This window comes from Oxyura jamaicensis, chromosome 2 (genome assembly GCF_011077185.1).
Source record: "Oxyura jamaicensis isolate SHBP4307 breed ruddy duck chromosome 2, BPBGC_Ojam_1.0, whole genome shotgun sequence".
In the NCBI taxonomy this organism is placed as follows: domain Eukaryota; kingdom Metazoa; phylum Chordata; class Aves; order Anseriformes; family Anatidae; genus Oxyura; species Oxyura jamaicensis.
In genome coordinates this window covers 17106594-17177881 of record NC_048894.1, presented here as the reverse complement: position 1 = coordinate 17177881, position 71288 = coordinate 17106594, and the positions used below count along the sequence as shown (strand labels likewise).

The window sequence follows — 71288 nt, the reverse complement described above, 5'->3', positions numbered from 1 at the left end:
CGTAGTGACTGTTTAAAGCCACACAAACCTTCTGAAAGTAATTTGGGACATAATTTGAAGAAACATACACAAGCTAGCAAGTACATCAATAAACCCTTGTAGCTGTAAGGCTGACTGCACTGACAGGTACCCGCTAAGGCCTGGGGAGACTGTGAAAGTATCTTACAGAGACTCTTAGTCTCTATTCATCATTATTCCCTTAATTCTAATAAATCTAGTAAAGTTTTGGTTCCAACTTTGTTTTGAATAGAGTAGAGATCAATTCATTATACTATTCCATACAGACAGGCTACAGAATCCATTATTAAAACAGAAAAAAAGGTAATCATTTAGCAGTGATGTTGTTTTAAAAAGCATCAATGAAGTATAAAAATGTATCATTCTATTCAAGTCTGAAGCTAGAGAACTATATAACACCATCTGCTTCTCAGGAGATGAAGTGCATACTAGCCTGACTCCTTTTCAGCTGAACACAAGATAAATTTCATAGTAAATTAAATTTTAACACCAAAACAGAAGCAAGCAATTCAGACACGAGAAGAAAAGTCTGTCCCCAAAATACTATTCTGAATGTCCCTTTTTCGTACACAGAATCATTCAACACATTTAACAGAATTGCTAAAACATTTGATGGCAAAGGCTTTAAATCCTACATCAGCCTCAGTAACCAGAGAAAGGCTTTATAAAGCTACAGCAAAATAAAACAGGAAATATGGGTACATACTTTTTTTTTAACCTTCCCCAAATCTGAGATTCATAATTATTGCAAGACAATTTATTTGCTATCAATAGGATTAACAGAGTCGAAAGAAAAACTTCATAACCTGCAGACAGGTTTTACTGTTAATGAAAAAGGATGAAAAAAGAAGCAGGCACAGTAGCAATTACTAGCAGCTAAACACCACTTACAGACTGCCTTGTGGTGATGCACAGGAAGAAAAATCAAAGATATCCCTTTGCATCAGGAAACCTAAGAATAACTCACAGAAAGCGTCAGTGCTCTAAGAGGTGGATGAGACAGTAGAGCAGGCTTTCTTTAGCAGATCAGGGTAAGAGAAAGGATTTCTCAGAGAGGCAGGCAGACATGCTGAACAACTAACAAGCCATGACGTACAGTTAGTGCCAAGCTCCCACAGAAATAAGAACTTCAGCCAGAAAAGTGCAGTAAGTGAAAGCACGTCAGCAAAAGTGATCTTTGACAGACTACTTCACCTTTCCTTAATTAACAACTTAAAGAATAATCTCAGGTCACTAACGTGTGATGTCAACGCTAAGTTTCTATGTGTCTCCTTGTATACCTGACAGACTCTGTATGGCCTTCCTTTCTGCAGCGGTGTAATAGCTGTTGGATAGGAGCCGCTACAAGCAGGTGAAAGATCCATTATGTCTAAGGAAGCCATGCTACATGGCTCAGACACATTGGAGATGTTAATTGGACTATTGTAGCTTCGAAAAACAACAGCATTTTTTTTGAAGAGATTCAGTGTTTTCATCATCTTTTCTGAAGGAGAAAATACTGTGTCAGGGTAAGTTTCTTCAGTGTGTTTTTGGTGATTATCCTGTTCAAGATGTAACATCTTGCAGTCCTGGTCAGTATCTGCTTTCTCTCCATTTTCTGACGCATCTTGGGAGCTAGGTGATGTTATTAGCATGCCTTCTGCTTTCGGTTCCTCAAAGGAAAGGTCTTTAACACTTTTATCCAAATCTAAAAGCTGCTTTTCTAAATGGCTTTCTGTAACAGACATTTCAGGAAGGGAGAAGTCAGAATCTGCACTCAGGATTCCTAAAGGTTTTTCATCATCGGTGCACAAAAAACTTGAGTTCATGTACTCCTTTTTATCCTTTTCATGATTTGCATCCAGATCAGACATAAGATTTTTGGCTATAATTGGAGTGACTGATTTTTCTGCTCTTTGCTGCCCACCAATGAAACTCTCAACTTCTTCCTTGCTTTTGCAGGTCTCCTGCAGGCATCCATCATCACCAAGCATTAAGGACTGAATTTCTGTTGTCAAACCTGTCCTTTTGTTTGCTGGAAAATCGAAGATCTGACAGCCACGTTTATATTCTGCATTGCTTTTCTTAATGTAGTTAAGCTCCTGACAAGGACTAGTGTCAACTAGTTCAAAGCTTCTTTTCACACCTGGCTTTTCAAAAATTTCTTCTTCTTTGATAGGTTTGATACGATCATTCAGGCACAAAGGTGACTGTTGGTAATTGGAAGTTTCTGCAGCTTCATTAGTCATCTCTCTTCTACTTAAAACGAGTTTTTCTTCCCAAATCTTGTTTTCAGAAAGACATTTTCTTACTATGCCTTTCATATCCAGTGTGGTCACAGGAGTATCTGCTATATCAGAATGCTCAGTTCCCAGCTTCTGCCTGCTGCCAGAATCATTGTTGCTGATGGGAGAAATAGCAGACTCCAGTTCTTTTTTCTTAAAAATTTTAGTATCTTTGCTGTTCAGCAATTCTATATTAGAAAGGAGATCTGACTCGCTGTCACTTGTTTTGCCTTTTGTAGGAAGTAGTTCATCTTCAGTTTGCTGCAAATGAGCACATTAAGTTTTGAGTATCAAGAAAAATAAGATCACAGCATTACAGAAACGTGTTGTTGAAAATACCTTATTTCTACTTCAGTAAAGAACAGCAAGTTAGCAAACATTATTAGTGGTTATGAAGAATAAGCAGCGACAAAAATCAATATATACCACATCCAAAAAAAAATAAAAGAACTAGACTAGGGAACAGCTTTCATAGTTTGACTTTAAGAAAAAATTAAGCTCACTACACTATAATGGAAAATGCAGTGTTTTTAAAACCCTGCAGATAAAGATAGTGATTAAAATTGTATTATTTGTGACTATTTTATGTGAAGCCACAGAAAAAAGAACAAACAACACAACATAGTAGAAAACCCTATCATACTACCCTGACTGCCCTGTAGCAAGTTATACTCTAGAGACAAAGGGAAAAGGTACTATTACTACTATTTTGGTAATAAAACTGGAAACAAAGCCTTGAGAAATGGCTAGATAAATTATGTTTAAAACAATTTATAACACTTTGCTTTGCATGATCTAAATAGGAACTGCAGCAAGGGGCTAAATAACACACCAGCATTTTCCTTTAGGTCTCATATTTGTTTGTACAGAATTTCATTAACAGTTTAAAATAAGAAAAAGGATTTTGCATCAGCTATGACTAGTAATTACTAGTGCTAGGCTAGGTGGTACAAAACCCTTCAGTAATACGAATGGTAACAGACTGAAGCATTATTTTGTACGTTTCCCCCCCACACCCTCCCAAGATCGGTCTTCTAAAGAAATTCTTCAGCCTGCAGGCTGAGATAATAAAACTAAAGGTATACAGTCAGTTTCCAGAGAACCAGAGCTGCGAGCATTGCCTAACTTATGGGGAATAGAGCTAAATCAGTGCCATCCAGCCAAATCCTTCTTTTACCCTTTTACAGGAGGCTAAATGGCATTTACATTTCCTGTTATGTAGCACAGGACTACTGTTTGTCTGGGGATCAAAATCAGTAACACTAGACAGATCCCAAACTCCCATTCAACAAGGATTACAACCAGCACTTCTTCTCCAGCAGGAAGACTTCTCGGCATTTGAAATAACTGGGGAAGAAGTAGAAGAGAAGCGCAATACCGCATATAGAAGTACAAGCTGTTTTAATTTGTAGTGGTAAGATGAAACAGTCCTGACCTCTACACCTTTCTCCCACCTGGGGCTGCTGTAGCATTCTGATTCCACACTTGACAAGTATGTGTGTGACTGACTACTGGCACTGGAGGTACCAAACCTTTTTCTTGACTGAAGCAGAGCAGGAGTTAAACTTCTCACTGGCATCACAGGAGTTAATGGAGAAGTATCAAGACCTTGAGAGAAAAAGGTATATATTGATAAATATTTGTGTGTGTATACACACAAACCTTGATCCAAATACACAGACTGTATAAATTACATTCACAATATGACAAGATTGCTTTAATATTGCTATATTAAATTACTTTCCATTGAAGTACGCAAACAGCTGATGCAATTTGTCTAAAATCCTAAAGACAAATCTTGAATTAGATAGCTGTGCATTAAAAAAAAATATATATCAAAAGATGGCACTAGTAATTTAGCTGAAGAAGTGTCAGTACTTAAGTATTGGAGGAACAGTAGTCAACAAGATTACTAGAAACACACCTTTATCAAGTGGGTCCAAACTATTCACGTAAGATTAAAAAAACAAAAGACAGATCACCTTATAGCAGAGCATTAGTCAATACAAGATTTGGTATACTTACCTGTTTTGAATAGTTTAGCTGAAAGAGGGGTATTTTCCTTTTCTATCATAGACAGGGGAGAGAGCACTCCATGCAGACTGTCAGATGCAATACTTGAATTGGGATCGATTGGCATTTTCATTCCAACAGGAGTATACTACCAAACAGGAAGAAGCATACTTAGAAGTTAGCGGAGCTGGAACAACGCATCCAAGATAGTGAGAGTAACTTCATACATTCTTTATTAAATTTGCACTGGAGCTTAGCCATGACCATTTACCCAACTTTTATTTTTGAATCACAAATGGTACTCAGCATTTTGAAATATAGTCCAAGATAGCCACTCCAGAACTTCAAGAACTGAAAAATACACAGGTCATTCTACCAGCTGGTAGAAGCAGCATAAGAATAGCGTTACTCTTGCTATTTAAGATAAGGAAAATAGAGTAACAAAGTACTTCAAAACCAGTAAAAATTACTTACAAAACCCAGAGAGCTGATAAGAGACAACAGTTGTCCAGGAGTACGTGAGTAGTCATGTTTTGGCTTTGCCATCGATGGTGTAGTAAGGATATCTATCATGTTTATCTCTACAAATTGATTTTGAAAAAAACAAAAACAAAAAACAAAACAACAAGCAGGTCAGGTTCACATTGACTATTCAGCTCTATTTTCTACTACTTGAAAACAGCACATTCAGATGCTGAAGCCGTGATCTACAATCTTCTGCTATCTTCTGCTAGACTAGACTCACTTCTTCACCCTCCTCCTGCACCTTCCTTTTATTTGGGTAAGGTCCCAGTTCAGTTTGGAAATTAATATACACAAGAACGGAGAAACATGCACTGAAGGACAGAAATAAGCAGAGATACGCCAAGAAAAAGCCAGAATTACTCATTCACTCTTCAAGTTCTCTTAGTGAATTTCATAGAAAACTTTGAAACTCTTATCTCTTAAGAGAAATAGCTCCAGATCATTTTTCACACACCTTTGTCCCAAAGAATAAAAATTAGCCTCAGAGTGCAGTGCACAGAAGTTTCTTTACTAGCATGCACTGTCAGTACTTACCTACTAAAAATCAGGTATTAGTGTAGTGTTTGGGCTTATTAAATTGAAAGCTGTCTGCTACAAGGATGCAAAACACTCAAGAACATAGAATTGTGTTAGAAAAAAAAAAAAAAACACTAAGAAATACAACCAATAGGATAGGGATAAATCTTACCTCTGTTCAGAGTAACTCTGGAAAGCCCAAAATCTGTCAGCTTTATGTGGCCCTGATTAGAAATGAGCATATTGTCTGGCTTCAGATCCCTGAAGACACGAATATAGTTGCAGTCAGCAAAAAGACAAACGGACAACATTATGGAAGTCACCCAACCAAAACCACATGGTCCAAAACACTCAGCAATATTGCTGATTCTCAGCCAACAGAAAGTTCCAGTTGGAGGGATACACCAAAACAGACAAGAATGTCTGGCTCTAAATATTGGACAAATATCTCAGGGCTTGTAACGTCACCATGCAGGTCACATGAGTTGCACATTCCACTATATGGAAGGTTTAATAAGTGCTCTTGATGAGGACATTTACTAATGCGTAGCTCCTATGTGTGAGAACAAGCATGATAAGCGAATCCCTAAAAGACGTCATGTGTTCTCTGCAGCTCTACCGAGTGCAGCAAAGAACACTGTCGCTACCAGGAGAGCATTAGAGCAGTCAGTGTCTTTTGTCCTACAGTTATGTGCTTGCAGTATCCAGAGGGTTCCTGAACTAGCAGGCATGGAAGTGCCCCAGGGGGAGAGAGGGGCCTCAGCAGGCAGCACAGCTGTGTTAATAAAGCACTGCACTGGGGAAGGGACAGAAGGAGAAAGCAGTGTATATTTGTCTGCTAACATACACAGATAGGTTTTATTTTAGGTATTTTCTGACATTGCTGCAGTGTACACGTGCAAGAAGAGCTTCTGGAAACTCCAGAAAGTGAGGTAGTTGTTACTACAGAATGGGCTATTGATATGTGTTTGAGGGGAAGCTGCAGACAAACTCCACTGGCATTAAGCTCTCAATTGCAAAACAAACAAACAAAAGCCAACTATGTTTTATTTGGTTCTAGCTGTTTTGCAGTGGTTTTCCTGAAAAGGATCATAAACAATAAATAGTTTCTTCTCCAGTAAATAGGAATAGCAGTCCGGATGCATAAGGAGCCTGTTTTGCATAGCAATACTTGCCTAGCACTAAAGATGGATCAAAACAAGACTTTAGTCAGAAATCCATCACTGGCAATACATGCCAACAATCCCATACTGCCTGAACAGCAGACTGCAGTTGCTGCCTGCCATACACATTCCACGAAAAACAGAACTGCAGACTGCATGCCACAACTTCTAGCATAAGAAATACATGATATTACATAACAAATACAAATAAATAAAACATACAGGCATCCTGAATGTGTTCATCCTTAGTAGCAAGGTAAAGGCCATACAGTAAGTGAGTAATTATGGCAATTACATTTATTCAATGAAACTCATGGTTCATTTTTACTTCGAATTAACAACAAATAGTGAACGACAATAACCACCATTGTTAAATTAAAAGAAAAACATAGTTTACTTACTTTTTATTTTCAAATGATTGAAAAACCCAAACTACCAATTCCTTTTTTTGTAACAAAAAGCAGGTTTTACCTGTGGATTATCCCATGTCTGTGAAGATAGTCAAGAGCCAACGCTGCTTCAGAGATGTACTTCACAGCCATTTCTTCATCAAAATATCCATAAATATGGAGAAGAGATTTGACATCTCCACCAATGAGGTACTCCATCACCTGCCATTCAAGTATTTGAAATATAACATTAAAATTTATTTCGAAATTGCAAGTAAAATAAAAAATAGCTTTTACCTCCAGGAAAGTACTGTTTCAAAGAGCAGAAGCTCATAGAAGCTTCCCTATGGTAGCTTACTTCATGTTCCCACACAAAGCTTTTTACTTGGAAAAGACAATATACATCAGTATTTTATACTACTTGCCTAGCTTACTTTCTATAATAAACTTTCCAATTATTTTCCAGAATATTTCTAAGTATTTAAAATAACTTGCAAAGCACTTCTGTGACACTAAAGGCCTGAACCCCCAAACCTGTTTTTAGACATTAATATAGTTCCGCACTCTATTTTCAACACTATCATAGAACACCACAACCATTTATTTACTCACCAAATAGACATTATTAGCTGACTGAAGTGAGTAGTATAAGTGCACAACAAAAGGACTTTTACTAAGAGCTAATGCATCCCTCTCTGCCTGGACCTGGTGAACCATGTTTTTATTGATCATGTCTGCTTTTTTCATCACCTGGAGAGGGAAAAAAAAAATCAAGTAGATGAATACATTATTTTCCTATACCAACCTGCAGTTCCAATTCATTTATCTTTATACCTCAAGCTTGTGTGTGTATGTTTATATGTATAAAGCTGTAGTTTCGTGTAACAGAATTCTAAGACTGAGGTTTAGAGAACATTTTTCATTGGTCCTTTTAATTCAGTCTGAATTGAAATTATGAATGGAAGTCTGCATACTCCAGAAAATTAGTGAATAGTTTGTATCTGAAGTTAAGCTGCCCTGAGTTATCCATCTTGTCTGCAATATATACTACTTAGAACCAGGAAAGAGTATCCAATACTTTGAAATAGCATTGCTGACCAAGTCTTCCCATCTCTTCTTAGGATGCAATAACTGACCCAGGGCTTGAAACCAGAGTAAAACAGTCAGTCATTCCATCTTGGTATCAAGCACAAGACAGCAGCTGCTATAGCCTCCCATTCCCAGCTTCACAGAGAAAGCAAGTGAACTTGTACTTAAAGTTTGCAATCAAGTCATCCAACAAACATTTGTTTTCTTGGGAAGAAAACTCAAAAAGGCATGCAATTTATGATGAAGAAATAACAACCTTAACAGTGAATTAGGTTCTAGCTCCTGTACTGAATTATTCCATTATATATTGATGCCCACTCAATATTAGTCTTAAATAGAAAGGGCACAATAGCACAGTTGATAGGTATTTAAGCATACATTGCATACTCATTGGAAGTTCACCTACCTCCAACATCTTTGGACTGGATATATATGGTAACATTAAAGCCAATTTAGTTTCTCCTCTACATGCAGAGTAAACTATAGGTTGAGTCTGCAGCCATCACCACTATTATTGAATTTGATAACGCAGCAGCAACATAAGTGCAATTTGATACCTTCTGCACAAGTGTTAACCTTAACTTTATGGGTATTTAAATTAGATTTTGTAGCTGTGAGCAGTCCATAAGCTTCAATGCAATACGGATAAAGGACTTACACAGAAGTTTTTCAGTCATAATACTCATAATAAAATTTTGTAAGATGCTAAAGCAATGTAATGGAACCACTGTTCATGCAACACAAATCACAAAAAACTGAATCCACAACTACCACCATTATCAAAGTTGATACAAAAAATACCAAGACATACACAGAATGCATCAAACTACACTTATAAAACGTTGACCTTAGCTTTATATCTGGCAGCCGTTAAATGTTGTAGCTGCAATCAATGCATAAACTTCATTGCACCAGCAATAAAGGATTTCACACAGAAACTTTTTCGTCATAATGCTCATAATAAAATGACGTAAGTAGACGTGCATAGCTTTGAAGTATAAAACGCCTAGTTTTACGTTTGCTTTGTGTGCTACGAGCCTGGTTGTAAACATTTGACTGCAAAACGAAGTTTTCACAAGCCATTAGGAAGTTTTAACGATGGAAAAGCCTGTTTTTTTTCACCCTGCGCGCGTCGAAAACGCAACGGCTAGCCTCTTCAGGCGTGCCCTCAGCGGGGCCGCCTTGCCAGCTCCGGCAGACCGACACTCCTGGCCCGTGTACGGGCAGGGGCCGAGCAGCTCCAGGGCTGAGGAGGGCCCGGGGGCCGTCCCCTCACCTTGACGGCGTACAGCCGGCCCGCCTTACGGCCCAGGTACACCTTCCCGAAGGCGCCGCGGCTGATGGGCTTCACGATGGTGAACTCCTCGATGGAGGGCGGCCGGGGAACCTCCACGCGCCTCGGGCCGGCGGCGGGGCCGTTACTGTCGTTGTTGTCGTTGTCGTTGTCGTTGTCCTTGTCGCCGCCCGGTCGCGCCTCAGCCGCCGGTTCCCCCATGCCCATGGCGCCCCGCGCCCATTCGAAATGGCGGCCCGCCCCGTGACGTCACCGTGGGGAGGTGGCTGTAATGGCGGCCGTAAGAGCGGCCGTAATGGCGGCCGGGGCGGGGCGAAGAAAAGCAAACGAAACGAAACGAAACGAAACGAGAAGCGGCTGAGGGTGGTGCTGTGGGCAGCGCCTTCGGGGTGGTGGATTCTGGTCTGTTGGTCCCACTCGAATCCGCCCCGCAGGTTGTGGTTGGTGTCTGCTTCTAACGGACTTTTTTAGTTTTGCATCTAACCACAGGGAATGGTTAATCAGTGGTTGTAACCGGCAGGAGCTGAATAAAGTTGGTTGAAACGCTCTTTCAGGGCTTGTGAGTGCTATGTTTGTGCCTGCATTTCGGAGTGATGGGCTCCTTTCACCATCTCTGGGTAGACCTAGTGTTTTGTTAGCTCCTCATTACAGCCTTCCTGGCTTTATCAGAAGCACCCCTTGAAAACTGACTCATTTTCATATATAGCACTTGAAGAAAAAAAAAAAAAAAGTTCTGTTATTTGTCTGTTTGTATGTCTTCTAATTAAAATTTATTATGACAAACTGTCAAAGGTCATTGTTGGTCCATGTAACTAACAACTGACATCTAGATTTCTCATTTGGGAGTAGGTTGACACTTGGAGGAACAGGTCAAGTGGCCTCTGGATTTCTGTGGGGTGCCTGAAGGTGTAGGAATTTAATAGAGTGCAGCATGATCCATGAAGGAATTGGAAGGTAATATTTATTTAGAAAGAAACAACAGATTTTGGTCCCACGTGCTCATTTTCAGTTACGCTTCACGCATGCATTTTCTCATGCTTGCATACTGGTAGGCAGCAAGAGTTGAAGTGGTGCAGTCAGGATCACTTACGTGCAACAGCTCGTTGCCTGTCAAATCCCCCCTACCACTGCTGAGTCCTTGATGTTTCTTGGCTTCCTCTGGACTGGTGATGACAAACTGCTTTCTGGGCAGCTTTTCTATGATCAGGAAATACTGCGTTGTTATCTGTTGCCTCCCTCCAATTCTTGTTACTTCAGCTGCCATTATCCTCAGGCAGGGTTGCCATGTGTTTTCTTTGTTTGCTTATCTCCACGGCTATATTCTGCCTTCCTGTTGTGGCAGCAGGAACGGGAATAGCATATGCAAAGCACTGTGACCTTGTGGCCACCCTCCTGCTATCAGAGTATGGCCTTCTGACAAGCCATCTGTGATACAGCCTTATCAGAGCAGAGGCCTTCTGCTCTAAGCTTTAAGGTCGTTAGTGTTTACCAGTTTTACTGCTCTCAGCTGTTCTCTTGTTCTTTTTTTATCCCTCACCCTGTCGTTTTTATTTTGCTGTTGCATTTACATTGCTGTTAATTCATTTCTGTCAATCATAATTGCTCTGTTGCAGTCTCAGCATTAGCAAAGACCCATCCCTGTAAGAGGTTAATGCAGAACTATTGGTCTCTAGCAGTTTGTCTCTCTTTCAGATGCATGTATCACTTATAATCCAATACCACACACCGAAGTCTTGCTTGTACTTGTGGAGTGATAATTTAATGTGCAAATGTACAAAACAATGTTTTAAATAAATTTTAATGGTATCAGTTTATCATTGCCTGTGTTTGTCATTTAAATCTTCAGCATTAGTTCAGCTGTCATCTCTTGTCAGCAGCAATTTTATCAGAAAAGCACAGCTGACAGCAAGGAGGGATTGCCCCTTTTGGTGGCATCACATTCCAAGATCAGGTCATGCCCATTGTGGGACCATACCGTCCATCAGCATGTTACTCAACTGAGCCAGCCTGGGAAAGGACCCTCCCTTCCCCTGAAGCAGTATCAGCTGGGTGGAAAACTAAATGGGGTGTATCCATGTGAATTGCCTTTTTTATATTGTTGGGAGAAGTTTTGCCAATCAGCTGGCTGACACACATGGCTGTTATCTCCTGAGTGCTAGTGGAAGGTAGCAGGGAGACGCACAAAAGCTAGGGGAGGCAGCACTGTGGCTTTGCTGATGCAGATCTGTGTAGGAAGGTGTGGAACAGTGCTTTTTGTGAGGAAAGGAACAACAGGGAAGAACAGCAGTCAAATGAAAGAAAGAAAACAATAGTAAACAACCAGAAGTAATTGGTGTGAACATGGAAAGATAGCACAAGGTGGAGAAAAAAGATGAATATCAAAGATGAATTTCTGCCACATATATATATGCCTGTAACATCTTCATTTAGATTTCATTCTAACTGAATGTGAGTAACAATCTTTAGGTTTTTGATACATATCTTGATTTGTAAAAGTTTCTTTCTACATGCTGTATACTCCAAGTTCCTGAAAAATATTTTAATTACTTCAGGATGGCATCTCATGTAGTGGTTGTAAGGGCTGTCAACTTACTGACAGACAGCCTTGCAAACTCCTTGGCCATTGATTGTCTGTGGGGCTGACATGTTTTTAACACATTTTCCTTAAATACCAAAGTTAACTTCTGATCTTGAACTATGTAGACTTGACTGTAATAGGGAACATGAACTTTGGATAGGTCTGCAATATAATGGTACCAGAGAGGGCCTAAACAGGCCGGGTTAGGTACCAGTGGCAGCTTGGAGCTCAGAACAGGTTATCTGCCTGAGTGTTTTTGATGTAGCAGCTCCAGCGGGATGTGTGGCTGGCATTTAGTCTAGAGAAGAGGAGGCTCAGGGGAGAACTCATTGCTCTCTACAACTACCTGTAAGGAAGGTGTGGGGAGCTGGGGGTCGGCCTCTTCTCACAGATAACCAGTGATAGGTCTAGAATGGCCTCAAGGTGTGCCAGGGGATGTTTAGGTTGGAAATCAGGAGACATTTCTTCTCAGAAAGAGTAGTCAGGCATTGGAACGGGTTGCCCAGGGAGGTGGTGGAGTCACTGTCCCTGAGGGTGTTCAAGTAAAGGCTGGATGTGGTGCTTAGGGACATGGTTTAGTGGGTGACATTGGTGGTAGGGTATGGTTGGACCAGATGATTCTGGAGGTCTTTTCCAAACAATGATTCTATGATTTTTCTCCTTGTCTAGGGGCTATGTCACTGCTGCTGCCCTCATAAGCAGCCCTCCAAGCACATCCTGCTCTGGGCACCACACGAATGCAGCCTGGAGGCAGCGTTTAACCCAGCTCCGCGCTGTAACCGTTTGTTCGAACAGCCATCCTATTGTTTGGGCTTTAGAAGACGCCGGCGGCGCCACCGGGTGACGCGAGGCGACCAGGCGGGTTGCCGGGCGGCCGGCTTGTGAGGCAGGCGGAGCGCTCCGGAAGCTTTTCCATCCGCAGCCGCTTCCGAGGGCGCTCCGGGGCTGGGCGCTGCCGGCGGCGGCAGGGGGCGGCCATTTTGCCGCCGAGCGGGGCCCTCCTGCTGCCGGGGCCGGGAGGAGGACGAGGGGCTTGTGGTGGCCGCCGCCGCCGCCCCTCGGGAGGATGTTTTCCTTCTCTACCGTGCAGCCTCAGGTGGGGACGGGGGGGATAGCGGAGCGCAGCTGCAGGACGCGCTGGCCCTTACGTGGTGCGGGGATGGCGGCCTTTAGGGACTGTGGGGATAGGATGGGGGAGCCCAGATCTTATCCTAGGGGTTGAAGCGGGGACATGAGGGGGCTGCGGGGCGCTGGGCTGCCGGCAGAGTGTGTTGCTGTGGGGGGGTGGATCGGGGATCGTGGCTTGGGGGGGAAGAAGAGCCCCACAGGCCCCTCGGTATTGGGGGGTGTGAACAGCCACGCAGACCCCTCAGCACCGGGGGGAGAACGGCCCCACAACGCTCTTGGTATAGGAGAGAGGAGGGCACGGTAACGCCTCGTGCAATCAGAAGCGAAGAGCTAACCTTAGAGATGTCATCTTTTATTACTCGTTTTGGTGGTGGAACCAAGGGGGTGTAAGCTAAAGTCAAGTTGTGCAGTTAGTTGTCACAAGTTGCTGTGGAAGTTTAAAAAAAAAAAAAAACAAAAAACAACAACTTAGAAATGCGGTGAGTTAGTAGAGGAAAAGTCCTTTAATTATTTATAATAGAAAAGAGTCTGGATGCAACCGGAAAGGCATCTTTCGTCAGTCAGTGGGTAGGATGGGACTGGCGGGCTGCACGGCTTTGGTCTGAGCCAGTGTTTTTATTCTTCTGCTTTGTGCTAGCGGGATTAGCGTGTTACAGTGTTCTGCTGTGGGCTTTGATAGTTCCTTCCAGATGTGGGGACTGTGTTAATTGCTTTGCTGGTGTCGGGAAATGAGAGAAGGTGTGATGCAATTCTCAGGAATGTGTCACCCCGCACTTTTGTAGTGGGAAATACGGGAGAAGGCCGGGTGAGTCATTAGGGTGCTAGCTGTGGCTCTTGTAGGCTTTATAGTTTTACTGCAATCTTCCAGAGTTTAACTCTGCACAACTGCTTCTGAGGGACTTTTCATGTCATGCAACTTTGTTTGCATTACCTTTTATTCTTTTGTATTCGTATCTATGGTATTTTATATATTTTGTAATCATAGCAGGGGCTTAATCAGGAATTGCAAGGCACTGTTCCAGTAGCAGGAGCTGCAGCCCAGCTCTTGTTACCTAGTGACACACGCAGACACCGGGCATTTTGGAAGTGTTGCAATTACTTGTACCCTGTGTTAACAGTGGACAGTCATCTGCTAGAGAAGCCCTGATACTGGCACACCTGGGCATCTGTACTGATTCACGAGATGTTGTTGCTGAGACCACTGAGTGTTTCTGAACTGCAGAATTAATTGTGATGCGCATGTGTGCTTTGTGTAGGCCAGTTTGGTACTTGGCTATGTTGCTAACGTGAGATCCCAAGGGATAATCCTGACATTCCTGAAGGAGAAGTCTTAATTGTAGTAGCAATTTTTTTCCTTACCATTCTAGCAAGAATCCATAAGAAGTTGTCTTTTTTTTTTTTTTTTTTTTTTTTTGTAACTGAACACTGTCTTATATGTTAATTGAGGACAGTCTCTGTGTCACCTAAATGTTGATGATCTGTGTCTGCTTCTGTATTTGAAAAGAATCTAGTGATTATTTTCTTTAAGCTATTCTTGTGTTTGAAAACCCAGAAACATAGCTTTTATTTTCCTCATCCAAGTTTTGTGAGCTTCTAATTTGTCATGCATACTTAAACTTTATTTTTTTTGTCTATAATTAGACAAAATTAGCTAACACTGTAGTGTTGATACTAAGAACATGTTGTTTATTATGTAATCCTCAGTTAAAAGGCAGAGAACAAGATATGTAATTCTAAGTTGTAGTTTGGAATTAAAATATGTTTAAATTGTTTAAAGGAAACTAAAATTGTTAATTTATTTTATTTGCACAGGCTACTGTTCCTCTGAGTCACCTTATCAATGCCTTTCATTCACCAAAAAGCTCCACTACTACTGCCAGCACAGCATCCTTACAGCCTGTCCAGAGGGACTCCTCGTCAGAGCATGATCCTCAGAACAGTGAGGTACTGAAAACCTTTGGAAAATCAGTGGTTTGCTTATAACTGAATTCAGTCTGGGTAATGCCAATTTAAGTGAATTTCATGTTTGATTCATTTTAAAAAACAATGTAATAGGACTAAATGCAACAGAATCTTAATAGATAGAATATAACTTTATTGACAGAACTTAAGTCAATGCTTCGGCAGTAAGAATTATACAAAAAATCTGTATTTAATAAGAAAAAGATGCAGCTAGTACCTATCTCAGATCCTCTCCAGCTTTGTAAATAAGTACTGTTTCCACTTAATGCTTTTTGCTGCCAAGTAACAAAATACCTTTTCTGTTAATAAACCTGCTGTTATCTTTTCAGCCTGAGTTCTGGGAAAGTGTTTCATCACTACTTTTGAGAAAACTGTCTGAAACTTAAAAAGTATTGAGGAATTCTGGTAGATTAAATAGCACATTTGCGTGCTTTTCTTTTGACATCAGCTCTTGTTCTTAATGCTGATAATACAGAATACAGAGAGTGCAAGGTAGAGTTAGATCTTGCTATTTTTTCAACTCATTTCTTGCAATGTTATGACTAAGATGATTGTGAGGAAAAACATGGAGTCTCTACAACTAACTACAAAAATTTGGAAATGGGCATGGATTCCATAATTGTACTTGTTATCCTTGTTTTGTGATTCTTCATAAATATAGAGGTATTTGCTTCTGGTGATAAGAAGTGATTTCAGCAGGAGACTTGGATTTTTGCATGGAACTAAAAGCATGTTTCATGTATTCAGTTTTGTTTTTGTCTGTTTACTCAGCAGGACAATCTGCCCTTTAATTAGAGAGTTTTTTTTTCTTTTAATTCTTCCTCTTAAATTCGTCATGTACTACTTTGTTTCATTCTATCATGGCAAAAGTATGAAAACAATAATTTAAAAAGTTGCTACCAATGAAAGGAACTCTATCTTTAAAGGAATTTCTTAAAATAAATTAATTAGGCTATAATAAACCTAAGTTTAAGTAAAGGTTAAGCTCAGCTTTAAAGTCACCAAATATTGACACAGTACGTGCAGTTGTAATACCGAATAAAGTTGAACTAACAGAATGGCAAAAGTCATTATCTGAGGTCACGAAGTCTCTATAGTATGAAGTTAAACCTATATGTGGGGGTAGTAACATCTTCTGAAGGGTCGTAGAAAACATTTTTCTGTAGAGTTTTCTGTGGGTTTATCTTTCTAAAAAATATCTTCTTACACCCATCTCCTCCAGTAGTATTTCAGTAATTTTCTAAACAATTACTAAGCTGATGTAGGAAGACTTGATCTACTCCTTCAAACCATATGTAAATGGTGTTTAAAAATCTACTTTCTTCTTGAGAGTACTGTGTTTGTAATTTAAAAATAATTTCTTAAACTTTGAATAGGGTGATATTGTAGATGCATCTAGAAGTCTGTTTTAAAATGGCTTCAGCTTTTGATATCTTATTCAAGTGTTTTTCATGTAAATCTCTTTGTTGGGAATCTGGTTTCATCTTGAAAGTAAAACAAAATAAAGCTTACATAAAAATGATTTAGGAAAAATGAAAATATAATCCATAGTGTTCTAACTATTAAATTTCACTGCAGAAACATTTTGAATAGCTTGTCGTGTAGTTACTTCTTGGTTAAGAAAACTTTAAGTGTAGTGCAGAGGTTGTATTGCGAGGCTAATAGATATTTTAAATGGTCCAAGCCAATAGGAAAAATGTTTTTATAAGCATGCTTTTAAAATACCTATCTGAAAAATACAATGTTAAAATTATTTTAATCAAGATCACTGCTTTAGTAACTCAAGCAGATGTATATTACCTCTTACTTTTTGTAGTTTTGATATCTATATATATGTATATATATATATATATATGTATATGTATTTCTGTAAGGAATTCCAGATCCTAGCTCCTACAGTCTTCTAAGTACAGACTTTTGCCCTTCATTGTGTCTTCCCACCTCATAGCTTTTTAAGGTTAAACCCTGGGTATAGTTTCTAAGCATCTGGTCTTCAAGTTTCTGCTAAATTTGCTCTAGCAAGTTTTTGCAGGAAAGAAAAAGAGGTGGTGTGTGGGCTTTTGTCTTTTGCCCACTTGAATGAAATAATAAGTGGATATTACTTGTACATCTCCCCTCTCACACCCTCTAGTCTCTGTCATAAATATGAGAATGAGTTGAAAAAGAGCATTTTTTTTCCTGTGCCTGCTCCAGCCATGGGATGTATTAAAAGAGTGAATTGGGAAGAAAATTTACTTGCCGTAAATGTACCCTGCTAATGAAAATATCAACGTATGCTTATGAAAAAATTACTTTGTATTGACAATAGCAAATGTTCTTTAATTGTTTCCTTTAATTGTTCACTTAAGAAATTGTTGATTGTCTGAACTTCTTGGCTCAATGCAGCACTTGTATTTTACAATTGACTTCGTTATTCTATTTTTTTCCCATCTAAGTTAAGTAATTTGTGAACACTTATCTCTGTTTTGCAGTCTGTATTTAATTTAAGAGATCTGGGATTGTCTGATTTGAAACCTAACCACTTCAGAGAACTCGTGAACAGGCTGCTTCCTGGTTACTACGCAGAAAACAAAGTCTCTTCACCGTGGCATACATCATACGTCTCTGCTGAGTCCTTCTTTGAAAATAAGCATGGTATGTTTTGGAGTCAAGTGCTAATGAGTCAATAAAATTAAATTATGAAGGTGAATACAGTGTTCTTCTGTAATTTCATTTTTAGTGCTGTACATAACTCGTAGTTCAGAAGTGTTTAATGTCTCGTAAAGAGACTACTAATACGTTGTTTATTGGGTGCATCTTGTCTCTAGAATGGCGCTTCTTGAATCATGGGATTTTTAAAAAATATTTTTAGAGATTTGAACCCAAATTTTGGAATAATTTCTTAAATTTCAGACTTTAAGTAGGTGGTTGTTAAATTTGTCTAAACTCGGCTATAGCACAAGCGCATATTCTATTAGTGATGAGTCTGAGCTATGAATTTTGTCACCCGTTTGCTTCACCAATAGAATAAATTAGATTTTGCTCATCTACTAGCTTAACACATTCATGAACATCTCCAGTTTACATAAAGCTATTCCTTTTTTGTTTGAAGCAATGCTATGTATGGACTAAGTAAAAATGAATTTGGGATGGCAGACTGTTAACTGGCCATGAAGAGTATTTAATTGCTGGGAAAAAAAAATGAAATGTTTTGTTGGGATTAGTCTTAAATACAGGCAGTAAGGGCATCATAAAGATGCCCAGAAATGTGTTAGAAAAAGAAGTGTGTAGTTGATGATTGAGATACTGACTATGCGGTATTGCAGTTGGAAGGAAGAGCAGAGGACTAATGTCCGAGGACTGGTAATGGTTTAATTTGTTTAATTACAGGTTCTTGAAGGATTCTTCTAAAAATAAAATTCATATTTAAGAAACTAAAAACAACTCGTGTTAAAAGTAATGTTTAGTTACCATAGGTTGTGTTTACATTTTGATATTATATTTCTATAGGTTTCGGGGATGTCTTTAGTGTTTTGCGCTCATCATGTTTGTATAGACGGCATCCTAATCCCCTTCAAAACTTCTGTTCAGACCTTAGGAGTTGGCCAGGTATGAAACAATAAACTATACTTTGTTTTCTTTATAACGTATTTTTATTTGGGGAAGTTTTTTTTTTTTCCTTTTGTTTTTAAGAGGACTAACTCATAAAATACTAGTAAGAACCTTTGAATTGGTATTAGCACTGTAAATTGTGAAGATTTTTTTGTATTTGAGCAGTATGTTTCCAGGTCTAAGCCGTTCTAGTTCTCTTCAGGGCACCTTTTTAGCTGAGCTTTTAGACAAAGCTTGTCTTAGAGCATGAATCTACATTCCCATCCTTCTGGATTAGCTTTCAAACATTTCATGTTTGTCAACATGCCTGGATTTAATTCATGTGTATGTCTGTTCTGTTCCTGGAGACAGTGATGACAGGGTTCACCAATTATCTGTAGTTCACAAAGTGAGCTCCTGATTATTTTCACAAAAAAAATGTTATGGAAAAAATGCATTCTAAAACATAAAGTAGCGTACTTGACAGTTCAGATTATAAGTGTTCAGGGTTGCCTAACACAGTACTAAAATGTGTTGGTTTATCCAGTTTATTTTTTTAGATCCAGAAGTGTCTTCATACAATTTTGTGTGTGGTGATTTTTTTTGTTGGTCAGGCATCTTAAATAGATTGCTGTCTGCATTTCTCTTTGCTTTCTACCTTGAATATTTTGGGGAGATTATATTTGGTTTGATCAGGATAAAGTCTTTCTCATATTACAGTTTTTGAAATTTCATATTTTTTTTGTTATTACTGTTACTGTAGTGGTAGTAATGGATAGTTCTAAACTTTCTGTTTTTAAAGTTTACATACAATCACGGAGCTTTAAGACTTTGCGATCAAGAGCAAGACGTTTGCAGTCAACATCTGAACAATTCACCGAAACAAAGAACTCACTTCCTTCACTTTTGAAGGTAATTAGAAGTAGCGTTATCCAGTTGTATAGGGCTTTATAGACCATCTCTTTCTCTTGAATGAATCTCCAAAATTTACCAGAAGTGTTCTGTTTTACTACTGTAAAAAAGTTTCTTAACTCTAAAGCTTGAACTAAATGACAACATATCGTTTTTCTTACTAATACACAATTTACTTCATATGTCATGATTATAAAGATAGTTTCAATTTTTAGGGTAGTAATTAAAATGTGAAAAACACTGATTTAGAAATGAAGCTATATTCTGTTACTGTGGCTTTGTTTAAAATAGCTTGGGGTCAAATTAAGTATTCATTTAAACAAAAATACAATTAGTTTAACATAAAAACATTTTTTAAGCAATACAGCATGTGATTGATGCTTTAAGGATAGACTTATTTGTCTAGGTATACAGTGAATGAAGGTACACAAGAGCTAGCTCCATGCAATGTTGCTCTTAAATTTGGTAGGGTGACCAAGCTCTATCAAAACTTTGAAGATATTTCACGTTTGGAAGTAACCTAAGTTGATTTCATGAAGGAAAAAGGTTAAGTGAATAACTCCCACTGAATTCAGTATAAAAAGCTAGTTGTGTGCAAGGCTGTGTTAGGCTGTGTCTGTTGTTTGGGGCTCTGAACATTATCTGCTTAGAGCAAAAATCAGGATGACCCTGCCGGTACCACAGTGATTTAACGCTCAGACTACTACCCTCTGTTGTCTAATCCCACAGCACCCGAATTAGATGCTTTTTCTCCCCCTCAACAATGCTGTTGAGGTAATAAGTTAAATATATATCAAAACTGAGTTTACCCTAACATTGTTATGGAAAACATTTTAGGGCTTTATCCTGAGAAAGCGAAGAATTGATGTTGAGAACTTGGATACGCTAATGAAAACAAAAAACATCCCGGAAGCACACCAGGATGCTTTTAAAACTGGTTTTGCAGAAGGCTTTTTGAAAGCACAGGTATTCTTGCAAAAAACACTTGGTAAGTTGTTTTAGTTCATGTATTTTGGTTTTGCATTCAGAAAGTGGTTTATTCCAGCCTATTTTAAAATCTTTCTTTGTTTTCTCTTGCAGATTCTTTAAGAAGATCACGTTTGCTTTCTTTCTTTCTCTTTGTTCTTTGTTTTTATCTTGCTATATATTCCTCATTTTTACCTGGGAAAGGCTCATTTTCTGATGCTGGTAAGTTAACTTTCTTTTTAAACTCTTTCTTGCATTGTACTTCCAGTGGGCTTAGCTCAAATTAAATGTGTTTTGACATGATTGTTTTAGGACAGTATTTCAGTGTACTAATGAAAAAGTTGTTTACTGCTTTTGGCTACGGTCTTTTAAACAGTTATGTTACCAAATGTTTATGAATACAAAGTTAGCTTTTATTTTTTTTTTTTTTTCTTTTGATGAAACAATTGCATGGAACCAACAGAGAAGTCTGATTGTTCATAGATTGTATTTGTCTTTGAATTTAGATTATGCATTACCTAGGTCAGCGTAGGCAAAATGGTTTGATTTTTATTTGTAGTCACAGCCTAGTTGGTATTTGCGTGGCCAATTGAAAAATCTGGTGGAAATACAAGGATGATCAAAGGCTGAGTTAATACAAATGGAGAATTTCAGTTTTGTGTTGAGCTGTGATCTGGTCTCAAGATTTTGGTATGTGCAGAAACATTGAGGGCAAACTGGTTTTGTGTACCTGTTTCTGGATGCAGAGCTTTCTGCGCTACAAATGACCTAAAAGCAGTTATCACTGAATTAACTGAAAATACTTTAAAGATTTTTTTTAGATATATTTTATTCTTGCTTGCCTTTGTAAATGGAAACATTGCTTTTTAAATGGCCAGGTATAAAGGTGGAGGCTTAACATATGCATTCAAGTACAAAGTACAGTCTTGGAACAAAATGACTTAATGTGTTTATTTTGCTCTTCCTCTTCTGCTGTTTGCTATTAGTACGCTTTCGAACATCAAGTATCTTTGATGCAGCAGTTGATCCAATCCAGCTGAAAAATGTTACCTTTGAGCATGTGAAAGGGGTAAGTTCAAAAGTTAATTGTGTGAGAATTCTTTTTGAATCATCTTGGGGAGCCTAAAGAATGCCTTACTCTGTTAAAGGAACTTCTTTTTATGAACTGTTTTAAAAGACTGATCTCTCATATTTGGATATGCCTGAAATGTTAAAATTGAAATGAACAAAGATATGAATGATAGAATAACATTTGCCATTTTTGTGAAGTAGAGAAGCAGTGCAATCGTGAGTAACTGACTTGATTGCTTTGCTTTTCTCCCTGCCCCCGAGCTTTTTCAAGGTGTTTGAATCGAAGCAGAACTTTATACTGACTTTTCTCCAAGGCATAACCTATAGTTTTCTCTGACTTTGTGCATTTGTTTTGTATTTGAAAGAAAAACAGTTCAGTTTTAAAACCTGGTAATTGTATTTTCACGTACTTAACTCTGAGTGCTCGAGAAAGAAGCCTTATATATATATTGACTACTCAACACCAGGGAGGTTTTTAGTACTCTCATATTATTTTATATCTTTGAGGCATTTAATACTTTGAAAAAGGTGCACTCTCAACTTGTTAAATCTTTCAAGACTAGAATAGCAAATGAGTTGAGTTTTGAAAGTCAAGCCATAAGTATGTAGGATCATTTTTATTTCTGTTCAACTGTTCCTTTGCTGTTGGTAGCAAAATGAGGACCTTCACCTTAGATAAATACATAGCTTCGTCTTTTTAACTAATTAGTCTAGTCTATTAGTCTAATTAGTCTAATTATCCTGAGATAGGACTTTTGATTCCATATTTATCTTGGTGGTCAGACCTGGTCTTGAACTGTTCGGTTATTTCTTCAGTTTTATTAACTTTATTATTTACTGAGTCACATAAAGGGTTGTAGGAAGTAGGTTAACCTATAGACACTTTGTATCAACACAAATTGTGGTACACTTTTATCTCCTCTTTCTTTCTGCTGTGTATTTTTGTTCAAATATACTTGTCTAAGCCTTTTATAAAATACTCCATCTTTTTTTGTAGATAACCTTTGTATTAATGTTTATTGATATTTCTTGGCATGTTTTCAATATATAGGTTGAAGAAGCTAAACAAGAATTGCAGGAAGTTGTGGAATTTCTGAAAAACCCACATAAATTTACTGTACTAGGAGGTAAACTTCCAAAAGGTAAGAACCATTGCTAAGCAGATGTGAAAACCATATGTAGCCATGGCTGTGTTTGTTCTTTGTCGAATGACTGATTTACAGCTTTATCTCTGAACATTTTTTTTCTTTGGTTGGGAAATTAAAAAGTGCATGACCAAAATGATAATAAATACCACTGTTTCATTTACTTTATATTTGGGGAAAAAATAAATAGTAAAATAATGATAGACAGTGGTAGTAGATTTCCTTACTTGTTTAAAATATTTGAGAAACAAATGCCTCCTCAAAGAAGGTTGTGAAAGTTTCTTGGAGAATACTCCTAAATGAGGTGCTTTGTTTAAGGCAGTTATGTTGCATGCTTCATGTCTTATTGTCAGTTTCCCTATGTGTAAAAATTGGTCACCACTCTTAGAGGGGATTTGAAGTATCTGACATATCACTGAACACACATAGCATTTCAAAAACGTTTACTGATAAATTTATGTATACTGGTATTGATGTACTTTGGAACAGAACTTGATGTAGCCCAAGGTTTTCTAGGCCTCTTATTTTTCTTTTAGTGTCTATAGAAGGATATCTTTTTTTAAGCTTAATAGTTTCCTGTGACAAACTTTTTAAATTCTGTTCTTTTTTCTCATTTGAGAAGTAAATATGTAATATATATAAAATTAATATAAATACTCACCCAAGATAATGCAAAAATCTTCAAGTTAATTAATCTTGAAAAAAATCTGTCAAATTCCACCTCTCACCCCCGTTTCTTGCTGATAACCTTTTAATGATTACAAGAAAATGTAGGTGATTATCCATAATTGATTTTTTTCATGTGCTTAAAAATCGGACAAACCATGGCATTGTGATATACAATCCCAGGTCAGGTTGCAGACAGGAATGACTTTTTCCTTTCGTCTCTCTGTCAGTAGACCAAGCCCTTTCTTATATTTTTGTTAAACTTGTGTTATCTTGATAAACATCCAATATGAAGAAGAGACTATTAAGGATTCAGCTGCTAAACTCAGTGGTAACTTTGTGGAATAATTCTGGTTTCTGCTTTTATTCGATAGTCTTACAAGCCTTTTTTGTCATTGTTTAAATGTGGTTCAGAATATATCTAGATCTTTTAAAGGAAGCTACTTCAAACTGCAAGTAATGAGCAGTATCTGCAACAGGATGTTAAGTTTTCTGAAGCAAATGTAAATTTCTTTTAATGCATGGAAGACCCATACCTGTATAAGATTGCGTGGGTTTGGTGTTTTTAATGTGTTGGTGACTTTTTTCTCTTATTTATTTTCTTTTAGGTATTTTGTTAGTTGGACCACCTGGAACTGGCAAAACTCTTCTTGCCCGAGCTGTAGCTGGTGAAGCTGATGTTCCATTTTATTATGCATCTGGGTCAGAGTTTGATGAGATGTTTGTTGGTGTAGGAGCTAGTCGCATCCGGAGCCTATTCAGTACGTTAAGTATTTGTGGTTTTGAAATCTCCTAACATGCAAGATTAAGTAGTCAGTGTGTATGTGACTTAGATTTCCATGAGCAGCAACTAACTGTAGAAACTTGTTGGTGGACAGAATGCAATTGTAGCAAAAACTATAACTCTTACAATACTCTGAGAATAGAAGTTATTTAATCAGAGCTGTAACGTTCTATAAACCAAATGGATTTTTTTTAATTTGTCATTTAGCTATTGTAAAATGTAAATCACTGTAAGTTGAAAGTAAATATAAAATTTAAGATAAAAATAGTGTTAACCGTTTCAGTATTCCCCTCATTTTTATGTTGTCTCTTTTTTTTCTGAATTAGAGCTTTAATATAGCATCATAGTGTAGCACTCACCTCAGGTTTCCTTTTGCACTCCCATCAACAGGCCCAGAATAAAGGGCTTTATTATAAAATTCAGTTGTCTCTCCTGTGCAAACTATCAACCTAAACAGGTTTTCTGTTTCAAATGTTCAAATAAGTAATAATACAGAGGGTGCTGGGGGAGAGTCCAACTTCTCTTACATTTAGGACTGAGTGTCAGGCACTGATAATGTAGAAGGTGGTTTGCATTTGTAGAAGTGTGGCTTTCTTCATCTGGAAGGGAAACAAAATGTAGTGAATGTATTTGTTGCACCTTAAAATGTGCTTGTCTTTCTGTTGATTAAAGAAGGTTAGATAGCTGACTTGTACCTTAATATTAAAGATGTGTCTAGCTGGATGAGGTGAATTGTATCCTGGTGTGCATGTACAAGTCTGTCATCTTAAAGTTTACTATTGCTTTTTTATTTTGTTGTTAATACTGGTATGCTTGAGGGTGGTGTTTTTCACTGTCAGATAAAAAGCATACTCTATTAAAATAAGTAAGTTAAAAATAAGACCCATAGCATTTCATGTTATTTTTATTTAATAGGTTAATGTTATGTACCTGAGCCTATGAAATAAACTGTTGAAAGAGTTGATAGAAGATAGGATGACTTTCTTAATCTACCGCACTAGTAATTTTTTTGTAGCGTAAGAATATACAAGCTGATACAGAGATGAACTTGCTTCTTTGCATTGCTTCATTTCAAAAATATATTTAATTCTGGAAGGCTAAAACTGGGACAGTTCTGGCAAAGCTATAACACTTCATAATGCAAGAGTAATAGAAATACAAGAATCCTAAATTACATCATATGCTTTCTGCTACTTTGTGTGGCTGAAGTGTCTTTCAGCTATTTTTCTTTTGTCAGGGGAAGCAAAAGCAAATGCACCATGTGTTATATTTATTGATGAGTTGGACTCTGTTGGAGGGAAGAGAATTGAGTCTCCGATGCATCCATATTCAAGACAGACCATTAATCAACTTCTTGCTGAAATGGATGGGTAAGTATCTGGATTCTGAGGGCATAGAAGGTACTCACTGGTATTTTGAATATTTGCATGAATTTTTCTTCTTTGACAGCATTGATTTTTTTCATAACTTTCTAAAACACTTTAAAGGATATAAATTTTAAATGATCTGTGACCACTTTCTAGTACTGTGTAATTCATTCTGTACAAAAACACGTTCTTGGCCTTTTTTCATACAGCTTTAAACCTAATGAAGGCGTTGTTATTATTGGTGCAACAAACTTCCCTGAAGCATTAGATAAGTGAGTATAAGCATTGATCATTTTTATGGTATGTATATTAAAAACAAAAACAGAAAAAAACCCACCCCACGACAATTTTCAAGTATTGCAGTGTTATAGCTGGAGATTTGTTTTCCCTTGAAAAAGTTTGTATGTTGACGCTTAAAAAGTTGCTGAAATAAATCTCAATAAATAGGCAACCTGATTCTAAACATCTAAAACTTCTGCAGGGTTTTCTACTTAAATTGATTGGTTACATTCCTGTTTACCAGGCATTTTAGTAGTTGCTGACAATAGTAGTTTACCTTATTTACAAATGCAAAACCACTTAAAATTGGTCGGTAATAAAATTCTCATCTGACTTCATAGATAGAAATACGTAAAATGCATTCTTTGTGTCTGCACACCAGACATGGTCTATATAGATGTCTTTAGAAAGATCAGATGGATTTGTCTTTCTCATATCTATTAGTAACAGTTTACTGTGACGTTTTAAGCCAATATATTAAATCATCTTTTTCCTTTAGTGCTTTAATACGTCCTGGTCGCTTTGACATGCAAGTTACTGTTCCCAAGCCTGATGTAAGAGGTCGTACAGAAATCCTGAAGTGGTACCTAAATAAAATAAAGTATGATCAATGTAAGTAAATACACTATTGTAATATTTTTTTATATAACTGTTCATACTTGATCATCCCACTGATGTATTTAGTCCTTTATTTCAATAACAGTAGTGTCTTTACTATATACATCAGAAAAAACACAAGAATTGTCTAGTACATAGTGTTATGACAGTTTTCTGAGGCAGTTTCTTTCCAGCCCCCAATAGGGTCATAGTGTCTTAAGCATTACAATTCATTTCTTCTAAAGCTGAAAGCTGTTGTTTAAACAGACCGTTTTTAAAAGAATATGATTCTTGTTCAGAATTTGATCATTCCTTGTTCATGAAACAAGCTTTTTTCAGGTCCAACAATATGGACCCTTATGACTTTCTTTCTTTTCCTCCACAGCCATTGATCCAGAAATAATTGCACGAGGCACAGTAGGATTTTCTGGAGCAGAGCTTGAGAATCTTGTAAATCAAGCTGCGTTAAAGGCAGCTGTTGATGGAAAAGATATGGTAACCATGAAAGAATTAGAATTCTCCAAGGACAAAATTCTAATGGGTAGGATTTATATATATATAAGACATACATATGTTACAGTACATTGTTTTTGTGTGATTAAAACTTTACAAAAGAAGAGAGGTTTTTGGTGTTGTTTTTATAAAAAATCTTCTGTGTAGTTAGTTCTGAATAGCGTTTGAGACCAGAGGCTAATTACTATATTCAAGCTAGTATTAAATACACTCATTAAGGCTTGTTTGATACTCTGTCAAAAATGATGCATGTTGTACGTGAGCCTGGAGGCAAGATGTGAGTTTGATTTCCTCCTACTCCTCTGGTAGGAATAAGTGGAGGAGAGTAGATGACCAGAAATCCAGAGCTAGATTCCACTAAGTTGCCATATGGCAATGCAAAACTTGGAACATCTGCAACATACAGACCAAAACCTGGTCTGTTCATGCTTGAGAAAGGAAGCGGGATTTCCTCAGATACTCGGATTCATTTTGATGTACTCCTTTAAAAGGAGCTTGACTGCAGAGTATAGTTAGGTCTAATTTAGATATTAACACTCATTAAGTGCAAAATGATTACAAGTAGGATTTTAATTTTGCTTGCCTGCTGTTCCGCAGCTACTTTGTACTCTTGAGTATGTATAATCTGTGTATCATGGTGGTCAGCTGTATGAACGAGTTTAATGTTTCCTTCCTTTAAGGGCCTGAACGTAGAAGCGTAGAAATTGATGAGAAAAATAAAACCATCACTGCTTACCACGAGTCTGGCCATGCTATCATTGCGTATTACACTAAGGATGCGATGCCAATCAACAAGGCTACGATCATGACACGAGGAACAACACTTGGACATGTGGGTATTTCTAGAATTTATTCTTGGTGCACTGTTAAGTGTTGTTGAGAAATTTGCCAACAATGTTGTTGTACTTAGGTTGTAATGTATGTTGGGATATATTGAAATTTTCAGTTTAGGCAATCTCTTGGAAAGCTGGCCTTCTTTTCTGTGTGATACAAAATTTCTCCTCATTTTGCAAAGTGATCAAATTTGCTTATATAATTCGAATGTACAAGGAAAGAAATGTTTGATTCTGCTGCAGATAAAACAGCACTCAAGAGCACGACTTTAAAGAATGTCTAAAGGACCCAAAAGTAGCAGCATTGCTCACCTGTGTTTTTAATACAAACATACTTTTTCAAGTTGTTCTTTGTCCTGTGTGACATTTTTTAAACCTAATTGTTACCTTCTTTCTAGCATAGATATTTTTAACTTTCTGTCCAAAAGCTACTGTCAGGATAGAGAAACTGGTTTTCATTATGTCCGTTTCTTCTGAACTTTATGCACGTTAATGTGTTCAGATAAAGAAAGCCATTGGTCTGAATCCTCCAGGCAAGTTAATTTGTGCTCAGCCCAAATATAGGGAATAAGGAGAAATGGATAGAATAGATTGTTCTGTTTCTGGTCCTATTTGTAAGCTTATGGTGTTAGGTTTAAGTAGCTTAATTTTATGTGATGCTCGTGACTCAAAGAAAGCTATTTCAACTGGTAGGCCAAGCACCTCCCAAGCAAACCTGCTGAGTGCATAGCCTAGGAGGCAGCCCAGGGCATTCATGGTGTTGCATTTATATCCTCTTTGGATTTGAACAAGAATACTTTTCAGATTATTTCAGTGTTTCTTCTGTTTCATGACCATGGTTTTGTATCTCCCAGGTATCTCTGCTCCCAGAAAATGACAGATGGAGTGAAACTAGATCTCAGTTGCTTGCACAGATGGATGTCTGCATGGGAGGAAGAGTAGCAGAAGAGCTCATATTTGGAAGTGATCACATCACAACAGGTCAGCTGATCAGTAGTTAGAATCTCTGATCAGAGTGTATGGGCAGACACGTTTAACTTGGTGTCAGTAATTAACTTAAATTTGTTTGCTCTCTAGGTGCTTCCAGTGATTTCGACAATGCTACTAAAATTGCAAAACTGATGGTGACTAGATTTGGAATGAGTGAGAAGGTAGCGTGTCATCACTTCGTAAATACTGATGGGGTACACAGAAATGTTCTGGAACTGGCTGTCAGTGATGAGAGGCAAAGTAGTTCTGCTGAAAAAGAAGATAGTTCAGGCCTTATGATTGGCCCTGCTGTAGAGAACTCAATGAGAAAAGCTGTGCATTTGACAATTTAAAGATCAACTTGCAAGATCTTCACCTCAAAATGACCTTGAAACTTTTTAAAGTCTACAGAAAAAAAATCTAAACCCAAACTTTTTGGAATTGAGGATACTCTTAACCAGAGGGCAGAGGGAAGGCAAATCTGAGTTTTGTATACTTCTTAAGAAACAGTCATCATTATTGACTGTTAAGTGCTAGTAGTCTGAAGTTCTTGCTATCTTTTTTATCTTATTTTTAAATAAGAAAACACTTAAGGTTCTGTACTATGACCTATGGAAATAGAACTCTGCAGTGACTATGCAGTTCATGAATATGCTTCTTGTTTTGCCGCTTCTGTTGCGAACACTTCAGTGAACATTTCTTTAACTATTTTATTTGTTTGCATGTATAAGAAATGGGTGCTGAAGCTCTTACAGAGTATTTTGTGTGTTATATTGCAATAGTGGCAAAAAGTTTTTTTGTTTGTTTGTTCAGCTTGGTGTTATGACCTATACTGACACCGGAAAAGTTAGCCCTGAAACTCAGTCTGCAATTGAACAGGAAGTAAGAACACTTCTGCGGGTAAGATTCTCCCCTTCACTCTAACATATTTCTTTTGAGATGACTTGAGCATCAGCTCACTTGATTACTGAATTTGTAATGTGTGCCAGTGAGAAAACATAGGTGGTTGAAAGTAATTCCCAAGTATTTAATGTAGCTGCAACTTTGAATCTCTTCATATCAAAACTTTTTATAAATTGTCATGCAGGAGCAGTGGATAACAAGTTGATGGTGTTGGGTTTTCAGTATGTTCCTTAGCAATTCCTCTTGTGTAAACACAAAGATTTGTATTTTGCCTATTTAATTTGCAGGAAAAAAATAACACTTTTTTTTTTTAGAACAGATGTGGATGTTGTCTTTTCCTCCCACATTTCATAACTTGCAGCTAAATCATTTTGTGTAGAAACAGAGAAATGGCCATATTAGTTCAGATCAGAGAGTCATCTGGTCGGGTATTCTGTTCCTTGCAGGCATCAGAATCAGATGCTTGGGGAAGTTCATATCTTTTAATTGTCTTGGAACTTCCAGATCTCTGTTCTGGTATTTGGAATTAGTTTGGTACAGGTGGGAGAGTTATTTATATCCGATAATATCTAAACCACTAAAACTTTTTTGCTGAAGCTGTTTCTGAACTGACTTGGTCTGTCGATGTAGAACTAAAAGATAAAATGGAAGCTAATAATGCTGCCAGTGTATTTCTACTTGAAGCAACTGATAACTTGTTGGGTACCTTTCAGCTTTGTAAAAGTTTCAAACACTTTGAGAGTGTTTGATAACCTTTTGAAAACTTTAGGCTTTGAGGGAATATTTCTTGAATGCTGTAACACTGTCCATATTGTAACATTTAATATACTTAATAAGCACCTTTTCAGATCTTGTAAGTCTCTATGTCTTATGTAAAAATACTCAGGCTTGTCTCTGGATTTTATTTTCAGAGTTGTAACTTTTGCAAAATGCAAAGGTGGCATACAGCTACATTTTCTTGAGCAATTATGGCAGCTAGGTTTTAAATCTTTTTTCTAATTTTAAATGGATAGGAGCTCTGCTAGCTGTGCTATGTAAGGCACAACTTGAAACATAAGCTGTGTTCACCCAGAAACAACTTTTAAAATAGAATATTGCCGCTACTTTTGTTCTAAAGTTTTATAACCTTCTTTTACCTTCCTTTTTTTATAATATTAGGACTCATATGAGCGAGCAAAGAACATCTTGAAGACTCATGCAAAAGAACACAAGAATTTAGCAGAAGCTTTATTGAAATATGAGACTTTGGATGCCAAAGAGATCCAAATTGTTCTGGAGGGAAAAAAACTAGAAGTAAGATGATGACTTGTGTGATACAGTAACTGATAATCTGAAGAATGTACATCTAGCAATGCAGTAGTCTTACGCAGCATAGCTTTTTTCCCTTCCTGATGTGTGTATGGCATTAGTGACACGGTAAGATTCTTCTGTCTCTTGTGAGCTTCTGTTACTTATATATTGTGTCTCATCAGAATAAGACACAAAAATAAAACAGGTTCCTCAACTTCTGCTCCATCTACTCTTCCCACAAGAAGTTATTCAGAAAAATAAATCTCAGGGTTGAATTCAGTGTTTTGGTTTCGTCAATCGTGTTGAAGCTGAGAAGAAAAATGTGCAGATGTACTGGTGTGTTTTGGCATAGGTTCCTGGGTCACACCACAACAGGTGTGTTTGAAGTGAAACTCCATAATATAATAGGGAATGTTTTATGGGTAGTGACAATTTGACAAGTCAATCAGTAGTATGTAGTCTAAGGCTCATAATCTGTTTTGAGGTTAGAGATCACTTTTAAAGAAAACTTATTTAAAAATGTAACAAAATATCCGTATAAGTGAAGCAGCTCCAGAGTGCATCTCTATTAAAGGGAATTATGAGATTTCCATGTTAGACTAAATTACTAGTGATGGTCTTCTCAGTGCTCTTGGGGTTAGAATACACACTTTTACGTCTGGGAGAGGAATTTTGATGCAAAACCAATAACAGGCTAAACATGTCTAAACCTCTTTGGACCATGTTTTGGGCAAAACCATGGCAGGGATAAGAGAAATACCTGTAACCTCGATGTGCTGCTGACAAGATTCTTTAAAAATTTTTATTACTGCAGTAGATGGACATGATTTGATAACAATGCTTTTGTACTGCTGGAGATTCTACAGAATTAGTTTCTGCTAATACTATGTATGAGCGTTTGATAATCCAACAAAGAATTTCTTCAGAGGACAATATTGCTCACTAAAAAGTAGTTCAGAAAATGTTTGAAGCGTGTTTTTCAAATAATGTTCCCAGTCCTGTTCAATAGAACTAGGGAAATAAAACTTTTTTTCCAACCCTTACAAGAAACTTCTGGAAATTCTAGGCTCATAATAAAAACCAGTTTCCAATCAAGTAGAAGTGATTGCTAGCAATTATATGCCAGTATTCTTCTGATCCCATGGAACTGGTTTTTAGGAGTAACACAACTTTATCATAATCTTTCTGTACAATTAGTTGAAGACTCCTGGGAATATAAACTTCTGTTGCAGAGAAGGCCTTTATTATTACGTTAATGTTGAAGGTTAACATAGTTGGAGATGAAAATAGCTGGGCCGGTGCCAATAAGTGTGAATGGAAATTGGTAACTACATTTAAAACTATAGTTAACATATTTTAGAATTTTCTGGGTGTAATGCTTGATTATAGCCTAGTTTTCCAGTAAGATCACATGCGTTTTTTTCTTTCAAAACTAGGATAACTTTCTATTTGCTTATTTTTCCATTGTCAGCTAGTGTAGTGACATCCCCGTGCAGCGTGGGAGAACTTCCAAAAGTTATAAAACAGTATACCAAATGCCTAGGCTGACTAGTTACAGTTGTACATGTATTTTAGAAATATGCCAATGGAAACAGAAATATACTGCATATTTGGCATCTGTTTTTGGAATAATAAAGGTTAAATTTAATTATGAGCATTGTTTTTTTTCCATTTATTTATCACTGTATATTGCTACAAAATGCAATACAGAATTCCCTACTATGTAAACTAAGGTATTATAAAACATTTAAATCTATAAATAAATTTAATAGTTCTGGCAAAACTTCCCTCTAGTGATATTTCTAGGGAACATTCTCCCTAGAAATTCAGACCTCTTTCAATACGTGCTTCAGTAATGGGACTTGGATGGGAATTTTTCCAGCTAAATAATGTAAATCAGTATGAGAAAACAAACCCCTTTCACTTTTGAAGTCAGTAAAATCTGTATTGAATAATCTATTTTGTGGCACAAATTCTGAGCTCTAACATCCTTCTTTCAAATGTTGCTTGCTATATGTGAAGATTAAAACAAGCGGAAGACCAAATAACACGCTGGTTCAAAAATGTATCCCTTGTCCTATCCCTATGCTGACTCTTTCCCAATCTTTCCCCTATGTTCCCATTTTAAGTACTGAAAAGGCTGCTAGCAGGTCTTCCTGGAGTCTTTTCTCCAGGCTGAATAACCCCAACTCTCAGCCTGTCTTCACAGGAGACGTGCTCCAGCCCTCTCATTGTCTTTGTGGCCCTCCTCTGGACTCTCTGAAGGGGTCCTGTCTTTCTATGCTGGGGGCTCTTGAGCTGGATGTAGTACTCCAGGCAGGATCTCATGAGAGTGGAGCAGAGCAGGAGAAACCTCCTGTGACTCCTGGCTGTGCTTCTTTTGATGCAGCCCCACATATGACTGGGGCTTTCTTAGCTTTGAGCATGTTGCCAGCTTGTGTCCAAGTTTTTTCCCTTGTGACCTGTACCTCCAAGTCCTCCACATGGCTGCTCTCAGTCCACTCGTTCCCCAGTCCGTTCTGATGCTTGGGATTGCCCTGACCCAGGTGCAGCACTTTGTGCTTGGCCTTGTTGAGCTTCATGAGGTTCACATGGGCACACCTCTCAAGCCTGCCCAGGTCCCTGTGGATGGCATCCCTTACCTCTAGAGTATCACCTGCACCACTCAGCTTGGTGTCATCTGCAGACTTGCTGAGGGTGCACTCAATCCCACCACCCATGTTGTTAATGAGGATATTAAACAGTACCATTCCCCCTGTGGATCCCTGAGGGACACCACTAATCAGCGATCTCCACCTGGACATTGAGCTGTTGATTGCAACTCTCTGGATGCAGCCATCCAGCCCCTTCCTTGCCCACTGGCTAGTCCATCTCTCCAGTTTGGAGACAAGGATGTTGTGTGGGACTGTGTCAAGCCAGACAGATGAGGGATACTGATGTCCACGTGCACTGATGCAGTCACTCCATCATAGTAGGCCACTAGATTAGTCACCCACAATTGGCGAAGCCATGTTGGCTGTCTCGAGTCACCTACCTGTCTTTCATTTTCCTTACCATCGCTTCCAGGAGGATCTGTTGAACAGAGGTGAGGCTGACCTGTCTGTGGCTCCCTGGGTCTGTCTTTCTGCCCTTTTTAAAAGTAGGAGCCATGTGTCCCCTTTTCCAGTCACTGGGGACTTTACCAGACCACCAGGACTTTCAGTTTGTACTGGAAGTTAACTGATAGTGTCTGAGTGATGTGACTGCTGTCCCCACCAACGGATGCATTATGAAGGAAATGAGATTCTGCTCTCCTGCGTCTATTACAGGTCACAAATGCAGATGGAACAAGGCTTTGTCACACTTGCCACAGCTTTCAGAAGAACCACTCCACAGCTGTATATTTGGACTGAATGGTTTTATACCTCTTAGATTCATTTTTTATTTTCCTGAATTACAAATACTAGTAGCCATTATTCAGTTGCTTCTGACAGGTAGCTCACTAAATTGGTGACAGATTACATGCTGGCTCTTCATTCGGTGTTTTGTCCCTGCAGGTTAAACACCTTCATTTATTATTAACTCACATTTCTGTGAAAGCTCCTCTGTTCCGTTGATGCATCAAAGGATGGGTTGTCACAGATAAACACAACAGAATTTATGTGTTTAGTTTTAGAACAAACCAGCTGGGTTGCTTTTATTTTGCCCTCAACCAGAGTGTTATTCTTTCTAGTAAATTCTAGCCCGGGCGTGCCAATGGCATGCCATCTAGCACTACGGCTACTCAGGAGGACCACAGAAGTTTAGTCACCTACAGTAGTCCCTTCAGAAAATGCAACCAATAATCTAAACATAATCTTCTTAAAGCTACATGTTGTTTAATCCAAGCAAGAAAACTGCACAGCAAGAAAAGATGCATGTGAAAATGAAACGTGTCAGTTTGTCTTCCCTAGGGGCTTCTTGTGCTGCGCTAGGAGCTTGAGCAGTCTTAAGTCTCTCGAAGGCTTATGAACCACTGCAGCCTGACAGCGCTGACCTCTTGATCATCTTGCTGTAAAACCTCAAGGTTGGAGCCTCTTGGGGAAAATTGGCTCAGTGTTGGGCTGAGTGACAGCACCAAGGTAAATAGCCAGAAGATGCAAACAATTAGTTGTTGACCCCTCTGTACATCTACTGACAAAACTGTAACATAGTCCATGAAGCTGGGACAATATTCAGTGTTCATAATAATTAAATTTCAATACATTCAGTAAACAATTCACAAAAAAAGGTTTAACAACATCAAGGTTACAAAGTCAAGCACACAAAAAGAGAGGAAATGTAATCTGTTCTGTGCGCTTTCATACCTTCTGTTATTTGCTGCTAGGCTTTTCTTAAGCCTTTGCTTCTCTGTTTTATTGTTCTATCCTTCATTTCTTATATTCCCTGAAAGCCACTGCATTTTAACCTACATATAATATATAATATAATATTTTACGTTTAACTCATGGACAGTCTTTGTTATTTCTATACCTAATCTCTTGAATTTTAGTACTGCCAAAGTGTCCAAAAAAGGTTAAAAATACTGGAATGAAAACAAGACCATGAACAGCCCCAAACAAAATAACGAGAAACATGATCTTGAAAAATGTTCTAAAGATGTAGGTTTTTGCTGCAGCCAGGACAACTACTCCTAATATAGTAGAAACTGCACCTTGTAATACTGGGTAACCTAGCTGGTGCAGAGCTCCTATCGCTTTTTTGTTTGCTGATGACTCCTTACTCGTAACAAAGGCATAGGAAATATGAGCAGAAAAATCTACCGAAAATCCTATACAAATGACCAGGTTGATCATGGATATGGAATCCAGGTTCACATCCCAAAATGTCATGAAACCAGCAACACCAACTATAACAGAAGCTATAGCAAAGGTCACCCACAAGCAACAAAGCGGGTTGGGAATAAGGAAAAGAGAGACAACGAGCATCGCCGCAGCAGCAATGACAACATTCTGAATGGTGTTATCCACTATGACCAGGTATTGGTCATAGTATATGAATGCTGGGTGGTACACCATTAGTGGAATACTGCATTTCTCAGCTTTTTCTCTTAACTGATTTAAAAGATTTTTCTCATCGATGGCTGATGTAACGTTCACCGTCTGGACAAAGAAACGTGAAGCTGTTATGTCATTGTTAGTCTTGTTAATGTCCCACTGAAAATTGGGATAGTATTGGAACAGTGCATGTAAATTATTCATGAAAGTAACATTATCACTAATATTTAAGGAAGATTTTTTAGCATATGCTATGTATGCTCTCAGCCATGACTCTGTGAGGTTCTTATCTACATAGGAAATGTTCTCTATATCCTCCATGCACGTCTCAATCTTTTCACGAAGAGGCTCTTCCCAGTAACTTACATTCTTATTAATAACAACCATGACCCTAGGTCCATATTCTGAGAAGTATTTGTCATCATCGTCATAGTATGGAATAACGTAAGAGTCATCACTAGCCAGATTACGAAGATCTATGCCCTCCCTTATTTGAGTACACCCATAAATACTGCCACCCAAATATGCTCCATACAGCAACACCACAACTAGCTTGGTCCATTTATCTGTCAAGAAAGGACCATAATACTTCTTAAAAAATAGGCTCATTGGATGTTCACTCTCTGTCTCATTGGTTTTAAGCTGAGATGACTCACTAGAACAGCCGCATATACAACATGCGTTATACAAACAGGACGTCTTTCCTTGCTCCATTGGCATACAGGTTAACCAGTGACGGTTTGCTTGCTCCCTTTTATCGTTCAGAGCAATAATTGCCCCAAAGAAGGTCATGGTATATATATAGCAGAAGATAAAAGCAGTGCCGGTATAGAGGCAGAATGATTTCACAGAAGGAAAAGTAGTCCAGGTGCCAATGAAGAAGGCCAAGACATCTGTGAGAGTGGTGACTGTCACAGACAGCGCCGCTTCGCTGTAGGTGTCAGCCAGACGAGATTTAGTGTCCGTCTTTCTTGCACTTTGTTCCCAGGAAGCGATCATGATGAACATGTCATCAACACCAACACCTGCAAGAAAAAGAGTTAACCCTGCATTGCACAAGGCAGCTTCCCCTGACACCCAGCAAAAGCACAAAATAAACAGCATTTAAGGCTCCATGGAATTAAAAATAAATAAATAAAGGTGGGCTACTAGCATTGCTTTAGCGCTGATGCAAGTTAAAGATACAGGAAAACACATCCTTGGTATGCAGATGGCTCTGTTACCTTTCAAAAACTCATAGTGACTGGATGAATTGTTGATCCCTCACCCTGTTCTGCTGAAGGACTGAGCACACCTAGTTCACCGCCTGACAAGTGTTTTGTGTCTGTTGTCCATGTGCCAATGATGTAAAGTACACAGATTTAAATACATTGCTTATTCTGATTCCCCGGAATCTCTTCACCACTGCAACAAATTAGACCAATAATTTCTTGCTCTATCTTCAGAAGACAGTGAGAAGCTGGAAGAAGTCCCAAGCACTTCAAGAGGTACAAAAAATACACAGCAAGTTTGTTAAACTGGCAAAATACTTCTTGAATTGCTTTTGGAATTACAGCAAGTCAATGAACAAAGCACTCCACTTGAGGGAAAAAAAAAAAAAAGCCCGAAAGGACTGCATGAATAGAACATGGAGAATAACTGGTTAAGTGGTAGAAACAGAGCTAAGTGGAGGGAAGAAGGATAGGAAATGGTGGGCCAGACAATAAGCAGAGAGGAGCATGGCAAGGATGGCAAGGAGCATGCCATAAAGGATGGCAAGAACACATTAGCAAGAAAGATAAACGGACAAGTGCCAGTTCATGAATAAAGGCAGCTTAGTGGCAGGTGGCTGAAAGTACTTTGATCTTCCCAGAACCTCTCCTAGAAACTGCATTCTGCAAAGCATGGTACAGCTGAATGTAACAGCCGGTGTATTTAGATAAAACAAACCTGGAGTTCCCTACTATGTCTGGCTTTAAAAAAATCAGGTCTCTCTGCTGTGAGCAAGATAGTGTCCAGGAAAGAGGTGTGCTGGGGCTGTATCCTCTCTTTGATATTATTCTGTTTGCATGCTTAAATCATCCTGTTAGAAGGCAGCATGATAACAGTCTGCAAATTAATGAAGTACTGATAAAAAAAATCAATTACCTTCGATACATATGAAAGAACAAAGAATGATCAACTTAATGCTATCAGGGATGCCTCAAAAGTTACTGAGGTAATTGTTAGAAACACCTTCCTCTTTAATTTTCAATGAGTTCTTAAAAACACTTGGCAGGAGTGGTTTACTTAAATCCTACCTTGCAGCAGGGAGGGTGCCCTCATGAAGTTCCCTCTTGGCCCCAACTTCTTATTCTGATGAAATAGATTCCTTCAAAAAGCAACTTCTGGCATATACTGATTAAATAGCGATCTCAGTGTTCAGCCCTCCCACTTGTGCCTACCTATACTTCTGACATTGTGAAGGAAAGCTTGAAACGTAACCCAAACAGACCCTAAAAACAAGTGGCTGTGTAAAACCACAAAACAAACAAACAAACACAACAACAAAAACCAAACATAACAGAAACTTTGTTTTAGAAAAGTCTCATGACTTTTAACTATGTTTGTGATTTTTAAACACTTGGGACTGGCTCCTAGATCTCTCAGCATCCGCTAGACACCCAGAACAAGATCAGCACCAAGCCAGAAGATAGTACTGAATGGTGTTGAGCCACATAGGTTCTGGAAGGCAGGTTTGAAAGCAGTTCTTTTAAAGTAAGGTCATTTGTAATTATTACAAAGTAAGGGTTATAACTCCAAAGAGAGCCAAATTCATCATGTTGCTTATAGAATTCTGAAGAGAGTGGTTTAAGCTCGTTCTCAGGTATACAAAAGGGTCCTTGTTAAGTTTAGAGCCTTTGCATTTGATGAGCAAAAAAATGCAAATACCAAACGCACCTGAGCAATGAAGGCACCAAAGAAACTACCTATCTCCTGAAGGGCATTTGCATTAGACATCCAATACAGCCTACAGCCTCCATTAACTTGGGAGTTCCACGTATTTTCCTCAGCACATGATTAAGACCAAGAAAACATCATATTAATTAGTCATATAGGAGACTAGGTAAGGATTTTAAAAGCTGTAATTTATCTGCAGTAATGTTAGCTAGACATATTTGAAAGCTAGGCTCTGTCAGACCGTGCTACGATGAGATTCGGTAACTTCCTTGGTGCAACAGAATGGGGTATCGCTTCAATTTTCTATCACGAGACTGTTCATAGTTGTACACTGAACAGGAAATTTCACATCTCGTGAAAACAAAATGAACATCTTTGAAATTGCAGACAGTCCTGCTCAGTGCTTAAGCTATATTCAGACCCAATTGCATCCGATCAAAGACTACACTCTTAATACAGAATACAAAACCTTACGGTAACGTGTTTCCCATACTCACCTCACAACACATGTACTAGCCTAACTCACTGCTAGTTTAGCCTAAGTCGCACATGGGGCATACGTTCCATGGTGCTCACTGCTGAGCTACCTAGAAAGTGATTAAAAGTTGCCAGGCAGGCAGCTCTCACTGAACTGAACAAGAGGAGCAGTGGACGAGGGGTGGGTGGTTTTGGAAAGACCTCTGTACCTGCATAAATTGCTACCACATTCAGCAGTCCCAGAGAACAGTACTAGCAACAAAGTGTTTTGGGGTAGACAAACTATTATCTGGAACTAACAAAATACATAAATGGTTATAACATGCCTGTAGAAAACAGCAGGATGTGGTAGGAAGGAAGGCAGTGATAGAACCTTGTTGAGCTCAGCTGAAGTAGAAGCTCTAAACTCCAAGCACTAGTTGAATAAATGGTCAGTCAGCATGGCTAAATTAGCAGCAACCCTAGAATAATGCCAGAAGCACTAACCTTACCAGCCCACCCTTTATACTTGGTCAAGCTGGAGCAGTGAAACTAGGGTAGGTGCCATTTTTGTGTGAAAGCAGCCCTTCTGGCAGAGCACCACCTCTGCCTCACAGCGCAGGCACGTGGAGCCGAATGCTCGCCCCCCTGAAGGTCAGGGGAAGCAGCATCTCCTCTCCTCACAGCACGACTGAGCTGCGTACGATCTGTTACTCATATCATAAAAGAGTAATGCCGTCAAGTTGTTTTAACTCCGACTTTTTTCTTTGAATCTGAACCCAACACACTTTTTCTACTTACCTAGGATAAGAAACGGTGCATTTGCTACAGTGACCACAAAAGGCACTCCGCAGAACATCAACAATCCAAAGCTGCTTAATACAGCTAGCCCGGAAGAAACCACTCCACAGCATGCAAGCCAGACATTATTCCTTATACAGCTCAGTCTGAAAATGTTTTAAAGAATATCTTAGTTACATGTCAAATATTTCACCAAGACATTTGGCATGACAAGTGAATATTCTACAGAGATACAGATGGTACCTTGTCTGTGAAGAGGACTTGATGAAAGCTGCCATTTGCTAGGAGAGCTCTCAAGTGTCAGCATTAGACAAGATTCATTTATACAGCAGATGCTAAATACATTATTACTGCTGGCCAGTATCTGAGAGTAAGTACGTGTACTGATCTGTGTATGTGTGAACTGGTAACATGAAAATACGTACACTTGGCTAGGGATGGTCTAGATTTAAGGTGATCAAAAATGTCATTAACTTTTAGAAGCTCTGTCCTTTTATACAGATTCTTAGGGTTAGCATCAGCATAGTATGAAAGCAACTCCTGGGCAGTAACAACCATGTAGAGAAGCCTTCTAGCAGACAGACCAGCAAGCAGCCATTTGCCAAGATGCCCCCAACAACTTGCTTGAATATTCCCCATGAAACACTCCTGCTGGCAGACTTTGCAGCACACCGAGAGGGCAGAGTTGCCTCGTGCCAAATCAGGAATATTTTCTAGGCTGTAGACCATGTCTGAACTTTAGGAGAACCTCTCACTTCCATGGCAAGACGAGTCTGATAAGCTACCATATCCTATTCTGGTTGCATTTTTGTGGGCTAAATCATGTTTTTTATATACCTAAAAAGCTGTTGAAGTTGGAATTGTGTTTGGCTGAAACCTTCTACCATACTCTAATATCAGCAGCATAGCACAGCTGCCTAACTCTTGTGAGGTTGTTCAACGTTGTACAGAGGAAATCCCAGGGGCTGTATGGGTGGATGTCTGTTGGTGAAACCACCCTGGTTCTGGATGCACCCTCAAATGACAGGGCATGAGACAGCTGGTACACAGAAATTTTACAGCCTAATTAGCGGGATGTATCATGCAAGCACTATTCCATTAAGCCCATCCTCTGAGTAGAACTTTATTCCTCAAGCACAGCACACAAACACTGCTGCATGACTGTCAAACACAGCCTGGCTCTCCTCCCACAAGAGCAAAGAAAGGGCAGACCAAGTTCTTTGCGAAAGCAGGTAAAGCTCAGGACTCTGAGGAAGCACAGTGCTTAAAGACCTACACAGACTTGCAGCAATCTGTGAAGTTAGTGCTGATTGATCTGTACCATAACTGAGAAGGTGGCAGAACAAAACGTACATCCAGATCTTAACCAGGTATACTTCCTTCTCCCTCCCTGTCTTCCTCCCATTTTTGAACTTTTGAACAAATACTTAGTGTGTGCAGGGTGAAGGTTGGAACTATAAATGCAACCCAGAAAGTGGCAAACTGATCTTAGCAATAAAACCATTTAGTCTTTCCCTGTCCAGTAGGATGAAAGTAGGATGACTTCTTGCCTTGATTTTTATGCATCCTTTCTGTCAAAGTCTCCTCTATGTATGCCAAGCTGGGCAGCTAAGTTTGATCCAAGAGAAGTGCTGGTGTAGAACTGTGCTGCTGCACAGGCTGCTAGAGCAGGCTCCTGGCTCCCTTACGCACAGGGGGAAGTAGAACCTGGTGTCTGTGCCAAATCCGAAGTGCTTACTTCAGCATAGTGTTTTTGTGTGGAAGCTACAGCACCTCCAACCTCTTAAGGAGCACAGGTTTGCTGAAGTTTTTGGAACAGTTGCAATGCACAGAAAACATACCATACACAAATATATCGTTAACGAAAGTGATTCCTGTGAGATAGGACTATGTAAATGATTGATGGCTTCAAAGAACACACTAATGGATATTAGCATTCAGGGTGCATGTGTCTGAACTGAATGCTAGCTCAGGTACGTGTTTGGGACTCCGCACAAACCCCATTTACGGAGATGGCTAATACATGCAAACTAGAGAGAAACAGCAAACAAATCCTTTTTGCCTATTGTTAAACTTCACGTGATGGCTGCATCTTCAAGGATTGCTTCATTCAAGAACAGAATCATTCTCATTCACTCAACAGAACGAGGAGAAACTAAACTAAGGAAGCGCAGAGGCAGCCACCCGCAGATCACAGCTTAGAGGCTATTTTACCTGAGGCAGGAGACGATCGAAAAGGTTATCGTCAGGAAGTAAGTCACGGAAAAGAGCGGGATCACGCTCTTGGTGTTTCCTTCGAACTCCTGCTGCCTGGACAGCGAGGTAAAGTAAGTCACCTGCCATGGAAACAAAACGAAGCGAGGTGAAGCGCCGGCGCTCTTCCTGCGGACAGGTCCCCAGCCGACGGCCACCCCCAGCCCCCTGCCCCACCTGCACGGTCGTCAGCTTCAAGTCGGCCAGCACCCGGGAGAAGTTCCCTAGGAAGTTCTCCAGCCAGACCCGGCTCTTCTCGGCCTCGTCGCCGTACTCTCGCAGGTAGTAGAGCAGCTTCACGGCCCGGGCCGACTCCACGTAGCCGCTGCCGTTCGTCCTCACGCCGCCCAGCGCGGTCCCCAGGAAGGGGCTGCTGTCGCCGCCGGGGTAGCGGAGCGGGCCCAGCTGCGCCACGGGGTTAGGGCGGACGCAGCTGCCGAATGCGGAGACGCAGTGCTCCTCGTAGCCGAGGCTGTACACCGTCTCGTTCAGCTTCTGCACCTCCCGCCACGCCTCGGGGCTCAGCACCGAGCCGTCCCCCGCCGCCACGGCGATGAGGGCGGCGTAGGAGCCCTCGGTGGCCAGGCGCTGGGCGAAGAACTGCGAGTCGTTGGTGGGGAAGTGCTGCCGCACCAAGTCGCGCTCGACCTTGGCGAGGCCGTTCGTCGGGGTGAACTGCTCCTCGATGTCGTTCTCCTGCAGGCTGGGCAGGAAGATGAAGCCGGCGCCCAGCCCGCCCGACACCAGCAGCGGCACCAGCATGAAGGGCCAGGGGCAGGCGGCCACGACGCGGCCCAGCCCTTCGAAGAGGCGCTTGAGGGGCCGCTCCACGCAGTCGGTGTTGCTCCAGGAGCAGCGCTCCTCGTGGGGCCGCCGCTGCCCCATGCTGCCCCGACAGCCCGCTCTCCGCCGCCGGCACCGCGGCTCTGAGCGGCTCCCAGCCCACCGGGCCCTCCCCGCCTGCCCCGGCCTTCCTCCGCCCTCCTCAGGCCAGCAGGCGGGACCGCCCGCGGGGCGCTGCCCGTGTGGGGCGCTGTGGGGAGGCCGGGTGTGGCCCTCGGCAAGGAGCAGTGCCGCGCCTGGTTCCTCTCCACCTGTGTTTAAGGAGCCGAGCAAACTCACTGAGGGGTAGAGCAGTGTGGCGTGCACAAGGGGAAGAGTTAGGAGGAATGGAGCTAGACCGTGCCAACGGCAACGAGCAGCTTGTTGGACTGGCACAGGTGTCTGAGGAAAGCTCACGTGCAGAGCTGAGGCTACAGGTCACTGTGGGGTTGGTGTTTGGGATCTTGTGCATCAAACTCCCTGTAGACTGCGTGCTACACAGCACACCAAGCCTGACCTTCAGGCTACATGGTGCTGCACAACCCCTTTGGCTGCAGGATAAGCCCAGTCAGCTCATGGCAACACAGGAGCCTGCAGTCAGCTCCTGCTCACTGTCAGGGATCGTGCAATCTAGACTTCATCCTTTAGACCTTCTCCTCTTGGCCGTTTTTTCTACCCCCCAACCCCCCCATCTGCTGTCTTTGTTCCTTCAGTAGTAGTACTCTGCCCAGGAGCACAACATATGACCTGGTGACGTGCTTCTTACTGCGCTTCCTCTTGTAGTAAGCAACTTTACAAAACGGGAATGAGAACCGAAGAAATAAATGACTTGGAAACAAGGTTTAGTGATTGCAGTGGGCAAGCCACCAAAATCCCAGCGTTACGGTGCTCAGGAGCTTCGTGCAGTTACAATGATAGAAAGCATCTTTCCAAGCCCAAGAAATACCCTGCAGCCTGCTATTCTTCACTCTCTTAAATGATGGTGATTTGAGTGCCCCCTGGCCGAGGAGAAAATTAAGCACAGATGTGACACTGCTGCACGAGCGTACAGCCAATTGACTCATATGCCACAAACAGGCACTTATTTTGCCCTTCCTTCTTTGATGGAAGCAACTGTCTCCTCTCCTACCAGTACTTCCAAAGAAAAGTTACTTGACGTCATGCAGACACTTGATAAATTATTGGCAAAAGGATCCTCTCTGATGTGGAGTTTAACTTCAGAGGAAAAAAGAGCTGTATGTGCAAATAACCTTCAGATATGCCTATTCCCATAGCAAGACACTAAGAAGACTGCTAGGATAATTTGTCAGCGGAGTAGCGTGTGGATGATCTATTGACATTGCAGCAGATGTCAAGAGAAGATTTCCAGCTAAATGCTTAAACAGTAAATCCAGCCATAAAAGCTTATCAAGTGCTTTAGGCTAATCAAAAATGAAAATAAAAGCTTGATAGTAGTATTCCTGCTTACTGGAAAACAGTGTCAGTATTTTTTTTTTAATTATTATTATTTTTTTATTTTTTAAATTTAGACCTCACAAATGAGAAATGAAAATTTTTCTTTATTTTGCTTTGCTTTATGCTATGTTACTAACTTTATTCAACTACCTTTTTTTCTCATGTGTCTGCGCTCATAAGGACTTGGGGAAGTTGAGTGCCGTACTCATTTGTAAAGTAAGTTTATAAATTTACCTTTTAGGGAATTGCAGAATCCTTGAGATCAGATGAACCATTGGATATCTAGCACCCCACACTCCTGCTTAGGTTCTGAGTAGGTTGCTCAGGACATGGTCCAGTCCAGTTTTGAAAATTTCCAGAGACAGAGACTGCACAACCTGTCTGGGCAACCTGTTGCTGTGCTTAAGCACCCTCACTGTAAAAAAGTTTTGGTTTGATTTTTCCAATTATAGAAATAGTCTGAAAAAGTTGTAAAACATCCTGTGGATACCAGTGGGGCCTGGACTGTGTGTCAGGAAGCTCAGGACCAAACTTATTTTGTTTGCCTATTGACATACAGCCCTGTTCTGCAGTGAGGTGCTACACAACTGGGTGTCAGGAAGCATTTTTTTTATTTTTTAATTGAAACCGCAGAGCTTCCGTTTACACCATATATGGATATTTACACTTTCAAAATTTCTATCAGAGCAGAGATAGCTCATTTCTGCCCTTCCCTTTGGAACTGCAGGACAGAGGGGTATTTTTTCATCCAAGCTGCTTGTGGAAGTGTTTTGCCAACTGTGTGAGTTGCACTGGACCCTGGTATAAAAAAGGGACACTAGTAATTTTTTTTTTAATCCTATTCCTCTGCCATGAAGCAGTACCAGGTCTGCCTATGCCATCTCTGAAGGAAATTTGATTAGCATGTTGTTTACAGTGCCCACCATAGTACCCCACAAGGACAGGGAAGTTGCCTACTAGCCTTGCCTACCCTTTCCATCCATCTGGATGAGGCAGGAGTGCTCTGTTGGCTGCATCTCTCTGCATTCGTGACTGGCTGCAAAAGCAGGTCCTTGCTTCCTGTGCTAGGCAGTGACAGTCCATGTCCCTAATCTTACATGACTGCAGATGACGTGGAAAATCCAGTGCTTCACACCCATATATCCAAAGCAAGCAGTCTGGTTGTTAAGCTGTGGGTGTCTGCTGGGAGATGCGTTCCCTCTGTGCCCTCACTAGCCAGAGTGCAAGAAAGAATTGATGTTCATAGACCTTCAGGAAAGTGCACACAAAGGAATGCTGGGGAGGTGGCCTGGTGTTTAGGGCAGCCAGATGAGAGATGAATTCCTGGTTTCTTCCACGGCGGCTTATCTGCTTAGATTATACAATTCTGAAGAAACCTTGAAGATATTCTGGCACCAGGACCTGGAAGTAACATGTTTATTCAGGTTGAAGGAACTGCTATTCAATTTTGGAGCAAGTAGTGTCAGAACGAGTGACTGTTGCTCTTCTGCTTGATGATGAGACTGGTATTTGCTGTGAATAAGGACAGCAAATGTGATTGAGCTGGATGCAAGAGGAGATAGTGTCAACACAGAGGCAGTCGTGTTGTAAGAAAAGATGTGACTGCCTTATATGATATGTCAGAGTTATCAACATGTGTTAGGCATGGTGTGGGGCTTTTTAGGGATTTCTATGTTTAGTTGAGTTTTCTTTTTTCATTTTTAGGAAGAATGAAGTTGCATGAAGCATTTTAACTGACTAGTCAATAAGCCATTTTTATTGTAAAACAGAACGATGTTTGTTAATATAGGTTACTAGCAAGGCAAGGCAAGGTGAGCTGTCAGATTTTATTAATTAAGCTCTAGAAATATTTCTTTTTAATCTGATGCACACAAAATTTCCCATATCTATGGTGATTTCAGAATCATGAGGTTTTCCAGGAGGGATGCTCTAAATTACACTTTTAAAACCCTGGAGTTCTATGAGTACCATGTGACGTAAAGATAATGAAGAGCAGTAATCAACTTTTGTACATGTACTTCCTTATTAAAGGGCTGTGGAATTTCACTTTTCTCAATATATATAAGTTATTTCATTAATTCTCTGAGAACTGTGAAAAGTCTACCTCTTTAATCAGCATATTGCCAATAACTTGCATGTTATCTTTATAGGCTGTTGTTTTATTACATGTTACAAGCTTCCTTGTAAAATTCCAGTAAGGTCAACAGTGATCTAACTAGATCATTTGTTATGTTATCTATATAACCACTAACCTTGCATATCTCTCCCCATTTCATTTTCGAGAAAAGAATTTCATACTTCCCGTAGATGGAAACTTTCTGCTTAACTGCACAGTCAATGTCATCATTGCTATTCTGTGCCATTTTCCCTGTCCCAACAGGACCTTCGAAAACTATCTCCTTCTCAGGTCAATCCAGGTTCTCCTGAAATTTATCTTTATTTATTATGGGTGTGACTGTCAATATATTCTCCTGTTGCTGATACACGCGTGGTGTGCATGAAGTCTTCTTGGATGGATCTATCTGTGCCTAACAGAAAGTCATGCTTTAGATCTAGGATTTCAATCTGATGTTCTGTGTGTTTTCTTTTATTTTCTTAGGTGTATTTCAGTACTTGCTCTGTTTTGTGTTTAGGAAGGGCATTGTACACCAAGAATGGGGAGGTATTGCACAAGGCAAGTTTTGCACAAGGATCCTGCACCTAGGGAGGAATAACAGAATAACAGAATCATCTAGGTTGGAAGAGACCTCCAAGATCACTGAGTCCAACCTCTGACCTAACACTAACAAGTCCTCCACTAAACCATATCACTAAGCTCTACATCTAAACGTCTTTTCAAGACCTCCAGGGATGGTGACTCCACCACTTCCATGGGCAGCCCATTCCAATGCCTAACAACCCTTTCAATAAAGAAGTTCTTCCTAATATCCAAGCTAAACCTTCCCTGATGCAACTTTAGCCCATTCCCCCTTGTCCTATCACTGAGCACGTGGGAGAATAGACCAACCGCCACCTCGCTACAGCGTCCTTTAAGGTACCTGTACAGTGTGATAAGGTCGCCCCTGAGCCTCCTCTTCTCCAGGCTGAACAAGCCCAGCTTCCTCAGCCGCTCCTCATAAGACTTGTTCTCCAGACCCCTCACCAGCTTCGTAGCCCTTCTCTGGACTCGCTCGAGCACCTCCATGTCCTTCTTGTAGCAAGGGGCTGAAAACTGAACGCAGTACTCGAGGTGCGGCCTCACCAGAGCCAAGTACAGGGGGACAATCACTTCCCTGGACCTGCTGGCCACACTGCTTCTTATACAAGCCAGGATGCTGTTGGCCTTCTTGGCCACAAGCACCGGTACAGGCTGGGGGGTGTTCTGCTGGAGAACAGCTCTGCAGAGAGGGACCTGGGAGTCCTGGTGGACAGCAAGCTGACCATGAGTCAGCAATGTGCCTTTGTGGCAAAGAATGCCAACAGTATCCTGGGCTGCATTCAGAAGTGTTGCCAGCAGGTCAAGGGAGGAGATCCTCCCCTCTGCTCAGCCCTGGTGAGGCCACATCTGGAGTGTTGTATCCAATTCTGGGCTCCCCAGTACAGAAGGGACATAGAGCTACCAGAGCGAGTTCAGAGGAGGGCCACTAAGATGATGAGGGGGCTGGAGCACATGTCGTAGGAGGACAGGCTGGCAGAACTGAGCCTCTTTAGCCTGGAAGAGAGAAGACTGAGGGGAGACCTCATTAATGTATATAAATATCTGAGGAGAGGGTGTCAAGAGGATGGAGCCAGTCTCTTTCAGTTGTGTCCAGCAACAGGACAAGAGGCAATGGGCACAAACTGAAGCACAAGAGGTTCTGGCACTTCTTTACTGTGAGGGTGACAGAGCACTGGAACAGGCTGCCCAGAGAGGTTGTGGAGTCTCCTCTGGAGATATTTAAAACCTGCCTGGATGCCATCCTGTGCAGTGTGCTCTAGGTGATCTTGCTTGGCAAGGGGTTTGGACTAGATGATCTTCAGAGGTCCCTTCCAACCTCGACCATTCTGTGATTTTGTGATTCTGTGAAAGCAGGCATAGAAATGCACAGAAAAATACTCCTGAGGGTGCTAAATTTGTAAATGAGGAAAGGTTGCATGAAACCTAATAAAGGAGCCTGAGATGATAAGCGTCATGGGAGAAATAAGAATTTACCAGAAAATGATTGGTTTTCACACAGGAAAAATGTGTTAGAGGAAATCTTGGTGGCTTATTTTCTTCAGTTGCCACCTTCTTTGTAATGTGTAACTACTGAATTCCTAGCTGCCTGCCCTGAAGGCCATTGCCCTGTCATCTTGCTGGTGAAAAGGAACTTAACAAAGCACCTAGCAATCAAAATATCCCAGTTTCTGTTCTAAAATTTATTTTCTGTTCTAAAATGTATTTTCTGTTGTCTTCCTGCTTTGTAAAGGCCTTTAATGCACAGCTTATGGCCAGATAAAGAGTCTCAAAAAGCACTTGTTATGCAACAGGAATTCATTTTTTCAGTCAGTTCAATCCCTGAACAGTTATTCCAGGTCTCATCCTAAAGTTTACTCCTCCAGAGAGAACAGAGAAGGACTCACCACAGGAGAAGCATTAGCAGTGTTTGTGATGTACCAAGGGTCAGAAGAATTAAAAGCTGGAGGCAAATAATATGTGGTGCTTTTACCCTAATATGCAGCTGAATTCCACCACACCTCATTCCCCTTCCTCAAGGAAAAAGTGGAGAATATACGATGGAAAGGGCTCAAGGGTTGAGATAAGAACAGGGAGATCACTCACCAGTTATTCTCATGGGCAAAACAGACTCAACATAGGGAGATTCACTAATTTATTACCTATTACTTGCAGACTAGAGCAGTGAGAAACAAGCAAACGAAAACCTGCCCTCCTGCTGCACTGACCTTGGGGCTGCAGGGCTGGTTCTCACTCTTCCCTTTTTTTTTTTTTTTTTTTTTTTTTTCCCCTTTCTTAAATCTACTCTCACAGAGGTGCAAACAACATTGCTTATTGGCTTGGCTCTGGCCAGCAGCAGGTCCCTTTTGGAGCCAGCTGAAACTGGCCCTTATCTAACATGGGACAGCTTCTGGATTCTTCTCACAGAGGCCACCCCTCCAGCCCCCCGCTACCAAAACCTTGTCACATAAACCCAATACACCATAGCATCTTGGCTGGCACAATTAACACAGCTAATCCTCTCCTGAAACCTCAACAAGTACTTATGGCACAACCAAGGTGTTGTGTCCCCCTTCACCTGACTTCACCACTCAGCACACTCTGATGCAGGGCAAGCCATCATCCTGATTCGTGTCTTAGAAGAACAGCGTTTTGCCTTCTTGCTTTAGTTTCAGCCAACATAATTACTTATTGACAGATTAATACGGAATCTCCCGTCTGAGTTTCTCAGTTTCCAAACACGTCTTACTGTTTTGAAAATACAGTAGCCCTCCCTGGGAGCTGTAGCACTCTTAAGTGTTCCTGGGAGACTGTTTTTGTGAAAAGAATTGGTCATTTTCTAACAGTGCTTTGCATTTTTGGAATATGTGAAATAGATATTTCAACAGAAAAAAAAAAAAAAAAAAAAAAAAGTAGTTTTCAGCCTATTTTTCATAGTAAGTAATTGCTTTACTGATTCCAGTATGTTCACTTATTGCTGGACAGTCTATAACACCCTATTTGGGTGGGGGTTAAAACAAAGAAGTAGTAATTTGTGATAATGAAGCCAAACACTAATGGTTATGGGAATGTTAGGAATGACAGCTGGGACCATTGCGGCTGAATACTCAATGGCACTTTCTGTTGTTATAGTATAAATAAAGAGCCTACTTCCATGTGTAAAGGATGACCTGACAGCTTATGAAGAACAGTTTATCCTCTGTAATAGGGGACAACCTGAACTCTTAATGAAGCTCTAGGAGGGGTTGTACTGGGTCTGGCTGGGATGTTAACTTTCCCTGCAGCAGCCCATACAGTGCTGCGCTCTGCACTTGTAGCTAGAACAGCAGTGGGATCACACCGGTGTTGTGTCTGCTGCTGAGCAGTGCTGGCACAGCATCAGGACTCTCTCTGACCCTCCTAGGGGGTGGGCAAAAAGTGGGAAAGAAACATCATCAGGGCAGCTGACCTAAACCAACCAAAGGGATATTCCATACCATATGATGTCACACTCAGCAATAAAAGGTGGAAAAAGGAAGAAGAGGGGAGGGGTGGGCTCTCGTTGTGAAGACGTCTGTCCTCCTCCCGAACACCAGCTACGTGCGTTGAGGCCCTGCTTCAAGGACGTGGTCAAGCATCGCTCATTTTTGGGAAGTAGAGAGTAATTTCTTTCTTCTGCACTTCCACATAGCCTTTACTTGTTTTGTGTTGTTAAACCACCACAGGGGTTTCTGCTAACCAGTATCCAAGAATTTTAGCAGAAGGTGTCCCTGCCCGTGGCGGGCAGTGTGGACTAGATGATATTTAAGGTACCTTCCAACCCAAACCATTCTATGAATCTATGAATCTTGACATGTGTGGCAGGTGTTGCCAAGTTCTGCCCTCTTTACTGTCTGTCAAACAAATGTAAAAAAGTCTGACACAATAAATAAACCAGAAAGGGAGTAGATACATTTTTGACCATGAGTACTTGGGACAGAGGTCAGGCCCTCCTACTACAGTAGTAGTCGGTGTGGTGGTGGAGTGGCTTGTGACATTCCTCAGAATTCAATTGTCTTTTACAGACAAAGGCAATGCACTGTGACATTGTGTATGCAAAAACTTTCCCTTCTTTTTCAGCAGTGCAAAGTACTGTGGAGATGGCAAAAGAGAGTATATAAATGCAAAACATATTTTAGGGTTAGAAGAGAGACTGCAGCTCATGATATTTGCATCTGGATGTGTTTTCAGAATTCACAGCTGTTTTACTGTACTTTTGTAAAGGACAAAACAGTGTGAAAATATGAAACAATTCTTATGTAGTTCTGCTTTTCTCTCAATGAAGTTGCAGCTGAATTTTCTGTGAAAGGTACTGCAGTAAAAACTGAGAAATATGGAAGGTGGGTGAAGTGGTTTCCATAGTAACCGCTAGTTGTAGGTTGGGAAAAGAAGTGAACATTTCAAGGGGAACATTCAGGGAAATTTCACTTTTCAGAAATGTGAGGTTTACTGTTTTAGAGGAAAACAAAAACAAACAAACAAACAAAACCACACACACACAAAATCACAAAAAGAACCCACTTGGTACATCCAGCCTAAAAGAAAATTCATAACAATTCAACATTCATCTGAATGTTGTTCCCTCTGCCCCTTTTAACTGCACATACTGGAAACTGTCTGCAAAGCCCGCTGCCAGGTTTGACTGCTTCCAGGTTTACGTGGCTGCTCAGCGGGAGTTTGGGAGCTGGAATTTTCAGCTTGCTAACCTAACAGGCCAAACTCAGGTTTCTTTTGCATTTGGCTGCTTATCATCATCTTGATTGTTATGGGAAGCAATAGGGTTTTGTGAGTGCGTGTGTGAACCATACTGATCTACACATGCAGCTCTATTTAATCTAATCTCACATACGGACCATGAATCCTTATATAGATTATCACCATAAATTCTGCCTTAGCAATCATGTAAGCAGTGAATTTTTAGAAGTGAAACCACACTTTATCAGAAACAGATAAGGGTTATTTTTCACTTTCCTTCTTGCATTTATACCAAATTTCTCTCAGATAATAATATGCATTGCTCATAACTGTCATTACGTGCTGCTTTAAAAGCATGTCTGTTTTGTACCTAATGATGCACCATCGCTGTATTCTTCTTTCTGCAGTTTAGGCAGATTTAAGTGGCATCCAGTCCTTCAAATGGACCAGCTCTCTTGCTGCATTTATTTTTGTGTAAGCACGGAGAGAGTATCAGCTTCATAAACCTGGTAAAACAGGCTGCTAAAGGAGTGGATGAACTCTTGACAGAAGTATTTATGCTCACCTTAATAAGTATTTCTGCCTGCTCTCTATCTGCAGAGACTGTAGTTTCTCTTCCTCTTACAAAGATAACCATTGGATAATGTATATTAGAACTGCTCCTGTAATTCTCACCACTTTTGACACTTATATATTGTTTTGGGTTTAAGTAACATTTTTTTTTTTTTTTTGGGGGGGGGGTAAATGTTGGCACGTAGTGTGGGGGGGTGGGGGGTGGGGAGAGGGGCTGCAGGGGTGTCCTCTGTGAGCAGAGCCCAGAAGCTGCCCCATGTCTCAGCAGAGCTGACTCCAGCCAGCTCCAAAAAGGACCTGCTGCTGGCCAGAGCTGAGCCAGTGAGCAACATTGTGCCTCTGTGAGGGCAGATTTAAGAAAGGAGAAAAACAAAACAAACAACCAAACAAAAAACAACTGCTGTGCCACAGTAGCTGGGAGAGAGGAGCGAGAACCAGCCCTGCAGTCCCCAAGGTCAGTGCAGCAGGAAGGCAGGTTTTCGTTTGCTTTTTGTTTCTCACTGCTCTAGTCTGCAAGTAATAGGTAATAAATTAGTGAATCTCCCAATGTTGAGTCTGTTTTGCCCATGAGAATAACTGGTGAGTGATCTCCCTGTTCTTATCTCAACCCTTGAGCCCTTTCCATCATATATTCTCCACTTTTTCCTTGAGGAAGGGGAGTGAGGGAGCAGTTGTGGTGGAATTCAGCTGCACAGCATGGTAAAACCACCACATGTATCTACCTCAGATTTAAGTGTATATCTCTGCCCAGTTGTGTACCTGTCCTCCCGCAAAGTCTCAATAACTGCAAACATTCTTCAAAAGAATGTACTCTGTGTATCCACTGATAGACTTTTAAAACGTAGCCAGAAGAAGAGGGAAATAATTTTCTGTGTTGATCTAGAGGCTAATGCACGTATCTCACAAGTCTGTGATTACCATTACAGTCCTTTCACAAAAGGCGAGACTTCATTCAGATACCACCCAGCTGTGCAATATCTCTGTCAGATGATAGGTTTGCTTGCTTGTCAGTGGGCAGCCTCCCTGCCCAGTGTCAAATAAAAGCATTGCTGCAAAAAAGAATAACACATCCATGGGGTCAGAAGGAAGCAGGAGGGCAAGACAGCACAGAAGCACTTTGAAGGTTTTGTACCTTCTTCCCTGAACTACTTTGATTTTTAGGCAGTAACTTTTCCAAATGGAACCTAGAGCCTTGACTGGGAACTGGAATCAATCATTTCCAACTCCTAAACAAATGCCCTAAGCTCTGTTTTTCATAGTCAAGCTCCTTCGTGCTTTCCCTCTTGGTGTCCTCTTTATTCTTCACTTATTGTCCTCTTTATTCCACACTGCTAACAGGACTCAAAGCCATGCTCTACCACTCCATGATAAGGCTTTAACCAGTCAGATGCTTTGAAGAAGCTGGCACCTCTCCACTTGATTGCTCTTCGCTTCTTTTTAATTCCAGGTACACGGAAGCATTCATCTGCAACCTAAAGATAGGTATGCAAAAGAGATTATCAGTGCCACCCAGAATGGTTATTACCTCTCATTTACTGGTAGGTGGGAGTTTTTCCCACTCCTTAACCTTTGCACTTGTTGTTATTCAGTTTTCTGAGTATCCTATTTCCTCAGCCAACTGGGGAACTGTACCACCCAGCTTTAGATTCTGGATGCTGTGTTAAAGTCAGGAAACCAAACCAAAGAGTTACGTGAGTGTCCACCACCAAAGTTTTCAAGTGTATCTACTCACCAAATGGCAGTTTATATCTCTTTCTGGCTATAGTTTTGCCATAAATCAACAGTGCTTTTCAGAAATCAATGCCAAAATGTGGTGTGTCTTTTGCAAAAATGACACAGCTCCCAAATGTTTTCATTTGCTTTTACCTTCTCACAGCAGAGTAGTGGGGGTCTGCCAACAGAATTCAGACAGTGCTCTGAATATCAGGAAATTTCTACTGAGCTGGGAAAGCAAACAAATAAGCAAGCAAGCAAACAAACAAAAACACTAGAAAATGAGGATTGCAATATACCATGCTTCTAGAAAAGTGAATCATTCCCTTACTGACTCCATACACCAGCCTAAGACGGCTAGTGGTCACCTGTTTCTTCCTACAAGGTCTCTCGCCTGAAGCAGAAAGCATGTTTTCCTGCCCCATACACAAAGATGCTGAAGGCAAACAGATGGAGTCTGCTGATCAGGTACACTTAGAGAAGAATTCCTCCAAAAATTCCCAGTTTGCCCAGGAGAGAACCCAAGTGGCTATGGGGATAGGCATATCTGAAGGTTATTTACACATACAGCTCTTTTTTCCTCTGAAGTTAATCTCCTCAGAGAGGATCCTTTTGCCAATAATTTATCAAGTGTCTGCATGACGTCAAGTAACTTTTCTTTGGAAGTACTGGTAGGAGAGGAGACAGTTGCTTCCATCAAAGAAGGAAGGGCAAAATAAGTGCCTGTTTGTGGCATATGAGTCAATTGGCTGTACGCTCGTGCAGCAGTGTCACATCTGTGCTTAATTTTCTCCTCGGCCAGGGGACACTCAAATCACCATCATTTAAGAGAGTGAAGAATAGCAGGCTGTAGGGTATTTCTTGGGCTTGGAAAGGTGCTTTCTATCATTGTTACTACATGAAGCTCCTGAGTACCGTAACACTGGGATTTTTGTGGTTTGCCCACTGCAATCACTAAACCTTGTTTCCAAGTCCTTTATTTCTTCGGTTCTCATTCCCGTTTTGTAAAGTTGCTTACTACAAGAGGAAGCGCAGTAAGAAGCACGTCGCCAGGTCATATGTTGTGCTCCTGGGCAGAGTACTACTACTGAAGGAACAAAGACAGAAAACTGAGGAGAAAAAACAGCCAAGAGGAGGAGGTCTAAAGGATGAAGTCTAGGTTGTACGATTGCAGATATTGAGCAGGAACTGCCTGCAGGCTCCTGTGTTGCCATGAGCTGACTGGGCTTATCCTGCAGCCAAGGGGGTTGTGCAGCACCATGCAGCCTGAAGGTCAGGCTTGGTGTGCAGTGTAGCACAGTCCAGCATGGCACAGCACAGCATGACATGACACAGCACAGCACAGCATGGCATGGCAGAGCACAGCACAGTACAGCACGGCACAGCATGGCATTACATGGCACGGAACAGCAAAGCACTGCACAGGGCTGTGCCTGCTCAGGTCACAGCTACATGGATCACTAACTGCTCTATGTCCAGTTGTCTTCTGGTTGGTATCCTTAAGTCTCCTTCCCCACTTTTTAATTTTGTAGCCTCCTTCTCACAACCCAGAAGCTAGATCTGGATTTAATCCAGTAACATCAGCCTGTTATATATTATAATCACTTCTGCTATATACACTGTGGAAGTCTCTTCCCTCGTCTGTTCATTGTCCACATAGCCAGGGCTCACATTAACCTGGCTTGCTACAGGGAGTTTGAGGCACAAGGTCCCAAACACCAACCCCACAATGACCTGTAGCCTCAGCTCTGCACAACTTGTGAGCTTTCATGAGACACCTGTGCCAGCCCAACAGCTGCTTGTTGCTGGCTGGCATGGTCTTGCTCCAATCGCCCACTGCTCTTTCCTCCTAACTCTTTCCCTCGTGCATGCCGACACACATCTACTCCCTCAGTGAGTTTGTTTGGCTCCTTAAACACAGGGGAAGCCACTCATGTCTTTGAGACAGATCACAGTGGTCTGGTGAAGGAGCTCCCGGAGGTCTGGACAAATGTCCGAGAAAGAAGGAAGTGAGCTGTGCAAACACCTGCCTGCTGGCCTCCTCACCAGCATCAGCAGGTGGCTCTAACCATGGAGCTTCTCCTAGCAGTGTTAGTGGGGGTCTGCCAACAGAATTCAGACTGTTCTTGGAGTATCTGAAAATTTCTGCTGTGCTGGGAAAAAGAATCAAAGAATCATAGAACATAGAACCATAGAATATCCTGAGTTGGCAGGGACCCACAAGGATCATCGAGTCCAACTCCTAGGTCCAAAAGGACTACCCAGAAAATCTGCCCATGTACCTGAGAGCATTGTCCAAATACTTCTTGAACTCTGGCAGGCTCGGTGCTGTGACCACTTCCCTGGGGAGCCTGTTCCAGTGCCTGACTACCCTCTCAGTGAAGAACCTTTTCCTGATATCCATCCTGAACTGCCCCTGTCACAGCTTGAAGCCATTTCCTTGGCTCCTATCGCTGTCCCCAGAGAGCAGAGCTCAGTGCCTGCCTGCACCTTCCTGCTCCCCCCGTGAAGGAGCTGCAGGCTGCCATGAGGCCTCCCCTCAGTTTCCTCTTCTCTGGGCTGAACAAACCCAGGGACCTCAGCTGCTCCCTATATGTCTTCCCCTCCGGAGCCTTCACCATCTTTGTAGCCCTCCTTTGGACAGTCTCTTAACAGTTTTAGATCTTTCTTATACTGTGGTACCAAAGCTGCACACAGTACTTGAGGTGAGGGCACACTAATGCAGAGTAAAGCAGGACAATCACTTCCCTTGACTGGCTAGCAATGCCATGCTTGATGCACAAGAAAAAGCATTAGAAAAGAAGACTGCAATATATCATGATATCATGTTTCTAGAAACATGACTCTACACACCAGCTTAAGGTGCTTGATGGTGCCCCTGATTCACTTGTTTCTTTCTGTGGGGTCTCCAAGTGCCCATCTCCCACACCAAAGTTCAAGAAAAGGCTGGTAGTAATAAATTCAGATTCATTTAGAAATGGTATATGCACCATTCATCATATCTTGTGGAAGAAGAATGAACTACTGACCTCTCAAAGCCCCTCCTGATGCTATGGCAATGTGACAGATAAACTGTACATCATAGAAGAAACTCAACACTTCTTAGAAGTGAACTACAAATTTGTATAACCACAAATGTATTTATATATGAGGTAGATTTTCAGGGTGGACAGCAGACCATAAGTGGCCTAGCTCTGACCGTCATAATCTGACACTATAGATCTCAATTCCTGCTCCAGAGGCAAAGCTAGACAGACATTTTTCTTTGAATTTGGGTAAGACCCTCAGTAAAGTGTGACAGCTACATGTAGAGCACACGAGCACAGCACAGAGGTCTGCTACCAAGTGTAAAACTTTAGGACAGAAAAAAGGTGGGCAAACGATTGCTCCATGCAGCCATGTGTGTGTAGTACAGGTGAATCACAGAATCACAGAATCACAGAATTTCTAGGTTGGAAGAGACCTCAAGATCATCAAGTCCAACCTCTGACCTAACACTAACAGTTCCCACTAAACCATATCCCTAAGCTCTACATCTAAACGTCTTTTGAAGACCTCCAGGGATGGTGACTCCACCACTTCCCTGGGCAGCCCGTTCCAATGTCTAACAACCCTTTCGGTAAAGAAGTTCTTCCTAACATCCAACCTAAAACTCCCCTGGCGCAACTTTAGCCCATTCCCCCTCGTCCTGTCACCAGGCACGTGGGAGAACAGACCAACCCCCACCTCGCTACAGCCTCCCTTGAGGTACCTGTAGAGAGCGATAAGGTCACCCCTGAGCCTCCTTTTCTCCAGGCTGAACAAGCCCAGCTCCCTCAGCCGCTCCTCGTAAGACTTGTTCTCCAGACCCCTCACCAGCTTCGTAGCCCTTCTCTGGACTCGCTCAAGCACCTCCATGGCCTTCTTGTAGCGAGGGGCCCAAAACTGGACACAGTACTCGAGGTGCGGCCTCACCAGAGCCGAGTACAGGGGGACGAAAGATCCAGCTGTTTCACTGTATGGGCTCAGCTCAGCAGTCACCCTGAAGTGGGTGGTCAAGGGGGTCTCAGGCAAAAGATGCAGCAGTTCTACAAGTTCTATGTTTGCTGTTTTTTGTCACCTTGAATCTTCTTAAGGTTCAGACCTCAGCTGATACCACAGTTGTCGGTATAGTATACTGTATACATGAAAAAAGCCTAGGGTTTCCTGCATTGTCCAAAATTCTCTGGCAGATTTTTTCTCCCAGTCTGTGATGGGATTTTTACTCAACTAAGGTATGGTTGGACTGAGGACAAAAACTCTGTCTGCTGCATTCAGAGAATGGTCAGAAATCACATTATGCTACTTTGAAAGCCTGTGTCTGTCCTAAGTAAAAAATTTCTCTTTGAAGGTAAAATAAGGTTATACCATACTTTGGTTTGCAAATTCTATGGGGGATTCCCTTCTGAACCATTTATAACATTCAATATCAATAAAGCTAGTTTGAAAGTGCAAAAACATAAAATTACCCATGACCATAACTGCAGACTTGGTACTGAAGTCACACGAAATCAAACAGCTTCCCAAAAAGACAGATTAATATCTTTACCTTATTATACAGAAATGTCAACCAAAGTACAAACAATTTATGGCTTCTTCTGAAAGTTGTACAGAAGGTTCAAAGTGTCAAGTGATAATGCATTTCTTAACACCTTATAATCTTATAGTTAATAGAAAATTAACCTAGATTGAAACATTTATGAATATTCAGCACCCACTCCCTACTAAGGTTATTCTATTTTGCTTGAAAAGAACTTTGTGAGAAGGGCAATCAGAAAGCTGCAAATGGAAGACAGCTAATTACAAATCATAGAATCATAGAATGGTTTGGGTTGGAAGGGACTTTAAAGAACATCCAGTTCCAACCCCCTGCCTTGGGCATGGATACCACACACTAGATCAGGTTGCCCAGGGCCTTGTTTAATCTGGCCTTGAAAACCTCCAGGGGTGGCGCATCCACAGCTTCTCTGGGCAACATGGTCCAGTGTCTCATCACTCTTACAGTGAAGAATTTTCTCCTGACATCTAATCTAATTCTCCCCTCTTTTAGTTTTAAACCATTCCCCCTTGTCCTGTCATTGACTGCCTGGGCAAAAAGTTGCCCTTCATCTTTTTTATAAGCCCCCTTTAAGTATCAAAAGGTTCCAATAAGGTCATGTCAGAGCCTTCTCTTCTTTTGGCTGAACATCCTCAGCTCTCTCAGCCTTTCTTCATAGGAGAGGTGCTCCAGGCCTCTGATTATCCTTGTGGCCTTCCTCAGGACCTGCTCTAACAATTCCACATCCTTGTTGTGCTGGGGGCCCCACACCTGGATGCAGGACGCCAAGTGGGGCCTCACTAGGGCAGAGCAGAGGGGGACAACCACTCCCTTGCCCTGCTGGCCACCTCTCTGTTGATGCAGCCAAAGACACAATTGGCCTTCTGGGCTGCAAGCCTGTTGAACTTCTGTTCCACATCAGTATGCAGTCCTACCTACTAAAGAAGAATGTGTTGCTTTGTTGGTCTTCTGTTTATTAATTTCTTATCTTAGCCTACTAACAATAATGCATGGGACCTCTAAGGAATTCAAAATAGTTTCTAGCAATTTGGTTCTTCCTGAAAGTTTTTTTTCTGTAATCTTAAAAAAAGAATCTGGACAGCCTAACTTTTGCTTTAACGTCATACAAGTCCTTTGTACGATTTTTTTCTTGTAAACAGACATTAAAAGAACAGAGGACAGGTATGTGGATTATGAGGATGGCAGTCAACTGTAGATTTAAATACTAAATGTAGCACTCATAAAATTAAGTGTCTTTACCTAGAATTGCCCATCCACTCTAGATGACGATAGTATAGGCATCTGCTAACATGGGAGATGAGCACCTAAGTGCCCTTTACAGTCTATGGACATCTGGTCAACAAAGTTGAGAGAATGTTGCAGAGAGCTGGCCATTTGACCAATGTTCCAGGTAAGCCTCCATTCTTAGACAGCTTACTCATATAAAGATAACTACACCACAGACATCTAAAGTTAGGTGATATTAATGTCACTAATCCCACTCCAAGTAGAGTCGTTGAACACTCGAGGAATTGTTTGGAAAAAGGAAGAAAAGACTCTCAGTACGAGGATAATTCCTATCCGAGGAAAGGAAATGGGAAGTAGGAAAGCCAGGATTACATTTTTTTTTTTTGTGTGTGTCTTAAAATTAGTATTTTCAGAAGATTCCGAACCTAACAGGAGTGATTTCCCTGAACAATATTACAGTAGGTGACTGATGATGAAAAACAAAAGAGTGAAGATGAAGGTAGAGAGGAAGATAAAGGTGGTGTCAGGATGTAGTCTGGTTCATTATTCACAGTACCACATTCCTTCGTGTTTCCCAATATTAATGAAACAGTAACAAGCAAAGCAGACGTACAATTGACATACCTGGAAGAGAGCTGAGAGGAATAGCCAGCACCCCTCAGGTTTGAGCAACTTAACTTCTCCCTGCCTCTTAGCAAGATCTCTGGGGGTTCAAAAATACAGCCAATTTGGTTCTAATATCCTAAAAGACCTTATCTCTGGAAGGCGTCAAAATGTGCGTAACATACACACATCAGGCCCACACAAAGCAGTCAGTACAGCTTTCAGAAGCCAGCCAAAACAAACAAGCAAAGCAAAATGCAGGGCCCTTTCAGATGGCTGAGTTGCCTTCCTGCAAGCACATCACCTACAGGAAGACCACTACCACTTACTCAGAGGGCAGGAAACCTGGGTTCAACTCAACCCTCAAAACACAGGTGCCAAAAACACTGCACTGTGGCATTTTGTGGCATTTCATACTCTTGCAGAAGAGTGTTCCAAAAGAAAGAAGAACTTACAGAAAGCCCAAAGAAAAGTCTCAAGACTGAGAAAACAGAAAGATGGTTTTGTGTTTGTATGTATTGAGAATAAATCCTTGCAGAATTTGGATGGTGGAACTTTTCAACTCAGACATCCCAATGCTTTATTTTGGAGGAACTTAACAAGGTGGTATCCAGTTTATGTTTGTATTATATAAAGGTTGGAGACCACTTGACTCCACAAAACAGTTAATGCACTTTGGTTTTCCCTAAGCTTTCCTTAAGGAAAAACAAAATCAAACAAACCTAACATTGATGTCAAGCTCATCCTCACAAGCAAGCCATAGAAGCTTGCCTTACCACTGCCTTAGCACTACCGAATGTTACCTATTCATCAAAACAAAACTTTCTCCTACCTTTGTAGGAAATGCAGGGAACCACAGCCATAAGAAAGGGACAATCCTTCACTCATCACAGGCTATGGAGTGCAAGAAGATAGTCCAGAGAAATAGGAAGAGAAATATATGAGCTAATGAACAGTCATGAAAGAAAACAAATCATTCAAATATAAAAAAAGAAAAGATATACATACATCTGCCAGAATGAAGTTTCTGCATTGCAAATCAGAGGTAGTCACCAGCCATCATAATTCTCATGAAATAAGTGTTAATTACTTGTGCCTAAAACTACAGGCAAGCTAGGAGATGAGAGAGCTCTCTTTTTACTAAGAAAGCTCCTTCAGTCTTGCATTTCTGAGCATGCCCACCAGCATGCAGATTCAATCATCTGATATCCAACTCCCATCTAAATTCCCTTCAAGCAGAGCAACAAAGCAAAGAATGTACTCAAAGCTACCAATGGCCAATGGACACGGTGCTGGGCAGCTGACTTTAGGTGTCCGTTCTCGAGCAGGGGGTTTGGACCATATGGACCCAGAGGTCCCTTCCAACTTCAACCATCATGCTACTTTGTGATCACCCTTCCCAGTGTTCTGAAATTTCTGTAGTTTTTCAAATTTTATTTAAAAAGGGGAACTAGTGTTGATCATTTATTTGCGTGTATGAGAATTATCAGAGGCTTCCTGATACAAAAACTTTGCAGCTAGCAGATATTCTTAACAACATCCATTAGCTTTACTAATGGAGTTGATGGCCCTTCATTTCTTTTAGCTTATACAAACACATCTTTAGAAGTGCAAAATGACAAATGTTTTAAGAATTTACTTAACTGTTCTCATTACGTACAGATATATTCTGTTCACTTAGCAACAGGCTAATGCCATTAATAGATCAATTAATGAATTTTAAAAGCCTCTGACAATTTAAAATGAACTAGCTATGCATTTTCTTTACTATGTTGATTTTCTTTGCACTTCATAATTATTGGTTTGTAGTGCAGCCTATTTATATCCACTTTTACATTTATTATTTAACAATTTTGTTCAGTTGTCTGATATGAAGCAGGAAGAGTCTGGGCGCTTTTTTTTTTTTTTTTTTTTTTAATGCTTCACTCTACTGTTTTCTTTCAGTGATAGATTTGGGAAAGATCATACATAATACCAACTACTAAATTAAAGGGGAATTTGGCAGTAATGTGTCTTCTGGTTCAAGTAACCTCAAAGACAGAGTTATTAATGACATTTCTCTTGAATATATACTGTATCAGCTTTCTGCATCAAGGGCTATGAGCTTGTTGCCAGACAGTCACACAATATGACTCTTATTTGGTCTTTCTCATTCCAGTATCCCTCCTTGCTTCCCTTGCTTCATAGATTGGTGGACTAGTTGAAATTCTGTTTGTGCCTTTGCAAACTTGTTTGTGAATCAAGAAACTGATGCATGATAGTAGCATAGCCTTGACACAAACAGGCTGTCTACATTCTTCTCATGTGATTAAAAAAAATGCTACTGGAATCACCCAGGGAACATCTTTTCCATGTGGCTGTGTTTGTTCCTCTCTCTTTTCCTCTTCCTTATTTGGTTACCACATTAAAGGGCCAGTATCCAGGAGTAGTATGATGAGCTGAGATTTTCAGAAAATTGTGTTTCCCACATCTTTTTGTTGATATGCCACTTCATCATGCTTGCAGGTAAGTCGGAAATCAGGGAGGCAAGCCCACAGCTAAGGAGCATAGTCATCAATAGTCTTTCTCCTATCTGTTGTACACATGCTTGTTCTTTGTATTGGAGACAGAATTCAGAATTAGAAAGGCTGGAAGTATACCTTCAGCTGCAAAAGTCTGAGGTAGATCTTACTTAGCTTATATTGCTAGGAGCCAGTAATACATAATCAATTTTAGGAATTCCTTTATTAGCCAAAAGTGCTGGCTCTCTTGTAGCCTGCCTGCACCTTAGTCTCACAGGTGGAGTGTTAATCAACATACCTGGTTACATCTTCAGTGTCTGATTTTTAATCTCTGTCAATAATTGACTCAATCCTTTGTTGCTGTATGTGCTTCCATAGTTAGCGCATATTTCTGTTACTGGCATTGTTCAGAAGGATTGAGCAATTAATTGCTTTACTTTGGGTTTGTAAATATACTCCAGCTGTGATGAGACTCATGCAGGTTATCAACACTCATGCAACTGACTGATAACTTCATCAGTCTTATGTTTTGAATCAGTGACATTAACAGCACTTTCTTATATTGCAGTGCTGTTCAGACTTGTTTAGCTTGCACTGAAATTCACAGCTGTGCAGGATTCATTTCAATACTTCTTTCAAAATCAGACCAATAGTTTGAAATATGGCTTAGCATTTCTTGCTTTCAGAAGTAATTATGAAAATGTATTGGAGATTCCAGAGTGCATTACTAGTTCACCTGATGACACAGAATCACAGAATGGTTGAGGCTGGAAGGGACCTCCAGAGATTATGTAGTCCACCCATCCTACTCAAGCAGGGTCACCTAGAGCATGTTACACAGGATGGCATCCAGGTGGGTTTTGAATACCTCCAAAGAAGAAGACTCCACAACCTCTCTGGCAAGCCTGTTCCAGTGCTCTGTCACCTGAACTGTAAAGAAGTTCTTTTTCATATGACCCACATTCTGTTCTGTCAGGGAATGTTAATGGTACCACCACTGACAAGACTGCTTTTTAGGCATGTGTAAAATACAAGGATAATCAAGTTAGCTTCAGAGTAACCACCTTGTGAATCAGCCTACTCATGACACTGGACACAGCAAGTGGGTTATTTTATTTGAAGTCCATAAATAACTTCCAATAAGAAGTCGGAAAACTGATGGACTGAGATTTACAGCTATTAAAGTGAGAGCAGAATTTGAGATTTCGGAGCAGATTTTAATAGCTATTCAGTGACATTATATATATATATATATATATATATATATATATATATTTGTCCTCTCAGGAAAGTGGTTGTCTTCTTTCTTTTTGGGAACAATTGAGTCCCACAGCCAGGGAAGACACTAACAAACAATATATGAACTCTTTTGACTCATCCGAGGTTATATTTCCATCAGCAAATAAGAAAAGGAGAAATATGAGTTTGGGTAGTTGGAGCATTGAGCAGAGACTAATGGACTTACTGCTTTCAGAGTTTGTTTCTGGGTATTCAAATGTACTTTTTGCTTTTAAGAAAAGAGGAGCATTTAGGAGAGCTCAATATTGCTTTTGATTTCTTAGTGGGCTCAAATATTTTGCAACTATTTGTCTTTTGACAAGGCTTTTTATAATATATTTAAACACTAGTGCTCTGCAACTGTAGCATCAAACATGACACACAAGTTTTAATAGTTTGTACTTAGTTTTCACAAATGGTGCCTCCAGGAAACACAAAGGGCTTCAAATACTAGTTCAGATTAGTTGAGATAAATAACAAACCAATTTGATGTGTTACTTTAAAGACAGAGCCTTTTAAAACATGTTTTTACAACCCTTTTGGGCAATCTCATGGCAAGGATGCTATCTACAATTATGACTCTGGTAAGTTAAGATAAGACAGATTTTACTTTTGTCCTGGTATAAAACTTGATTTCAGCAAGAATGCACTACCTCAAGGGAGGGGGTTTGAACTTTAATCAGAGCTACTGATAAATTACAATGACTCATTTGCTTTTTTTCCTTTAAAAGGCATTCACATTTTAGCATGTACTTGAATATGAAACCACCCAGAACCCTATATAAAGGACTTCCAAAGACTCGTCCTGTTAGTACAACCTACTGGGATGATATAAGGTAAGAGTTATGTATCTCCCTGGATAATTCTATAGATGCCAAAGACATATTTTATGTTAAAATCGGAATGCCCTTATTTTTCTATTATATGCTATTTAGATGCTAACTTAAAAAAGTGCTTCAAAGTACCTTTGTGGTAGGAGTATCTATGTTGGGTTTTGCAGCTTTAGGTTTGCAGTGAAATTAAAATATGAAATAGAAATAACATAGAAATCAATGGAACACAAGCAGAAATTAAATGGATTTTAATTACAAATTAAATAAACATTAAAGTGTGAAATAGAAATAGAATGGAAACTGACATTCAAAATAGAAATTAAAGAATAAATTCATAGAAATAGCAACTAAAAGCAGAGGCTAGTGTGTAAAAAAATCCCAAGTAACAAATTTGTTTACATGTTTTTATGATCATATTTCTTTCTGAATTCTTGGAAGTGATCTCCATTCTTCAAGATGGAGATGATTTTGAAAGAGCCAAAAGAAAAAAAAAAAAAACATGGCATTTTAGAACTATTTTTTGTTAAAATAGGATTTACTCCTAGAAAGCCATATCCTTATTTTTACTAGGTGACCCTCTAACTTTGTTATAGCACTGTGAAGTAACTTTTTCAAAGGATGATTCTGAACAGTGGTTTTTAATTTTTCATTTCAAAACTAACCCCCTAGAAATCATTGCTATGGATGATCTCTTGGGCTGTAAATCAGCCTCATCTCTGCTTCACTGCAGTCAGTAATGCTGAAGGACCCTTTGGGACCTACGGTGGTATCACTGAGATGAGAACCTTATCGTTGCCAAACATTGCTAAAAAGCCCTTTCAACATTTCCCTTTTCCCCTTTGTGGGATGTATTAAGTCCAGCAGGGGCTCTGGTGCAGGCATCTTAGTGAGTTCTAATTAATTGTATTGTACCGATTTTTATCTCCCAACTTAAATTCCCAGAATTAAACAAATCAGCTTTAAAGTCTATGCTGAGATATTTCTTTTGATGTGCAATGTCTTTTTTTTTTTTTTTTTTTTGCCATTGTATTTGCTGAAAAATATAATGTTTTAATTTTGAATTTATTCACAACAAAAAGCTTTCTCTTTGAAGTCAGAAATGAGATGAAAGGGAAGTTATTGTGTGTCTGTAGTGGTGCTACTTGGAGACTGCTCATTATTGGCAAAACAGATCTCACAGCTGTTGGTGGCTTTGAGCATGGTCTGTGGGCATTAACCTCTGAACACAGAGGAGGGTGATTTAGACACCTGTTGCCTGTTTAGCTAGTCTGATTTTAACCAATAAATTGCAGAGTCTGCTTGGGGACTCTGTTTTCTGAATAGGATGGAGATGATAGAGCTGAAAGTGTGCCTTTGTCAATGCATATTTCCCTACTGTTCCCAAAGTATGAAGCACAGCTGATCAAAGAAAAGGCTCAAGAGCAGAGTCTGGTGATGGGCGCAGCAGACAGTAAACAGTAAAAAGGGAGTGCCTGTGAGTAAGGGAATCTGGGGAATTAGTTGGGGATTTTCCCATAATGTGAAAGAAACATACCCTGCAGGTCTGGTCACCTTTGGAGTGTGTCCTTTCTCACCACAGCCAGCCGTAGATCACTCAAGATTAATCTTCCTTTGAACAAGTGTATGTGCTTGTGGGAAATAAAAACTAATATTTATCTAATGAGAAATGTATAATTGATTGATCTGAATGACATTTATACCTGTATTGTGCAGCTCAGAGAATGGAGATGGAGACTGGAGATGAAATTGCTATTGTGGGAATAGCATGCAACTTTCCTGGAGGTAAGTTTTGGGTAAATACAAAGCAGGATACTGAATGAATTGAAAAGCACATTCACTTGTTAAAGTTGAGGTGGCATAAAAGAACATATTTCTCCCTTACTTTTGTAGAATTCATTGCTTTTCTACTTGTAGGATCTTTTTAAAAGGTCACACTGTGGTGAGAATTAGTTGGTTCAAATTTGTCCACTGAGAGTGAGACCTGCAGTTCTGGCTGTGGGCAGGGCATTGAGCTATATATGTGAAACTCATGCAGACAAACTGGATGTCTCAGGGGTGATCTGAGGTTTCTGCATTATGAGATTAGATGGTTGGAGATGTTTAGATAGCTGTGAGAGCTTTCTAGGTTCTTCTGCTGCATTGAAGCTGTCAGTACTCCAGTAAAACCCTATAAAATCTGTAGCAGCAGTCTCTTACTGCAACATTAAACACTAGTTTGATTCAAGCCATTTGTTGGTCCAGAAATCCCAGTAAAGAGCCATTCTTCAGATATATTGTTCTTAGTTACACCTCCATGCAATAAGTTCAACATGTGTCTTGATCCTGTGCTGCGCATTTTCAGAGCTTTTTTAATGACCCTACCTCAAAAGAAGTTGAGTGATGGGAACCCTTAAACTATACCATGTGTAGCTAGTGTCCTTGGCTATGTCTATGATGATGGACTAATGATGGATGGCTAACTTTAGGTGAGACTGCTGTCCTACAGTCATTGTTACTGTTATCATAGTCTCCATCCTGGTGTTGGCCCATGTCAGAGCTCCCCTGGTCAGTGCTTGGGCACGATACAGATTAGCACCAGCATGCCACAGGGAAGGGGAAGCTGGGAGGAGGATAAATGTGGGAGACAGTGTGGATGCCATGTTAGCTGGTTACAGGGCTAAGAGGATAGCATAGACATAGCCTCAGTGCCTGTAGTTGTAGTTCTGGATCTCAGCCACAGAATCATAGAACCATTTAGGTCAGAAAAGATCTTCATGATCATCAAATCCAACTATCAACATGACCTACCAAGTCCCATCACTAAACAGTGTACCTTAGTGTCATGTCTACATGTCTCTTAAATGCCTCCAGGGATGGGGACTCCACCACTTCCCTGGACAGCCCATTCCAATGTTTGACATCTCTGTGAAGAAAGTCTCCTAATCTAAGCTTCCCCTGGAACAACTTGAGACTGTTTCTTTGTGTTCTATCACTTGTCACCTGAGGAAAGCGATCAACACCTTCCTCGACGAAACCTCCTTTCATGAAGCTATTGGCCTTCTTGGCCACCTGTAGGCACTGCTGGCTCATATTCAGACAGATATTGACCAGCATCCCCAGGTCCTTTTCCACTGGGCAGCTTTCCAACCACTCCTTCCAAGCCTATATCACTTTGTGGATCTGTTATGACCCAAGAGCAGGATCAGGCACTTAGCCTTGTTGACTATCATGTGGTTAGCTCATTGATCATTCTAGCCTATCCAAATCCCACTGCAAAGCCTTCCTACCCTCAAGAAGATCATCAGCTCCACATAACTTACTATTGTCTACAAACTTACTGGGAGTGCACTTGATCCCCTCATCCAGATGACTGATAAAAATATTAATCAAAACCAGCCCCATTACTGAACCCGGACGAATACCAGATGGTGACCATCTACCAACTAGAGTAAACTCCATTAACTTTGATTCTTTGATGGCCAACTTGCTAGAGATATTTTACTTGCTTGGAAAAAACATCTTAAACTTCTTGAGATTATTAAGAGTTTTGTGGGGTAACTTTACATTTAAGCATGCAGTGAAAGGATCAGTCATTCCTTTCCGTCCTCCTGTCACTAAAGAATAATTATTTCTTTATCTGTGGTGATTCTGCTTCAGCAAACTAGATATATACACAGAAGTTCCATGTAACAGAGTGTACATTTCTACATATACATGGTGAAGGGGAGCACATAACTTAATCTTCTTTGAAATATTTGTACAACAGGTGAAGGAATTGACAATTTTTGGAAAGTCCTGGAGGAAGGCATAAACTGCACAGTAGAAATACCCCCAGAGAGGTTTGACACCAAAGAGTGGTATGATCCAGACAGTAACAAGCCAGGAAAATCAAGTACGACACGTGCTGCTCTTCTCAATGAGTAAGTCTGTTACTGTGCTGTGGCACAGATTTTTTTCTGTAATTAGACTAATGTGTCCAGCCTTTCAGAGAGTACAAGCCACAGGGAGACATTACAAATTGGACCTAGGAACATTTTTTCTTTTATGAGAGGTTTTCTCACATAACAAACTTGGAGTTATCAAATTGCAGGAATGCCTGTTATATGACATTTATGAGCACATTTATTCACAGGCCACATAGGATCTTTGGTTGCATAATCCAGCTTGTATGTTCATACCCAGCATGTCTTGATGTCACCTGTCACACAACAGGTGTGTATGCATTTTGGGTATGCACAAGTACATGTGCATTATGCATGATGTGGTATATACCATAGCTGAGGTAGGCTACAGCCTGCCAGAGAATTGTAATGTCTACTTACGGACTGTGGAGGAAGGTGGCATAGTATGGGCTCTGAGCTATATGAACGGACTGGTGAATCTTGTCCAGCTTCAGCTTGAAGTTTGGCCAGTCTCCCAGACCTTAGGACCTAATACTTTTCTGGCTCTAATTTAAATGAAGCTGTGATAATTTAGAGACAAAGGAAGAAAGTCTGTTTGCTAGATGGTCAAGAAAGGGATCTTTGTTACACTTGTTTGTAAACCTGACTATTCATAATTTAATAAAAATCCTGCTTTTACCTGGACTGATACTGTTATGTATTCAAAAGTAAACATTTTCATTATTCACCCTCTTTATCTGAGTCAGTCCTTCATCATACTGGTGGATTATGTATGTATAAATATCCTAGTGTACAGAGAAGACATGGAGGAGTGACCTGCAGTATATATCCCTTTACATCCCTGATGTCTCATGTGAAATTATATCAGAGGTATGAGCACAGCTGTATGAGGGCTATTACTAGTGCTAAGAATAGCAAACTACAGTCAGATCAACATAAGTGTCTTTAGTTTTAAATCCACATTTCCCCAAAATCCTCATGCCTTTTTTTTTCCAATGAGAAGTTGACATGTGCAGAAGTAATCTTATTGGCTCCTGGGATTAACACTTAACAGGTTTAGGTTGTGAGACCCAGAATTACGTAAGTAATTTGTCTCCTATTAGATATTTAATTTTCCTCTGAAGTCAAGAAAAGACAGAAGGCCATACAAATGTGATCTTGGGATACAAGATTAAGTCTGAGCTTGGTTGTTTGAAAGTGTGGGGTTATTTTTAAAGACTTCTTAAAGATAAACACACACATAAATAAAATATTTTACATTTATTATTATTAGAGGGGTACGGGCATCTCTTGGAAGCATCTGAGCTGGTTCTATACCTATTGGTTTTAAACTGTAAAGCCATTGGTCCACATTATCTTTAAATAACTTAGAAGACAATATCTATTTAAAACTTGTTGCCTGGGATGACATTGCAGCAGAGGGAGTCTCATTCTGCAGATTTTCTTTAAGTAAGGAGTCCTATTAGTATCAGTGGGATAATTCAACAGTGTGAATAAAAATCCTGAGGCATGGTCTTATAACTCTGAAATGTGGAATAGTTGATAAAAATACATATTTTGTTGCAGGAAATAAAATATCTTTGGCCTATTATCTCTTCCTTCTGAATTTCACAAATAGGATCTGTGGTTTCAACATCATTTATGGCTTTGCTTTTCATGACATTGCAAAAAATGTATACTTTGGGTCTAGAAATAAATGCATATTTTATTCATATTATACCACTTTCTGGTCTATGTATTTTTAACAGATTTAATACATTTGACAACCACCTATTTGGAATTAATAATATGGAAGCTGAATCCATGGATCCACAACAGAAGTTACTGGTAGAATGCACATACAAGGCACTGGAGGATGCAGGAGTCCCCGTAGAAGCCATCAGTGGCACCAAAACAGGTGTTTTTGTTGGTAAGAAAATTTCATGGTGAATAATGTCCATTTTAACCTCATAAAGAATGGAACACCCTTTTGTAAACTTTATATGTATCTCTGGCATTGGAGAACTTAAGGCTAGAGTATTATGACACTACTGGTTATTTTTTGGTGGAGAAGGAGTATTAGGTTACTCTAGAAGTTCATCATCTAATTAACGTATCTCCTGTTAGGTGTCCATATTAGTGTCTTGAGGCACTGAAGTGCCTATGGACTTAAGATCGCCTGCATTCCATGCATGTCAAGATCAGAGCTGTA

At 40.3% G+C, this 71288-nt stretch overlaps 4 protein-coding genes across 5 annotated transcripts in view; 2 read left to right on the top strand and 2 right to left on the bottom strand.

The window, feature by feature from the left end:
• Positions 1 to 9578, bottom strand: part of MASTL (microtubule associated serine/threonine kinase like) — an 18054-nt gene extending 8476 nt beyond the window's left edge. Inside the window, exons 1-8 of one of the 2 annotated variants that reach the window (XM_035317192.1) lie at positions 9254 to 9578; positions 7501 to 7638; positions 6971 to 7110; positions 5509 to 5597; positions 4770 to 4876; positions 4308 to 4443; positions 3718 to 3890; positions 1299 to 2543 (exon numbers count right to left, since the gene is read on the bottom strand). In XM_035317192.1, coding sequence (XP_035173083.1) covers positions 1299 to 2543; positions 3718 to 3890; positions 4308 to 4443; positions 4770 to 4876; positions 5509 to 5597; positions 6971 to 7110; positions 7501 to 7638; positions 9254 to 9478 — 2253 coding nt within the window. In that variant the 5' untranslated portion in view covers positions 9479 to 9578. Of the gene's footprint in view, positions 1 to 1298; positions 2544 to 3717; positions 3891 to 4307; positions 4444 to 4769; positions 4877 to 5508; positions 5598 to 6970; positions 7111 to 7500; positions 7639 to 8383; positions 9044 to 9253 lie in introns of those variants that run through there. The other variant, XM_035317193.1, reaches the window with a different exon arrangement.
• Positions 9579 to 12915: 3337 nt separating this feature from the next.
• YME1L1 (YME1 like 1 ATPase) lies at positions 12916 to 32458 on the top strand. The gene is made up of 19 exons (XM_035317738.1): positions 12916 to 12945; positions 14790 to 14921; positions 17411 to 17573; positions 18429 to 18527; positions 19312 to 19421; positions 20259 to 20409; positions 20502 to 20609; positions 21374 to 21456; positions 22510 to 22600; positions 23878 to 24030; positions 25291 to 25423; positions 25630 to 25692; positions 26199 to 26311; positions 26682 to 26837; positions 27490 to 27641; positions 28497 to 28623; positions 28720 to 28793; positions 29425 to 29511; positions 30673 to 32458. Exons 1-19 carry the CDS (start codon positions 12916 to 12918, stop codon positions 30814 to 30816), a joined length of 2169 nt encoding a protein of 722 aa, XP_035173629.1. The 3' UTR covers positions 30817 to 32458.
• Positions 32459 to 34994: 2536 nt separating this feature from the next.
• Positions 34995 to 43249, bottom strand: PTCHD3 (patched domain containing 3). Its single transcript, XM_035319304.1, has 4 exons — positions 42426 to 43249; positions 42210 to 42331; positions 39996 to 40141; positions 34995 to 36844 (listed from the first exon to the last, which is right to left on the bottom strand). The coding sequence occupies exons 1-4, from the start codon at positions 43131 to 43133 to the stop codon at positions 35268 to 35270; spliced, it is 2553 nt and encodes an 850-aa protein (XP_035175195.1). The 5' UTR covers positions 43134 to 43249; the 3' UTR covers positions 34995 to 35267.
• Positions 43250 to 66937: 23688 nt separating this feature from the next.
• LOC118163266 (highly reducing polyketide synthase PKS6-like) overlaps positions 66938 to 71288 on the top strand; it is an 11560-nt gene continuing 7209 nt past the window's right edge. Inside the window, exons 1-3 of the mRNA XM_035319779.1 lie at positions 66938 to 66998; positions 68962 to 69115; positions 70846 to 71006. Of these exons, the coding sequence (XP_035175670.1) occupies positions 66938 to 66998; positions 68962 to 69115; positions 70846 to 71006 (376 nt within the window). The remainder of the gene's footprint in view (positions 66999 to 68961; positions 69116 to 70845; positions 71007 to 71288) is intronic.

Coding starts and splice junctions, on each gene's coding strand:
- YME1L1 (XM_035317738.1), top strand. CDS start 12,916: ATGTTTTCCTTCTCTACCGTGCAGCCTCAG. Junction 14,922..17,410: donor ATGATCCTCAGAACAGTGAG/GTACTGAAAACC, acceptor TCTGTTTTGCAG/TCTGTATTTAATTTAAGAGA. Junction 29,512..30,672: donor AAGTAAGAACACTTCTGCGG/GTAAGATTCTCC, acceptor TTATAATATTAG/GACTCATATGAGCGAGCAAA.
- PTCHD3 (XM_035319304.1), bottom strand. CDS start 43,133: ATGGGGCAGCGGCGGCCCCACGAGGAGCGCTGCTCCTGGAGCAACACC. Junction 40,142..42,209: donor TCGATCGTCTCCTGCCTCAG/GTAAAATAGCCT, acceptor AAACATTTTCAG/ACTGAGCTGTATAAGGAATA. Junction 36,845..39,995: donor TGCACCGTTTCTTATCCTAG/GTAAGTAGAAAA, acceptor TTTTTCTTGCAG/GTGTTGGTGTTGATGACATG.